This window comes from Perca fluviatilis, chromosome 19, assembly GCF_010015445.1.
Source record: "Perca fluviatilis chromosome 19, GENO_Pfluv_1.0, whole genome shotgun sequence".
Lineage (NCBI taxonomy): Eukaryota > Metazoa > Chordata > Actinopteri > Perciformes > Percidae > Perca > Perca fluviatilis.
The window spans coordinates 10,078,176-10,136,859 of record NC_053130.1 but is presented as its reverse complement, the minus strand read 5'-3'; the positions used below and the strand labels follow the sequence as shown (position 1 = coordinate 10,136,859).

The window sequence follows — 58,684 nt, the reverse complement described above, 5'->3', positions numbered from 1 at the left end:
TAGTGTTCGTCCAATCTTATTTTAACAACAGTTATTCCTCTGGCTGCCTTCTTTCTCCATCAATCTTTCTCCCTCCCTTCCTTCTTACTGTATCTCTTTAGGATGCGGGTTATCATTTTGTAGCGGTGGTTTTCTACCTCAGTGCGTCGGTGAGTCTGGCTAATATCACCCTTCTGAGAGGAGGGATTCAGTTTCCTAAATGCAACAGCGGTTGGTCTAAAAATATACCGACTGGACATTGCTGCAGTGGTATGTCAAACACGACACACGCACACGGCACATGCAGCAACACACACACACATACACACACACACACACACACACACAGGTTTGTGGCACTATCTTTGTGGGGACCCATCATTGAAATAACGCATTCCCCAGCCCCTTACCCTAACCTTAACAACTAAATGCCTAACCTTAACCCTTAATCCTAACCCTAACCATAATCTAATTGTATCCCTAATCCTAAAACCAAGTTTTAACCCTAAAAGCCCTTTAAAGTTATAGGGTCCAGCATTTTGGCCCCACAAAACTGTTGGGACCCCACAAGTATACTAGACTCCGGTTTTTGGGACCCCACAAATATTGTTAAACAAAAACACACACACACACACACACACACACACACACACACACACACACACACACACACACACACACACAGATCCTAGCTATTTCTATTTACATATACTACAATATTCAGATGTACGGTAACTAAATTAACATTCTGGGGAAACTAACATGTAAACAGCATTTCTATGATTTTTCCAGTTTAGAGTCTGTTAACATTCTATGATATTTTCTGTACAGAGTAATTTCATACCTCCCCTTAAGTGGCTTTAAAGTTGGATTGTCAGTATCATATACACTATTTTTGTATCAGCTCGTTTTTAATTGCTACACAATTCAATCAAATAGGAAGTACAGTAATCTGCATGCATCATTTTATCTATTTGTGTCAATGTGCATTTCAACCTGACAAATTTGGCATCTTTGTAAATTTTAAGATCTCCACTAGAATTTGAAATTAAAGGGATATTTCACCATAGGAAATATGAATATTAATGAATATAAATTGGGTCACTTATTACTTTTTTATAAATTGGTGGCTTCTAGGCCGCGAAAAACCAGAAAATGTGTTCTTGGCTCATGTGGATGAAAGACACCAAATCCCAGAATGCACTCGCTTCGCTGCTTTAGCATCTACTCCCAAGCCACGCCTACCGTTTACAGACAGACAGACAGTGAGACAGTGAGACAGTCAGCTCAACTCAAGTGTGTTTTATTGTCATTTCAACCATATACATGAAACAACGTTTCACCGTGGCTCAAGTGGTTACACAATTAAAATATATAAAAACGACATCATATAAAAACGACATATGAAACAGGCTACATTTAGTGCACATCATATGCTCCGTAAAGAGCCACTAGCCACTAGCATTAGCGCTTGGTGGGCTGTAAACACCGACTATAAACACAGCCGTAAATATGCGTGGAATGTAGAATGGTCGGCAAAATATTGTTAAACCTTGTGTCATGTGGTGCCCCCCCCCCCACTGGTTGTGAATGGTTGGTGCCCCTGGGCACTGGCCCAAGTGCCCTTATGGATAATCCGGGCCTGGAGGAAGTGAAGCACGGCCATTCAAAAATATTACAGTGTTTCTGCTGATACAAAGCTTAATGCTAAATCGGTGAAGTACCCTTTTAAGTTCTGTGGATTTGAAAAATGTTTGGCTGCACAGTGTGTAATTGTAATGACTTGGGGGTTAAAGATATAAGCTGATCTTGCAGCTAAAATGCAATTGTATGCATCTGTATTTGTCTTGTTTAAATCAATGTGTTGACACCTGTCTGTGGTCATATGACCAGGCTTGGCATCAACTCCATCTTTCTATCTGAAGGTGACAATCCTCCGTGTGTTTCTCTGTGTGTGTGTGTGTGTGTGTGTGTGTGTGTGTGCGCGTGTGTTTTCAGGTGATGTCCTATTTGGCCACTCTTCTCTACTTCATCCATGCCATTTTCTCTGCCATCCGATGGAAGAGGTCCTAATAGGACAAAACACAAACCAAGAACAAGACGACCAAAATACGAAGAAACCAAATAAACAGCTGACTTGTCACTTGACTAAACACAGAATGACATTTTGTGTTTTCATTCTTTTTATTTTTTTTATATTTCTAACTTGCTTATTAACTATGGAATGCTGTTTTATTGAATATTACAGTTTTTCCAGTTGCTAACACGTGCATAGCACAATTATTTAAACTGACACACAGAGAGCAAAACCTCTTCTCAAGTCTCCAAAACTCTAAACACATTTTCTGCTTTACACACATTTTGCAATTCGAAATGGTCCTTTTTAAATGCACTGAACACGGTTCTCTGCATAAGACACAACAATCTGACATAAAGTCACATGTTTGCCATTTCAAAACACTGCCATTCAAAATGACACTACATGAGCTTATTGGCCAACATATGCGCCACCAGGCCAAACACCTCAATGCTTAATTGTTACCACTTCAATCAGGAAGTAAGCACTATAAAAAGACCACATGTGTGCCCCATTTTTTTTCTATATATTTTGTCTGCAATTTTCTTTTTCAGTTTACTGTTTGTTGTGAGCATATTTCTGTTCAGTCCTATGTAAATATATCTGCTGTGCATATCTTGCACTGACTTGTTTGTTGAAAAATAAAAACATAAATGTTTCAACAGCATGTGTGTATATCTGCAAATATTTAGATAGATAGATAGATACTTTATTCATCCAGAAGGAAATTGTAGGATCCAGTAGCTTACACAACCTTACAGTAACACAACAAACACATATACACACATATATCACACATACATAAGAATAAAAATAAAAATCACGTACAGAAATGCAATGACCATGATAAGGTCTGTGCATGTGAACAATCTGACGAATGTTCTACAATTTGAACTATTTTAGTATTATGGCACAGCATACTAAAGATGAGAGTGCTTTTCATTATGTCCAATGGTGTGTGGTTAGACAAAAATCTGGTAATATGAATGAAGAGTGTGCCATGTGGTGCAAAAATTTGATTTTGATAATGCTATATGTAGTTTAGGTTGCAGTGCTTCATTTTGCAGGATATATGAGGTATTTTGCAGTTTGGGTGTGTGGTTTTGTGAATTGTGTTAAGTATTTTGATAAAACCACACTAGTTTGCAAAATTGTGTTCAAGCAATTGGAAAACACTGTAAATAAATGAATAAATACATGAATAAATAAATAAATATGCCTTTGAAATACATCTTGAAATAAATAAATGTGGAGTTATGAAATAAAAGTACCATGAAATAAATAAAAGTAAAACCTTTTAATATTATTTAACTAATTGATTCATTTGTATACAAATATTTAATTTATTTAATTATTTATGTATTTATTGCCTCATTTATTTATTTCATGATGTATTTTAAAGGCCTATTTATTTATTTATTTATGTATTTATGTATTTATTCATTTATTTATGCATTTATTCATTCAGTTATTTAATATCGAATAAAACGGCATTCCATAATTAACAATTAACAATTAATTAACAATAGTGCCAACGTGAGTGAATGAGTGAAAATACAAGGAAGGTATTGTTAAATGTTACTTGTTTATTGTTGTTGGTGACTTTATTGTACAGGTAAAATCAAAAAAAGTAAATACAAATTAAATAAAATTTGTAAACATGTATTACAGATCAATAATGAATGCCAGAAGTTTGCCTCCAGCGTGCAGTGAACATTTTTACAAATCAAAGTGACATTAAAGCATTTCACTAGAAAGTGTACAAGACATGTAATAGCAGAGCTTAGCGTCAGTATAGCACAGTACATTTAAATTGCTAATATTTAAAAGATTTGTTTATTTATTTATTTTCAGGTTTATTTAACAGGGACAATGCACACTAATAATACATAAAGAAAATGTACAGTGTGCCAGAATTAGCCAAAAGGCTATTTTACATCTGCTGTCCCTGGACATATCGTACAATGTCACACCTAAAAAGATAAAAGGATTATAAAAGTACATAGAAGTTTAGTCCAATACAAATAAAATTGACTATAAATGTAAAAAGAAATGATCAAACATATAAACAAAAACAGTTGGTCAATATCAACATCACCACCAACACACATACACACACAAGTCACACTGTCAGTCCAACAACCTCATAAGCATAACACAAGTGACACAAACAAACAAACAAACAGGCAGGACAGGAAAGTGTCCTTGCATGTTTTCTCTATGTTTACAATGAACACAATGTAACTGTATAATGGATAAATGACTCTCTCCCTAACAAATCCTTTTATTCAATTTTAATAAGTTTACAATTTTTTGAAAGGCCCAGTTTGACAGTATTGAAACAACTGTATGTGCAAAACATCAGTACAGTAGAGCAGACTGAATGATAAGGAAACTTTAAGACACTTGTACCCCTGCTCTTTGCAAAGACAATGCACCTGCAGAATAGTGTATTGTCTGTTCTTCCTCTCTGTCTCTGTCCCAGACTCACCTGCAGTGTACAGTCAGGTAAGTTCTGTTAGTTTTACATAATGTAGCCTCAGGCCACAAGTTCTCTGGGATAGTGCGCCAGCATATTTCAGAGCATATTTTCAGCTGCAATTATCTCAGATTCTGGCTTATCATTTACCCAATAAAATCAGTGCTTCCTATCTCTGCATGTTAAATATTAAAATCTACTATATATGTATTTCATGTTTGGGGTTTGCCTCCTGAAAAAACAGTACAATACAGCAAATCTTTATGTGCTACGTCTTGCTTTTTTTCTTCACTTTCTTCATAGTTTTAAAAATTTAGCATACACACATGATGTCAGTGCATCACATTTGCCCAGTCATTAGCCTCATTTGTCATGTTTGGAAAATCTGGGATTTTGACTGGAATTTAAAGCAAAGTAGAAAAATTTATTAATTTATTTCTTTTCAATAAAGGATGGGAAAGAAAACTAAAACAGTGAAGTTGCGGGCCCTTTAAAAACAGAAAATAATGTGCTTAAAGTTGCTCAAACACTCCAAGAGCTGAGGGAGGCTGCAGAGTCGGGATCATTATTCCTCTGTGGGTTTGTGACCACGAGTGCCATCTTTCATCTTGCACATTTCATTTGAAATATCAATTAGTGCAGCTTTAAAGTAAAAATGTTGTTTGTGAGGTTAAAGTGGTTGAAATAAAATGTCTTCAACCATTCAGCTGATAAGTAGTTAGAAGGTTGGACATATAGCCTGGTGCTATATCTCACATAAGATTTAAAAAAAAAAGACAATCGTATATATTTTTGAAAAGAAACTCCTGTTCTAGCCCTTGTGTTCAACACAGATATAGGCTCCATGCACTCAGCTAACACTATGTTAAGGGTCACAAAGTTAGAAAGAAGACATAAAACTCAGTGAGCTGTTTCTTTACTCAGCAGCAACAATGAAGATATTTCAGGTTTCACTGTGGCCCCAGGACATAAAATTGCTCGGACCCTAACCTTAACCCCAGTTTCAAAACCCCCTTCACAGGTCACCAACTCACATTAAACACCAGGTAGCCTTGAGTGCAGTAAGATGAAGGGTGTGTCTACTTTGTGCCAGTGTAAGGAGATGTTGTGGGACGGGAGCAGAACGGCTTTGCCTGCTAACTAAGTTTTCCTACAAGGCTCAGTGACACCTGCTGCTGCTCTGTTAGTTCAGCGGAGAGGACAGGGCGCTCGCTGTTGACTCGGCATAGAGAGAAGGAAGAGGCAGAGATGGCTGCAACTACTGCTGAGCCTATGGGCAGCCTGCCCAACGGACTGGGGATATGCACCACAGCCCCAGATATATTTTACCTGCCTGAACTGGTGAGTGGACAATGACAGGCGGCTGACTTTGGTGTCAGTTTCTTAAGGAATTATTTGCATTTTGATCAATTTTTGTTTTTCCTTATTTTGATTAAACTGATTTGATGTCAGTGTGTTTAAATACAATGACTAATGCAACAAAACTGACTGCCATGAGTTTATTTCATGGCAATAATTAACTTATTTTGTTCACATCTCAAAAGTAAAACAAGTCATCCCTTCTTATAGAATGAATTAAAGGCTTGTAAGGGACAATTAAGGGCTTGTAGACACAGTGTCAACACTGTTACTGTTTGGAGCCTCAGCTATACACTTTGTATCCAAAAGATGAACCAAATGTATGACATTTTTCAAATGTGTGCACATAATAGCATGAATAAAATAGAAGAATAGCTCATGCCAGGATGATGTGATAACTTCATGACCTAAGTTAGATGATAGCCTCAAAGAAAATATCAGAATTTCGTGTTGGTAAATAATAGTTGAAGATTAAAATTTAACTGTTTGAATAAAAGTGCAAAAATGTGCATTTTCAATGGGAGATGATGAATCACATTCCTGATATGGGAGGAGCACCTTTGCCTTTTCACATCTCACGTTTCACTCGTATTGTATTTATGCTACTAAACTATGAAAGAATGCGGTCAACTCTTCTTTTCCCTGAATGATGACAAGAGATAGAAACTGCTCATATGACCACTGGGAAACTAAATGCACCGAGGGACGTGTTTCAATTTATTTGTCTGATAATTGGACCTTAGTGTATTTAAGGTTGTTTATTTTAGCTTTTATTTATCAAGGGAAGTGTTGTGATGAGGATGTAGGTTCCATGTCACTAACGCCCTGCTTCATCCATGCAGCACCTCAGAGCTGCAGGAGAAACATGCAACACATTTGCACACATCGTAATGGCCAAAGGCTTTTCCTGCATCAGTCAAGTCTTTTGGATATTAACGTCTTCTGTTGGCCACTGATTGAGTGCCTTGCTTAACCCTTGTGTTGTCTTACTGCCGACCATGCAACCTGTTCTTGTCCTCCCGGGTCAAAATTGAAACTGACCACTATTTTAACGTTTTTAATGCTTTTTTCAACGTTTTTGGAGCTTTCTTTTACTACCACGAGTATATACACCACTAACACCAACTTATTGCCACTAGTGTTACACAGATTTTTGAATTTGTGGTCAATAAACCTCATTTATATGAAATGATGCCCCTTTTTTGTTAAAAAAAATGAAATTATGAATTATTTTAAATAGTCCAACATCCAATATTCAGATCATTAATTTTACTTGCAAAGAACATTGTATGGAACCATCCATGCTATCTTTGGGCAAGGGCAATTTGGTTGAAAGAAACCCATATTTCTGATGGTTAAGAGCACAGTTTACTTTCACCAATGATCTCCTTTAATTTTTTTTTTATTTTGTGGTGTGCAGCAGTTAAACCTCTGTTCTGTGGCCTTTGAAGTGATTCTGACTGAGAAGAGTTTTACGGTGTTTTTCTCAGAACTTTAACCATGCCGTGAGATCTTATGGGCACGACTTGGCATAGAAATAAGTACCTTTTTTGTTTACAACAGTTGATTCTGTACCAAAGTTGGGTCAATAGTCATGGAATCAGGCATGACTCGAGGTTATATTGACGCAAAGCCTTTTTAAGATGAAGCTGTGGTCAAATTATGATGTGCGTTCACTTTAACATGCTCATAGCATCAGCCAGGTTGGGGATGAGACAGTATAACACTTTGAATTCCAGAGAGTTTCGACTATACTGATGTGGTCAAAGCTCTGTCTAAAGTAACCTGGCAAATTAAATAACAGCCACTCAGAGACCTTTAGAGATAAAGACATACAACTCAGTGAGCTGTTTCTTTACTCAGCAGCAACAATGAAGATATTTCAGGTTTCACTGTGGCCCCAGGACATAAAATTGCTCGGACCCTAACCTTAACCCCTGTTTCAAAACCCCCTTCACGGGTCACCAACTCACATTAAACACCAGGTAGCCTTGGGTGATGTAAGATGAAGGGTGTGTCTACTTTGTGCCAGTCAAGTCTTTTGGATATTAACGTCTTATGTTGGCCACTGATTGAGTGCCTTGATTAAGAGCACTTTGACAGTTTACTTTGACCAATAATCTCCTTTAATTTATTTATTTTTTGTTATTTTGTGGTGTGCAGCAGTTAAACCTCTGTTCTGTGACCTTTGAAGTGATTCTGACTGAGAAGAGTTTTACGGTGTTTTTCTCAGAACTTTAACCATGCCGTGAGATCTGATGGGCACGACTTGGCATAGAAATAAGAACCTATTTTTGTTTACAACAGTTGATTCTGTACCAAAGTTGGGTCAGTGGTCATGAAATCAGGCATGTATCGTGGTTATATTAAGCTGTGGTCAAATTATGATGTGCGTTCACTTTAACATGCTCATAGCATCAGCCAGGTTGGGCAAGACACAGTATAACACTTTGAATTCCAGAGAGTTTCGACTATACTGGCGTGGTCAAAGCTTTATCTAAAGTAACCTGACAAATTAAACAACAGCCATCTTGTGCTCAGAGACCTTTAGAAAGTAAAGAGAAGTGTTTGTTTAGTCAACATTTAAAGAGATGTGGCTTCAGATCCTGCTGATTTTGTTATTTGCAGACCGTATAACTGTAACTGTGTAGCTCACACTGTAGCTTCAAAAAAGGTCTTGACTACAAAAATGTAAAGTTAAGAGGAATTTAGTGGGTTTTTTTGTCAATAGCATTTTGGGGGGCATTTTAGGCCTTTATTTTGACAAGACAGCTGAAGACATGAAAGGGAAGAGAGAGGGGGAATGACATGCAGCGAAGGGCTGCAGGTCGGAGTTGAACCCTGGCCCGCTGCGTCGAGGAGTAAACGTCTATATATGGGCGCCTGCTCTACCAAATGAGCTATCCGGGTGCCCAGTCAATAGTATCTGATCCATACAGAATGCAGCTGTGTAGATGGTCCTGCATCCAGGGGATGTTTAATCCATAACACAGCACTGTCCAAGTCAAAATAATGGTAATAATGGTAAAGGATGCCTAAACAGCAAAAGTAGCCCCCACTCAGATCAGTTATCATGACAGAAAAACAGTCAAAGATTTCATCAGAATCAGATCCACAGTTAGTAAAACGTATTCTCATTCCACACTTTGCCCATTTCCAACTGCACAGGCTTCCTTATTCTGCTTTTTTCCTTTCATTAAACTGTCATCACCAAGATGCATTTAATAGACAAATCAAAAAGGGATTGCAGTTTAGCCTAATTCGACCAAAAGAAAATATGCATGTAGGTCACAGGTCGTTTTGGGGAAAATAGCCTGCATAGGGAGCAGGAAACAACAGTATCAACACACCTTTCTGCTGGCAGGATTTCATGCCTTCAGGGAATTACTCCACTGCAGAAAAATTTTCATCTCAAGTCATTTCAAAGTGATTGCAACATTCAGGGACTTGATGCAGTTACAGTGACAGTGGGCCAATGGAATTTAGAGATTAAACATTGACAAAAAGGAGAGCAAATAGAGGAGTTGAACATTATAAAGAAAAGAGAATTAACCGGTAAATAGTTTCTAAAGTCACATCTGTGTAAAACTATAAATCCACATTGTGTTTGCTTTTAATATATTGTGTGTGCCAGACGGGTGGGATTTGGTCTGAGAGTCAAGGCAATCACAGAAAAAAACTTTAAGTCTGGAATTTATCATTTTACACCTTGGTGTGATTTACAACTTTCAGTTTAAGGTCAAATCTCAAAAACCACAAAACCATCTGTCCACTCGCTCCCTCCGTCTTTTCAGGTGTTTGGTGGTTTGGTGTGGATTCTGGTGGCGTCGACCCACGTGGACCCTGCGAACCCTCTGGGCTGGGTGATGTTTGTCTCCGTCTTCTGCTTTGTCATGACATTCCTCTGGTTGATCATCTTCGCTGCTGGAGCTCATCAGAACAGCTCTGGCTGGGCTGCTGCTGTAAGACCTGAGAGAGAGAGAGAGAGAGAGAGAGAGAGAGAGAGAGAGAGAGAGATCAGAATGAGAGAAAGATGGAATGAAACGGGAAATAAAACTGAGAGAAAGAATGATGTAGTAATATTATGTAATCTGCGTGTGTCCAGGATTTAGCTTACCACGGCCTGGCAGTTTTGTTCTACCTCAGTGCAGGGGTGGATTTGGCTTACATCACCATAAGGAACAAATCAGGCGAATTAAGAATCTACCAGATTGACATCGCTGCTGTGGTGAGAACTGATAGACAAACACACACGCACGCACGCACGCACGCACGCACGCACGCACGCACGCACGCACGCACGCACGCACGCACGCATCCACACACGCACGCACAACAACTGTTCCTTTATACAGTATTTTTTGAAAAACACATAAGTAACAGCTGTAGTATCTTTACATTTCTGGAGCCATTTTAGTTGGTTTGGTTTTAGTGTTTTTTTTTTTTATTTCCTTGAAAAAGTGTTCAAATCAAATCGTTGACGTGCCAAAATAACACAAGGTTATTCTCAGCAGCCACAGTAAAAATGAACAGTTCAACATTGTAGAACAGTATATACACCAATCTTGCCGAAAATTAGATGACAAGATTGATACCAATCTTCTCATCAATCTCTCAGCAAGACAGCGAATAAGCACTTATATTTCCCCAAATGTAAAACTATTACATTTAAAGTAGGTAAATAATCACAACACAAACTGATCCTCGAAAAAAAATGGAGATTTAAGCCTGTTTACTTGTGTGTTTGTGTGTGTCTCAGGTGTTCGCCTTCTTGGCCACACTCCTCTACTTCATCCACACAATCCTCTCCTCTATCCGATGGAAGAACTTCTGAAAAGCGATGCTGAATCACAGACCTGGGTTTCCAAGAAGTACTGTGCATCCTGTGTGTGTGTGTGTGTGTGTATGTGTGCGTGTGTGTGTATATGCGTGTTTATGCCACCATAAAACATTAAAGCATCATGTATCGGGGGAAAAATGAAAGTAAATGAGGAGTTGTACCCAAATATCATGTTTTTGTAAAAACTAAATTGCATGAATTTAAGTCTAAATTAAATTAGTGAAAGTGCTTCAACCACATATCATTTTGAACCACTGGTCATGTATTCATTTATTACATAAGACAGGGGATCATATTTATTATCCTTTAAGAGAACCATGGAACACGGTGTAAATGTTATGGTCTGTGGATTGTTGTTACCTTTGGACACAAAAACCTTTTTGTATTACATTTAAATGGTATGGATAAAAAAAAAATTAACTGGTATGTTTTTAAATCCAAACAGTTGCCTCTTGCTACCATCGGAGCCATCTCTTTTTTCTTTGTGATCAATCAGACTAACAGACGTTTCTCTGTTGTAACTATGAAGAGTTGACGAAATCTGTAAAACTACTCACTGATTTTAAGATTTGTTTTCTGTTTAGTAGAAGTACTGCCAGTTATGTTGTCTTTGTCATATACATTTAGTGCCAACCAATCATCAGTACTTTAAGGACGGTGAAGTGTACTTTTTAGTTGCAAGGCCAAAATGTGTCTAGTTTTGCCATTTTTATATTCTGAAGATTAAAACAAGATATAGATGTAAACCCATGCCCTTGTTTTATTTGCTTATTTATCAGCGCCACCATGAGGTTGATGTCTCCAATCATCAAGTAAAATACTTCAACATCTACTAAATGGAATGACATCAAATATAAATGTAGGCAGTGTTGGAAGATCTTTTATTAAATGCTTAATTTACATAATATGTAAGACTTCTCTCTGATGAACATTGAAGCACAATCCTACATGTGTCATATTGAACCTGAGAAGCAGGACACTGCAATTTTGTTTTTTGCAGGGTGGTAGGGGAAGACTCATGAATATTTATTAGGGAACTCACCCCTGATTGCCCCCCTTACATTCTTACTGTAACCATAACCAATCCCACTCCTCTTGCCTAAACCTAACCAACCCAACCAGAGCAGGCAACGAGTACTAGCCATTCAGGGATGAGTTCCCTAATGAATATTCATGAGTCTTCCCCTACCACCCTGCAAAAAAAATTTTAAAATAGGCAAGCAGGACAGGTGATGTAAAGACATTGGCTTAAACTTACAACCTCGGCATTATTCTGCGGCTTACCATCTTATAAGAACCGTGCACTGACTGATTACACCACTGGAGCTGTATATCCTTGCACATGATAGTGTAGCCAAACCTGTGATCACCACTTGTGTGCGTTGATGTTGTTGTTGCGGCTTCTGGTTTGATACCGTAGAAGACTTATCACACATTGCAGTCTGTCTCTGATTTGAATCCAAAATGGGAACGCTTCCAACACGTTTCAATTTTTGCTCAGTGCCTGCAGTGTGTAGAGGTACTGAATAAACATTGCAGTGTCTCTGTTAATGTTTGAGCTCCAGTGGCGCAATCGGTCAGCGCGCGGTACTTATAAGACAGTACGCTGCAAAGTGATGCCGAGGTTGTGAGTTCGAGCCTCACCTGGAGCATATTGGTACACTGACCTAACATCATCTGTTCAATATGATACATGTAGGGTTGGGCTTTAATGTTCATTAGAGAGCAGTCTTTAAAGGTCCCATGACATGGTGCTCTTTGGATGCTTTTATATAGACCTTAGTGGTCCCCTAATACTGTATCTGAAGTATCTTTCCCAAAATTCAGCCTTGGTGCAGAATTACAGCCACTAGAGCCAGTCCCACAATGAGCTTTCCTTAGGATGTGCCATTTCTGTGTCTGTAGCTATTGAGGAGGAGAGATGGGGGGAGGGTGGGGATGTGGCCTTGACCAACTGCCACTTTGCTCGTTTTAAAGCCATGATGTCTCTCTCTCATGGGTGGGCCAAATTCTCTGGACGGGCAAAGCAGAGAAAGGGGAGATAACCTTGAAGATTCCAGATCAGCCCATCTGAGCTTTCATTTTCTCAAAGGCAGAGCAGGATACCCAGGGCTCGGTTTACACCTATCGCCATTTCTAGCCACTGGGGGACCATAGGCAGGCTGGGGGAATGCATATTAATGTTAAAAAACCTCATAAAGTGAAATTGTCATGCCATTGGACCTTTAAAAGAAACAAATGTAGGTTACTGCAGTTATTATTCATTACCTCTACACACTAATGCACTAAAACTTCATCAAAATGAAAACAACTTACAGTTCAGTGTTGACCAGTGTATCATTTGACTCAAAGATGTACAGGATGGTAACATATAACATAACATATAACCAGTTATTCAGTAGCATCTCAGCCATGAACAAGAGATGGTGAATTAACAAGTGTTCTCAGGTTTAGCTACACTATTACATGTCAGGAAGTACAGAAGTAAGCTTGGTCAGCGGTGTAAAATTAGCTATTTTTTATATTCATAATCATTTCTACAACTAAAGTTGGAATGCTCTGTGTGTGTGTTGGAGCATTCCAACACAGACACAGACACACACACACACACACACACAGACACACACGTGTTTACAGTTCCGTACTTTATTACGTTAGTACATTTTACAACACTTCCACGTGGATGAGGAAGTAGAAGATTTCCTTTTACAGTTATAAAGAAAATGACATCTTGGCCATTAATATTTGTCACTATTGGCCTTTACTGGGTGACTCTGGAGAATTAGGTTTTCAAATGAGATGTCTTCAGTTGGAGAAACATGTAACTTTAGTCCTCGGTTGACAAAACAATCACAATCCACTAGATTTGGAGATTATAAAAAAAAACTGATATTCTGCTTGAACAAATTCTTCTTCTTCTTAATCTTAATTTTCAGTTTTTCTTGGCAAAACCAAAAATCAGACCGCCATCTGACAATCCCAGGCCCCATCAGTCCTATATATCTGTCTTGTGAGTCATCTGCGTACTCCCACTCTACCAGATAGTGCGTTTGACACCCGCCCAGATCGAGCGTTTGATTCCTTGCGCGGCCCGTACGTCGTCCCAGTGCAGCCGGGTGTTGGGGATCTCGTCTTCAGGCTCCGGGTCGGGTCGTGCCCCGTCTTTCGGACTCGCCACCACCATGGGCAGCGGGCCTCGCTGCGACTGAAACTCGACGACGTGGAGCTGCTTCTTGTCGGCCAATTTCTGGTGAATTTCCTGCAGGGTGGAAGAAGAAAAGGAAGTAAAGGTTAGTGAAGAGAGGAATAAGGAGAAGTGTGACTTAAGGGCCTTTCAGACCAAAAGCGGCAACGGCACAGCTGCGGTCTGAAATCCATTGTTTCCAAACAAGCAAGGCGCGGGCGCAGCAGTAGCGTGCTGCAGATGTGCACTGAACACAGCGGCAAGCGCAGCGCAAATTGGCCTGGTCTGAAAATTAGACAACTTCAACAACGTTTGGTGGGTCTGATGGTGGAGGGGGAAACAGAGATTATATATTTACAGCTCCAGAGTATAAATATCTCCAGAGTATGATATAAATTAGAATGTACACATATGCATTTCAGGGCTTAAATACTTAAATAATGTTCCTCTACAACACAAGTCTTAAAGTCAAATTAAATATCAGACGATGGTGCTTTTTTCAGATTTTCAAAAATGTTTAGGAGCTCCCTTTATTGCATGGTAGAGTATTTTGTGTTGTTTCTGACTTTTCACTAAAAGAGAGAGTGGAGCTTTTCCTTTATTAATTCAAACTAATTTCGGAAAACTCCCACAGAAGATCCCTCCCACTATGCCGACATGACTTCACCTGATTGGCTAATCCAGTAAAGAGGGCCCTGGTGATGTTGAGGAGATTGACAGATCCTTCTACTTTGCAGTACAAGTCCTTTATGCCAATCAGCTTGCACAGGGTGATGACCGCCCGGTGGCAGTGCAGACCATGACCTGCAGAGACAGAGAATATACACACATTGTATCCCCATGATTGAGCACTAGGGCGGGACAATATGAAGTCCTCTATCGTGGTATGCAGTTTTACAATATTGACAAATAGTGGGATACAGTAAATTATCTGGACAGTTTACACATACAACTAGAGATATCAAATAAATAGTATGCAACTGTATAGCAAAATGACGGATGACACATTTCGGTAACACTTTATTCTAGGAGTCCTTAATTTTGAAATACTACTTTTTTAAATAAGGTTCCTGAAAAGAACCGTCTAATTCAATACCACTAATGCAGAAGAAAAGACACAGCGTTCAATTAACACCCTTCCAATTAGGGGTGACCGATTCAGAAAATGTCACGATTCAATATCGATTTTAAGGCTCAAGATTCGATTCAAAAATCAATTTTTGATTCAAAAACGATTCTCGATTCAAAAAACGATTCACAGTATGTAAATGTTGTTACTTTTCCCATGTGATTGCAGTAGACATACAATAAATTTGCGATACGAATGGGAATCGATTTTGTTGCACACCCCTACTTCCAATTAATTAACTCCAATTTCTTTCATAACTTAGAGATTTTATTAGTTGGATAACTTGCAAAAAATTTGAAATTTGTCTACATAGGAAAGCATACAATTCCACATAGTTTCCAATAATTAATGAATACATATTTACATGGGTTTGAAAGGAGTTTTTAAAACAAGCAAGTTCCTATATTCCTTATAATTTGTTCCAAAATAAAAATTATTCAGCATCTGACCTATAAATTAAAAGCACAAATCTAAATTTCTATCATCTCACAGTATTTATCGTATCATACAGGCCCAACCATACTGAGTAAAACCAGATTCCCTCAACACTAAGCTACCTAACTACCAACTAAATACTTAATTAACCTTACCTTCGTTCTGTTTCTTCATGCGGAGCGTCGTCCTTTTGAACTTAGACTGAATGTCATGATAAACTGTGGGGGGGAGAAACAATAACTGAATTACACTCATTGGAGGTAGACCAGCGAAAGAAACAGCATAACTGACACATAATAAACGGACACAAGTATTCCATACAGTCTTATTATCTTCACGTGTTTTATGCCATTTCCAAGTGAAGGCACTTGTGTTGTTGTTATGCAGCTTTTCTCCCGTGCTCCCTCAGGTCTTGTGTTTCTCTACCTGCCCACCAGATGTCCTTCCATATGCCGGCATGTCCTGCTGACTGCAGCAGCTGTGGCTGCTTAGTTATTCAGACCCATAGTCCCTGAGCGGGAGCCATGTGCTGCTCAATGCAGCCTTCCAGTACAGTACAGCTCCATAGCTTGATTTAAAATCGTTAAGATCTGGTTCTTGTGTCACATCGCTCTTGAAACACCGCACCGGCTGCTGTCCCTGCATCCTCTAGACATCCAGGGGGAATTAAATACACTTAATTATTCAGGGTGTGTACTGGGATGCTGTGACAACACAGAGGAAGGAGTTATGGATGGAAGGAATAAAAAGTTGACAGTAAGTTGACAATTTGGTGCTCAGAGGACACGTCGAGCTGGGTGAAGAAATCTAAAATGCGAAACTAAATGTCAAATACACACATACGTACACAATGCACAGGGGGCTGAACATTGGCCGTTGCTGCAGGAGGTCCAGGTTCATTTGGAACAGTGTGTCTTCTGTGTGATGTGTGACTCACAGATCCAAACAGCGACAAAGTCAAAAAAGATAGAAAGAAAGGCAAATTCCTCCTTGATACACACTTTTATATTCCACTAAGTGTTTTTCGATCTCTAACTCCAACACTACACTAAAAGTCAACCGTGACTTAAAGCTGAACCAAAAATACATGCGAAAGTTTGCCTGGTTGTTTGTCAGTCCAAACTCTTTTAATTTCTTCCAACAAAGGTGGAAAATGCCAAAAAGAGAAACAATCAAACACTCTGTCACATTCAAATGTATTCAAATTGCCTTTGGCTTCGCATTGTTCCAACAACAACAACAACTGGAAGGTCAGCGGAGCGTTTTTTTTTTTTTTTGACCAAAACAACATTTTTAGTGGCCAAGTTGGGGGACATCCAGATGTTTGACTTCCCAATGAACAAACTGACCCAGCTTAACGATCAGGAAGAAAAACTGTTAATCATCTGCCGGACGAAATCCAAGATCTGGACCGCCACCAAAACTTGAGTGGCCTGCAGGAAATCAACCCACATTTTTTTTTTTTTTTATGTCAAACAACGGGTTGAAAATCAAACTTTGTCGGTAAAAAACAAAACAAAAAAGTGAGCAAAATAGGTGAAAAAAATTACCTTGAAGCTATCAGATCGGTCACAAAACCCATGAGATAATCCTTAAAAGAAGTGAAGATAGGACCAAGTAAACAAACAACCAGACACACACACACACACACACACACACACACACACACACACACACACACACACACACACACACACACACACACACACACACACACACACACACACACACACACACACACACACACACACACACACACACACACACACACACACACACACTTCTCCTCTGGTCCCAGGCCAAAGCAGGAAGCTAACTTTCTCCTCCGGTGGCCGCGGTGGCGGCTGATGACTCACACACATTAATCTTTCTGGCTTTGCTCTCCAGCAGCAGCCCAATTAGCCAAATAGCGTTTTACAATAAAAAGAAAAAGTACAAGCGGTGCACTTAAAACTATTACACCTTTTTTTTTACAAATCTAAGCAGGTGATACAAGGGGGAGGAAGAGCCGGAGTGGAAGAGATGGTGGAGAGGAGGAGGAGGAGGAAGGGGGAAATAAAAAAAAAAAAGAGCAGAAGTTGGAGGGAGAGAGAGCGGTAGAAAGGGAAAACCTGAGGAGTGGAAGAAATCGAGTTGTGAAGTGGGAGAAGCTATTGCAGGCACCTCTGGTTCTGGAAGTAAAGCACCATATATTTTTCTCATCTGTTTTTTTTAATAAAAATAATAAATGGAAGGTAAAAGACTCCCAAGGTACATCTCGGTAAGAAACAATGGGCTTAAAACTGCGTGTACGCTGCTAACGGCAAGTAAAAGCTAAAGATTACAGTGTTAATAAAATGGATAATGGTCTGCAGCTTTAATCAAGTCACTTTTGGATTAATATTTTGATGAATTTGTGTACAATGGAGCCATAATTTGTTTACAATTGCGACCAGGAGGAGTTCTGAATTTGCTGCTGCTCTGATTCACCCCCCTGACTGGCTTCTTCTGCGTAGCAGCCGAGGCTCAGGGCTATTGTACTGTTTAGAGCTGAAAAATGCCAAAGCAAAATGATGGACAAAACAGAAACTTAACATGTTTCTATGTTAAGTAACGTTGAGGATAAAGTTGAAAGTAAAAACTGAAATGAAGAGAATGACTTACTGGTCTGGTTGTTGTATCGTTCTATATAGTACAAGTAGTGGATCGCTCTGTTCTTGGCCTGGAGATCACACAAAACACACAAACACACATTGATGTCATTGTCATTTGTTGACTGAAAGTGTTATTATTATAATTAGCATCCCAGTTGGGAAATTTCTGCAGCCGTAAACAAAATGAATTAGCATTAATTATTAGGTACAATATTATGTGTCACAAGGGACTCTACATTTGATTTGTGGGACTGCTCTGTAATAAAGCCTTTGTAGTCAAATATACTGAATTACATAAAAGAGGGTCTGGGGATTTTCTATCTCCAAGTGCCCTCTGTAAAGTTTATTGTGCGATTCCAAAGTACCAGGATGTCCAAATAGGCCATTTTTTTTATTTTATTTTTTTATTATAGGGAACAAATATCAGTTAATTAATCTGCATAGTGATTCAATTATTTGGATTGTATGCATGCATACAATGATAAATGTGGTCGTTAAGATATTTGTATTCTGGGTCTCAGTGGAGATTGTCTAAATTCTATACGAGCACCAACAGCTACTAAATGAACCATAGAGATTATTTTTATTCTAAATGCTGTTTCCACTCTGACAATAAAGTTCTGCTGAAAACAATTACTCAGTAAGTACATTTAAAATACACAAATTCTACACTTGAAGACATTAGGAAAATGGGGATATTAACACAAAAAAAACTGACTTAATGATTATTTTTGTTGAAATAAAAACTTTGTGGTACTCACCTTCCTCAGAGCGGTGTTTCTGTCTGCTGCTTTCCCTAACGCAAAGCCTGGTGGACGGAGAAACGTTCATGGTATTATTTGTTAGCCATGCTGCCAAATAAACCCCGGCTTTATTGTTTCAAATGGTGTTAAATTAGTGTCACTGATTAGGAGCCTACATGAACACTGTGACATGATGACATTTCTAAACTAAATCAAGCCGCCCTAACAGAATCTGCAGTGAAAGGCTGAAGGCAGGTGAATCTCAGGAGTGTCGAAACTCTTTCCTGCACTTCCCCCATATCTACATATGACATAGTTATTTTTCAACTTTTGTAAACACCCCGAAACTGTCAAAAATACTTCATTTCTTTCAAGTTGCTCCCAGAGTCGTGATCTAGGTTGAATTTTTAGACTGTGTCGAACCTGCGGCTCCGTTGCCGTTTCCCACGGCGACCAGGCAGCTGATGGACCTCTTCCTGCCCTCCTTGGCCGTCATGTTGAACACACTCTTCACCTACAAAACAGCAACGCATAAACAATAAACGACAGCATCACCACCTTCTATCGTGTTCTGCTTGGCCGTCATGTTAAACACACTTATGGGATGAACATTAATACAACTGTGTGTTTCAAGTGTTGCCTAAGAACGCTATTTAAAATACCAAATACACACAAAACCGTCTTAGGCTGCCTTCTCTACATGTTCTGAATATAACCACTGTCACATGTAATTACTGACATTGCTCATTATGTGCTTTTGTGATCTTGTGACCGATCCAATCAGTGTCATCCATCTGTGATAAGATGCAATTTCACTTAGTCAAAAAAATAATAAAAAAAACTGAATCTCCAACAAGAACAAAGAAAAAACTAAACTAAAAACTAAGGAAAGCAGATGAAGGGCCTAGCTTTGGCTCATAACGTAGATTACATGTAATAATTATGTATTCAGCTCGTCTCTGTGCTTTCAAATTGTCTTTGATCGTGCACATTCTGTTTTTCTGCTCCAGTCAGGCCAATAAACCCATTGAATGGACAAATGTGTTTGTGAAAACATCTGCAGTTGTAACACTACAACAGATTGTTAGGGCATTTTACCGTGTGTTTGTGTGAGTGTGTGGTCAATCCGGACCAGAATGCCTGTCCACATTTAAGTGACTTTCATCGACCTGTCAGTAAACACAGCGAACAGTCATCTATCACACACACACACACACACACACACAGCGCCTCGTCCTCCCTCGTGCAACCACGCAGGCTGATCCACTGACTGCAACATGACTTTGAAAACACCAGGGGGCAGCATTGATACACCACAGTGAGGAGGACGAGAGCGGAGGGAGGGGAAGGATTAGAAACAGGGAGGAAAGATGTGGTTAGAGTTGACCAGAGAGGAGAGAGAGAGAGAGAGAGAGAGAGAGAGAGAGAGAGAGAGAGAGAGAGAGAGAGAGAGAGAAGGCAAATGAGATACAAAATGTCAAATAGAATGGGGCAGGTCAAAGAGAAAAAAATTTAATAGCATGAGAGGATATGAGGGAAAAGTGTTGGAGGATAATAGAGAGTAGAAAAAGATAAAAAAAAAGATGAGAACAGAGATTTAGAGAGAGAAGGAGGCAGGCATGAGGAGGAGAGGAAAGGAGAAAAGAGGTGGCAAATGGGGGGAGAGGGGAAGGGAGACGAAAGAAAAGAAGATTTGTTTCCACTTTAGACGTGAGACAACATAGGTAAAAAAAAGTGGAGAACAAGAAAAGTAAAGGAAACGAAAGAGAGGAAAAAGAAAATTATAGAAGAAAAAAAGATCACCAATCACAAACTATGTGCGTTTGATTGAGCATGCCGATGTATGTGTGCAGTATATGTGTGTGTGTGTGTGTGTGTGAGAGTGAGAGAGAGAGAGAGAGAGACTAAACGCATTATAAAAAAGACAATATAACACAGACAGACACCCCCCCCCCCCACACACACACACACACACACACACACAAAATGATATTACATATATCAATTCACCACAAGCCCAAAACGAAGAGAGTGAGCTGCTGAACGTCACTATGGTACATAAAACTAGTCAGTTATATTTATGAGTTAATTACGCCAAGTTAATTAAGAGAATTAGAGGACTGATTAGAAGATATTTTAATGCCATAATCATTACGTAATGTGTTATGAATAAAAACTAATTTTATAGTAGTTTTATGCATTACTACGAATGAGCAAAACACAACCTAAAGTTTAGTTTCATGTGCAAACGCAAAACTTTCATGTGCTCATGTGAAACTTTCATGTGCAGAATTTTTTTTAAAGTTTAGTTTCATGTGCTCACACGAAACATTCATGTGCTCACACGAAACATTCATGTGCTCACACGAAACTTTCATGTGCGCACATCAAACTTTTGCGTGCGCACATGAAAGTTTCGTGTGAGCACATGAAACTTTTTCGTGTGAGCACGCAAAACTGTTGTGTGAGCACATGAAAGCCGTATATTGATGTAGCCTGGGTCATACTGGAGACAGTGACAGCTAGAGAAATGACTACAGTACAGGAGTTAGTTGCACTATATTTAAAATCTAGGTCTTCATCATAAGGCCGGGACACATATAGCCGACGGGCGACCGTTGACAGAAAACCCCGTCGATATGATCAGTCGCGTCCCCGAGGTCATACATCTCCATAACAACAGGCGGCACTAATCTGTAATGTTGCCCAAGAAATGAAAACCGGCAGCTGATTGAACGAACGCGTCACATGGGTTTGTTTTCTCCGGATATTGAGAGCCAGACTGTCATGGCGGCCGTTCAGAATACGATCTCATATTGTACTAAAATAGTTCACTGAAACGTGTTTCTGAAAACATTTTAAGCGAGAAATAGGCCATGCAGTTGCTGAATCTGTCTTCATTTCAGCTCAACAAAGGTCAGTTTAAAAGATTTTCATCAGATTTTGAGAGACTGTAGTCACCTCATTCCGCTCGTCATTTCCGGGCGAGTCCCGATTTCCCTGCCGCCGACCGAACATGTCAGGTCGGCCAAAATGAACGCCGACAGCCCCCCAGACGGACGACGGCACGGGACACACCGAACAGATTTGAGTGACTGACCTCGCCAGACTGTCCCACGGCCGATAATCGGGTTAATGTGTCCCGGGCCATAAGGACATTGCTGCTTTGCTTGCAAGTCGTCACCATTATATTGTTTCGATTTTAAAGTCTTGTAATCTGTTCCGGCGCAAGGGATAGAGCGATTTGGATCGGGCAATTACTTTCATTTATGAACTGTTACAAACATCTGGCCAACTCCACGGATATAGGTGGATGTACACAAAATGCACGGAGAATGGATTAAACATAAGGAAAGAGGATGTTCTTTGTGGCAGTGCTGCTGACTGTGGCACTGGCACTGCTCATAACAGCGCGAAATGGGTTTCAAAGCGCAGGGTTTGTCGGCGCACATGAAAACAAATCTAAAGTTTAGTTGCATGTGCTCACGCAAAACTTTCATGTGCTCACGTGAAACTTTCATATGCGCACATGAAAAGGTTCTGCGTGTGCACATGAAAGTTTCACATGAGCACATGAAAGTTTCGTGTGAGCACATGAAACTAAACTTTAGATTTTCTTTTTTTTTCTCATGTCCCTCCGTACATTACTGTAACTAGTTTATCATTTTATATTTTAAAGGCCCTGAACACCCACACAGGTGTTTATAGTTAATGTGGCTTATTGGACCTTTTCCAGGACTGTGTGGGTGGGGTTAGACTGCTTTGTTGCACCTGTTAGGGCAGGACAAATGACACCTTTGTCATCCTTATTGGTAGAAAGAATTTGTGACCTTATAAGTTCCCATTAAAGCTCCGGCCCACTACACCTTCAACCTGAAAAGAGTCTAATCACCCAGAATAACTGGAGTGGGTGTTCAGAGGCTTCAACGCTTTAGTGTGTAACGTTTTGATATTAATAAACGTCCGTTACATTCGAGCCATTGCCACATGAGTTGCTACAAAGCTAATCAAGACTATCAGCTCCACAAAACTCTCTCTGTATTTCTCAGTATGGCTATGTTCAGAAGATTGTGTCGTCCGGTGACTTTCCCGCAGAGAAGCTCGAGTGAAGATAATCACCTCTTCTGAAGAGTCAATCATGTTATTTTTTAAATCCTGTGTCCTTCTTGGCTATTTGCAACTGCCTGGAGGAGGGATGGGGGCGAATGCTAGATCACGGAAGGCTGTATCATGTGAACGCGCCGACAGTTTTGTTGTCATTACTTAGAATTCCTCAAGGCGGCGGCAGAAACTACGCACTGTAGCTTTAAGCTGCTTGTTTCTTTGCACCACTTGGGGCCAGAACTCCACAACAAGCTAAAAGGTTACAAACGGTTGACAAAATATGCCGGAAGTGACAGCAAACTGCTGCCTGTTTACAAATCCAGGAGATGTGGAGCAACATTAGCATTTTGGAGTCACGTTGGTTGAGACCTGGCGGATGTAAGTCTGATATTTACTCTCCTTTTAGCTCGGTTTTGGTCTCTACCAATTTCTCTTAGAACTCCTGACTCTGAACCTCCTAAAATACTTTACAAGTGACACCTTTCCCATTACACATTTGATCCATTGTTCATATCAAAAATATTGACTGGTGCAGCCAAAGTATAAAATAGCTAAATTATCTGCAGTGACAGACAAGACCTATGTAGACCAATCTTATGTGATCCCACGAAAAAGCTCTGCATTAAATGTTATCTTTGTGAAGTTTGTGATTTTTGTTTTTGTTTTGAGTCAGAGACTACACTTCAACACTGTGGTTTAAACCTTTGTTGCGCCTGTTGGTATTCCTTTGCTGTGGCTGTGTGGTGGTGGGTGTTTATTTTTATTTTTTTCTTCTGGTATCGATTTTGTCGATCCGGACAAAGAAACTTAAAATACTGTGGTTATTTCTGAGGCTGCAGTTTGTGGTGGTGTACTGAATTCAATTCCTTTGTGAGATATGTTGTGGTAACAGTATTCATAGGACAGTGCATCTATAAATACAAATACAGGAATATCTTTCTATTTACATCCAACAATGAGGTGGGAAGACAAGAGATAATACATTCAATAATATCCATTATCCAATATGTATTTATTCTGCAGAAAAGCTATGTAAGCAAACATGACTTTTATTCATTTGGAGATTTTAAAACTTCTGCGGCTCATATTGTGAGTGTGTGTGTGTGTGTGTGTGTGTCACAAACGGAGAGCGAGGAGGGAAATAAGTAGGAGAAATTAGTAAATGAGGGACGAATGAGTGTGTGAGAAGCTGAATGAGTAAAAAGAGACAAGAGGATTTAAATCAAAAATCCCTTCATACAAGTACAACAATTAAGCAGACATTGTACATGTTGCTGATAAAACCGCAAGAAAAGCCCAAAACAAAAGGTCAGAAATGCCATCATCATCATCATCATCATCATCTCCCCACTCTGCACAAAACATCTCCCAGAGCCAATTAACAGATAAACATTTCCTTAATGTCCACTGTTATTTTGTTTGTTTTTAAGTTTTCTATTTCCATTGTTATTTTATTCTTTTTTTCTTGTTCGTTTTACCGTTACTGGGTCTTATTTTTTAAAGCAACACTAAAGCACTTTTCCCGCTTCGGTCCCCCTACAGGTTGGAAGCGGAATTGTCCATTACCGCTGTCGTAATGTCTCATTATGTCTCATTCGAACTACAGATCCGCTACCCGATCTGGCAAACTGGCATAATGTAATGTAATGGACAATTCCGCTTCCAACCTGAAGGGGGACCGAAGCGGGAAAAGTGCTTTAGTGTTGCTTTAAAACAACGTTAATCTTGTAAAGCACTTTGTGACTAAATGTATAAATATAAATTGACCTACTGCCTCTTGCTTTTCTATGGGAAGCTTGTGCAGGGACCAACAGCAGCCTTTCTCAGGGACTTTATCTAAAACACAGTTTGTCTCGACGCTTTCGTCCCCGCCAGAGAGCGCCAAGTGATAGAACAGTGTTGGATTTCAGCTGAGGGAACTTCAAAGTCAAGATCTGCCTTCAGCTTCACTAGTTATGTAACAAACATTTCAGCAAAGGGTTTATAATTTGACTGCAGGGGCCACAGCAGAAGGATTGGCTTCAGGGCAGCAGCAAACACCAAAATACTGAAAACACAACCTTGCATACACACAATGCTCTTATATGGTGTGTGTGTGTGTGTGTGTGTGTGTGTGTGTGTGTGTGTGTATGTATGTATATATATATTACTTATATACAATAATTGAAGGGGTTTTCATAGCTTTAATGCTAAATAAATACACAACATTGTGCTTGCATACTGTGGCTGCAGGCCTGTAAAGGAGGGCAGAAACATATCCTTTCTTGCGGTCAAGGAAACGCCGCGCCTCTGCAAAGATCCTGCCCAGATGGGATCAAAATCCAACAAGTTATTAATTCTCATGTTGCATTGCAACTTGTAGTTGAAGTGTGTGTGAACGCCTCCAGTGATGTTGAGCTTTTGGCTTTACATTCCTCATTTGAGGTGAAGATGCAGCAGTTTTGGAGGAGCATTAGCAGCAGAGCAGATGGGCTTAGTTTTTCCTCCACCAGACCAGCGACAGCATGTCGGTGGGAGGATGCTTCTAGCTCGCTCGCACTTCTGTTTCATCTCTTATTTTCTCAATCTGTTGCTGCATGTCTCCCTATCTGTATCTGTCTATAAGCTTCAGTGCAGGGGAGGAGTTCTCACCACATGAGACCAGAAGGCGCTGTGAGAGCACAAACCTCCACCATTGCTAGACACTTCTCTGACTTACTGTTGCACAACTACACTTCATTTCCTACACTTGGGTTTTAAGTTGACATCTTGACACTGCAAACACACTGAATAGTGTAAAGAGTTTATTTACTCCTGCACAACTGGAAAAATGTCTTGCATATGGTGCTCTACAGGACAAATTCTTGTAGAATTAGTACATATCAATATCGGACTACATACGTTATATACATTTCACCTGTTCATAATGTCATGTCTTATAGCCTACCTCTAAATAATAATACACTACATTGTGCATTACAGTTTTCATAATATGTATCATATAGTATTAAAGTATATGATAACATTTATATACAGTACAGCATGTTTTAGTGGGTTTCATTTCTGTGTTCCCTTAGCTTGTTTAGTAAGATTTATACAGCCAGACGCCCAGACCCTGGTCCATCTGGTGATCAACAAAATTCAAACTACTGACTTTGGTCATGTAATCAACAGTGTGTATGGCACTTGTGATGTGTTGACAGCTAGATGAGCAAACATGAAGAGAGGTGGATATGAAGAAAGAAAAAAGAAATAACTTCTAGAAATCTGATGAGCAGTGAGATCTGAACTTCTGCAAATCAGCTTTTAGGATTGGGACTCAAGTCTCTGTGTCATTTTAAAGCTACGCCTGGATATTGATAATTATCGAATAGGTTGAAATCTCAGATTATGTCAAAATAAGTCTGCTTAGAAGTTTTTGAGAAATCCTGCTGACTGACAGATTGCAAAATTAAAAACTACACTCCAATGAATAGTTAAATTAATAATCTGTTTGATTTCACTTTAAAATAGTCACAATATGGTGTTTGAAAATTCTGAATTGCTTAGAAATTACCTTACACGCACAAGATCTCTGACCCACTGTCATGGTGTATGATTAAGAGGAAGAGCGAAAATGTGTTGGTCATAATGACAAACTGCTGTCTATTAAACAATCATAATGTTGGCTCAGGAAACCATGTATCAATCCTGAAAATGACTCAGAAGTGAGAAGTGTATGTGTATGTTATTGTGTGACTAAACAAGAGAAAATTAGACAAAAATAAATTGAACTGGTGTTAATTTGTCTTTTGACTTCAGTCTATGAACAATGTGGGAAAAGATTAAAAGTATAAATCAGAATCTTACTACAGAACTTGCACACAAAAACAAATTAGATGTCTCACATTTAATCGAAATGGCTGCGTTTGTCTGCAATTTAAAGTTGATTTAAGTGAATATACAGGGTTCGTGATGAATGAGCTCTCTAGTCATTTCAACAACTCAACGTTGCTTTCATTAAAAACATCTACATTTCATCACGGCCAATGCATCTACATCTACAAACCGCCGCAGTAAGCCAAACAACGGGAAAGTTAATTCTTTTCATTTCTGTTCTTCTTGAATCAGCCTACATGTTACATGAACATCATGTTCCTCACTTAAGTGCACTTCAAGACAAACTTATGATCTGGATGAGCTTTAATGACCAGTGTCATCATGGGTCAACTTCCCAAGTAGATTTGAACCATCCTGGTTTAACCTGCTAATACATTCAAGATCACGGTGATGAAAGGCAGCAGACTTTTATCTTCAAATGAATGAATGGAAGATATATGAACTGATCTGATCTTAAGAACCATTTAAAGTGGCAATATGTGATGTTGCTTAGATATCCAAAATATTAAACATAGTTGGAAAAGCACCTTTCACTTTAAAGTGGTCCAAATGGGATTCCTGCTACAGTCATTTATTGAAATTTTCTTGAATTACAAAAAGTCTTCATGAGCTGCAGCATTATATTTCTTTAAGTGACATATATAGAGAGAGAACGTAAACGTTCAACAGTCTGTATCACATGTACACATATACCTAATATAGGTAATGCTTTTAAAAAATTAATCAGGCTGTAGTAATGCCCCTTATGGGAATTTCACTTAGGATATTAACTTTTGTCTGTCTAGGTGAGCTCCGCTTGGCGGTTAGAACACAACGTTTAATCCAATTGAAAGTTTTCACAAAGTTGCCGTCATCCATCCGCTGCCTGTTTACTTTCAGAAAAACTTTCAAGGTTGTCGACTTTAGAGAGAGAAAAAAAGGAAAGAGACAAAAACCCTGTTCCGACACTGACAATGTTCCATCTCAGTTAATGAAATCACCGAGTCCTGTCCAAGTGGATGCTGTCCCTGGAGAGAGGCCATGAACATCACTTTTCTCTCCGTGGCACTAACACTCCTCCCATTCTTTTCTTTACTGTTACCTCTTCTCTCTGTCGTCCCTCGCTCTCTTTTTCATCTCTCGAAGGTCCAACTGATTGTAATTCTTACAGAGACTGTGCCAGGGACACGCAGATTCTACTTGATGGCCATTTCTGGATGTTATTGGATTAAATCATACATTAGGATGCTCGTTTTTCATTTAATGTTTCTCTGTATTCTACTCTTGAATTAACCGGCATCTTTGGACCGTGAAGCTGGATTTATAGGCAACGCAAGAGCCACATTGTGCTTTATACATAAAAAGATTAAATCATTAACTTATTTAATATAGTCAGGGTTGATAATACATAAGACCTTGTATTGATAATATAATTCTCTCAACAATTATCACACGTCTCATAGAATATGTAATAATCTTTTGGGTACCCCAAATTCTTAGAAGGAAACACTGGAGTCAATACAGTGGATATGATTAATTTTATATATTATTTTAAATATATATTTTAAGGCTGGTTATTAAATCTCAATATGTGGAATATATGGAAACTGTGTGTATGACTGAGTATAGAAAACTGAAGTAACAAAAGCTGGCATCAAATGTCTGTTCAGATTTTAAAAAAGACAAATTTTCATTTATTTTCTAGATTATATATATATTAGAGTTGGTATAATAGCTGATCTCTGCAGTTAATGACAGTTAATGAGACAAGCATTTTATTCCAGTAAGCCTTTTTCATTAGGCCTGAATTTATAGTGGTGTACACACACCCAGATACACATGCACACACCCAGTTAGACACACACACACCCCAAGTTACACACAACTCGCACCATATATTTATAGAGGGAGATGGCATCATAAAAGCATCAGTTTCAAGGGGGAAGCATAATGTCTGTGGCACCACTGTTATTTATGCAGGCAGGAGGGCTGGGGAAGACTATCAATGTGACAGACAGACAGACAGACAGACAGACACGCAAATAAAAAGGAGTAGAAAACGTACATAACCACACAATACACACACGAAAACAAGCACACTCAGAAATGGTCATTGATAAAGAAATTACAAAAACGAGACAAAGACAGAGAAAAACAAAAAAACCACACATACAGTGTGTATGATCAAAGGAAATGTTAAATGTAATCAAAATAATATATTGATTTCCTACAAGTGTGTGTGTGAGACAGAAAGTCTACGTACAGAATGTGTATTTGACTTGCGAGTGTGTCCCTGTGCAAGTTAATGTGTGTGGGGCACATGGAACTGCTGTGTGTCTATGTGTATGCCCGAGTGTGTGTGTGTGACCTTGTGGCATTACCCAATTAGTTTAGTGAGGATGGTCCATTAGGGCTAATTGATTGAAGGTAAAATACAGCACGACAGAGAGAGAATCTAAATGAACTGGGTCTGTCCATACAGCTGATCTTCTCACACAGCATTATTTCATCTTTTTCAGTTAGGGAAAGCAGCAAAACGGTTTGAGTGGGTTAGGGATGTGGGCTCAAGACTGGACAGATGTTAGCTCAAGTACTCGGCCACAGTGTTTGGAAAGTGTAGAAATATTTTATTAACAAAATGTGTGTATGTGCTCGTTGCAAAAGAGCTTGAGGAAGTGGTGAGAAGTACTCCGGGTGACCTCTGATGCACGGAAAGTTAAAGCTTAAGTCACCACACAAGGCCCCGACCTTGGCATGTGTGTCTGTGAAGATACCAGTTTCTGTCTAGAAACAAGAAGACCCCCCCCACCACCCCCCATGAGGAATGGATAAAAGCTTGAGGGAGAGAACAGATCAGAGTTCATTTTTCAGACGAGACCTTGGTGGACCAGCTCTTAAAGTGACTGTTGCCAGGGAAACTTAGATGCTGTTTGTGAACCCACAGCTGTGTTGTACTTTTATGCTGGACTCAGTAAACTTTGCTTAATTCAACTCTTCGTCTCAGATTGATCCTTGTGTTCTGGTAAACTTAAGTCCGATGAAAGAAGGCGCGGGAATTAATAAACTGGAGTCAGATTTGACAGGCCTTAGGGCCTTATTTTAGACATAATTCCATCTACAAAAGAAACATGCACAACTTTTTCAGCACAGCTCTTCTATCTTTTAGTAAAAAGCTGATGAGGTGAGTTGTCTGCCTTCAAAACAAGATTTTTTTTTTCTCGAAATTAAGCATCCCGAACTACCAGGTGTCAAAGCTAGACATTTAATTAACCATCTCCCCACACTGCAGCTGCAAAAATGACATGGAATTTAGTGCTCAACTGCAGCTAGGCTTTCTCAGCAAATGTGCCTCCAACACCATCCATGTTTACACGCCACACTGGATTTTCCACCATCTTGAGTTTCCTAAAAACAGTTTCCCCCTCTGAGGCTTTCTCCATCATTATTCTGAAAAAGTCTAATTTAGTTAGAGCAGTGACTCAACGGCCGGGCTGCCAGATGCTACCGGGCTGCAAAAGAGTTCTCCGACAAGAGCTGATCATCCGAACATCACCCCCCCCAGGGTTCAGCTCATTGTTTAGCTGTTTATGATGATATGTCACTGCCGTGTTGTTGTTGTTGTTTCCGCTGCTAAAAAAAGCTCAATTCAAGTGGCCAGAAAGGGTTCCTTATTGCAGGTTTAAAAAAATAGTTAAGTTTTCTGTCAAAATACAGTGAAAGGTTTTTTATTTAGTTAAATTGTTTATTTAGTTAAACCACATGGCATCATGACTTTGCGTAAACATACACGCCACTTTCCTAAAGCCAAATAGCGCGTTATCTGTACACATTTTGAGCTATCCACGTCTATCTCTACGCTGTATACAGCGGATGTAAACATACACACCACGTTGCGGGTTATCGCGAGAACGTGAAGTACTATCGCGAGAACAACGTCACATGCGTGTAAAAAAAAAAGGTTGGGTTTAGGAAAAGAACACCGGGAAAGGCTTTAGTAACACAAAAAAGCGACAAAAACACGCTTAGGAAAACGCTTAAGAAGGCTTAAAAAAAAAAAAAAAGGCTGGAAATTTCTAACCAATCCACCACCCCAGCCACCCTCCCTCCGCGGACTTACGTCCCTTTATACTACTCGCTACGACGAAAATTAACTCGTAATGTAGGTCAATGGCGGGCGAATTGCGTTGATAAACGCGCTAAAATGGCATACGAATTGGCCGGTCATACATACGCCACCTCATGAGATCAGTCTGCAATTAAAAGTTAATTAATTTCACGATAGTTTAATATGTTTGTGAGCAGCATGATACTGTTTTTATTCACGATTCAGTGCTGCTATCTTAATATTTGGAACAGTTTTCAATGTAGCCATCTAGTTTAGTGTGTGGACTTATAACACTGACTGGTAAGACACTCACCTCAATAACACGAGAATCAAAGTCCTCATAGGTTTCTGTGGAGAGAGGGGAAAAGAAATTAAGAAGTTTAGATAACAAAAGCTTACACACACACACACACACACACACACACACACACACACACACACACACACACACACACACACACACACACACACACACACACACACACACACACACACACACACACACACACACACACACACACACACACACACACACACACACACACACACACACACACACACACACACAACACACACACACACACACACAGGCTCCTGCAAGCATGTCAAATACCCAGAAGCCCTTGCAGCAGCTGACACTGTGTTGACACTTTTCATTGTCGGTGACCTCTGAAGGATGTTTCTTACCAACAGCAGCCTGTTCACTTCTAACCAATTAACAAGAAACAAAGGAGAGTTGACTTAAAGGCTCCAAGGAGAAAACACACACACACACCTCAGCAGGGGCATTAGCTCACCATCTGTGAGAAACTGAACCTAATCAGAGACCAGCAACCTAGTTACAGCTCTCTGTACATCACAGTAACTGGGCCCAGTGTGTATTTGTGCTTGAAAGAAAATGTTTGTGCATGTAAGAGAGAGAGAGAGAGAGAGAGAGAGAGAGAGAGAGAGAGAGAGAGAGAGAGAGAGAGAGAGAGAGAGAGAGAGAGAGAGAGAGAGAGGATTTAATGGCGTGAGAGCTTGTTAGCATGGTGACAACAGAGAGGAAATATCAAGAGGAAATGAGGAGAAAAAAAGAAAGCACAGGAGGATGCGAAAGAAACAAACAACGAGCAAATAAGAGACTCAATTCAAGAAGAGGAAATCACGAGCAAGAAAAGGTGCTTTGCGACTACAGAGACTAGTCCCTCAACTGTCAGCAGTTTGAGGTAAATGGGATAAACTTAATCCTGACAGCAATGACCAAGATTTAAACAGGTAATACGGCTGGGAACAGGAGGCTAGCAGCTCCGTCAGTGAATCAGGTGGAATTAACACAGTGTTCCTCAGGGTTTGTAATGAGAAGTTGATTAGACTGGAGATGCACCTTCTGAGACTTTACAATACAACATTACATTCAACCTTCAACCCAAAGTCCTTATTTAAACCCTCCTGTTAGAGCAGACAGGACTGAAAGCATGGTGAGGGGAACACAGTGTTTATACACTTCTTTTCAGTGCTATATTTTTTCTACCACATGACACCCGGGGGGCTATATAGATTTTCTTGCTATCATGAGTCAAAATGTCCACAGTGAGAAAAGTCTACTGTATTTCTTACTGAATCACAGTCAGACAAACTCACAGGTGCTGTGTTTTAGTCTCTGCCTGCAGTTTAAAGTTAATCTGAAATGTGGTTAGATTTGCGTAGTTTAACTAAATTACAGATGAAGCAACCTAGAATTTCTCGTGCCTCCCTACTAGGGCACATCACTATCACATGTTCTTATAAGGCCATGAAAATATTATGCTGAGGCCTTTTGTAAAATCCTGACAGGCTACACGTTGTTGTTTTTATGCTTAGAAAGTAGTGAGATAGCTGAAGGAGACACACCTCTACATATAGCCTACGTTCTTTTCTGTGTCTAACGTTGCCATGTATGGCATCTGAAATATGGCAGAGGAACAGTATGGTCATTTAGGGTTCTTGTCCAAGAACAGAGAAGAAAAAAAAGACAACAAAAACAGGTGTGTGGGAAGAGACAGGGAAAAGGCAGGGAAGGGACTAAAAGAAGAGGAGATAGGAGAGAGAAAATAGGCTGACAGACAGAAGATGAGGTAGATTGAGTGTAACACTGAAAGGAAAACGGAAATAATTATAAAATAGATGGAAAGGGAGGGACAAAGAGAAGGAAGAGGGCAGAGTTGAGGGGAATGAAAGAAACAAAATGAGATAGTAGAAAGAGAGAGAGAGAGAGAGAGAGAGAGATAATAAAAAGCCTGAGATAGAGAAAGAGACAGAAAGTGTGACAGAAAAGAATTTAGGAGAAACAGAGAAATAGATGTCTTTCTAAATTAGGAAACTGTCCTACTTGACACTGTAGTCACATTCCCATCTTCATCAGTCCTAATGAGCCACCATACTGAACCGTCACTCTCTTTCTCACTCTCAGGGCAGCCTATACCCCTTATTATTCCTCTATTGCTTCATCCAGCTCTTCTTTTTCTGTCACTACAGCCATTTACAGCTTGACCGAGATATATAAATCTGGCTTAAATGTTGCAAACACAGACACAGACAGACAGACAGACAGACAGACGTTTAGTTTACATGTTTGTACACCAAGGGAGCATTTGCATCTTAGTTTACCTCCGTTGGGGCCAGGGTCAGGGGGGCCCAGGCTGATGCCCCCCCAAGAGTTTCCTGTCCATCCTCTTTCCCTCTTCACCTTCATCTTCCTCTTCCTGTCCCACTCATCCCTCTGACGCACTGCAGAAAGACACAACCGACACATTTAGCACTGAAGCCCGAGAGCACACAGAGGCCACCACTGACTTCAAGGAGCACCACATTATGAACACCAAAGGTGCCATTTGTCACTGTCTAATCAACTGTGTAATTACTTTTAACAAATGACATCACAGTGGAGACAAATTGGCATCTCACACCAGGTGTGCTGTTGGTGTTTCTGTTTCTCAAAAGTAAAGGTTCCCTGTGGAGTTGTAGACCTCTAGTAGCACTGTGGAGCTGTTTTCCTATGAGTTGGTCCCAGTTTTGTTTATCTCATGCATTAATTGGCACATGCATGTGCACAGAAGTAGTCTGGCTTTGCCAGACCTTCCTCCACAGCGCTGCGGAGGAAGGTCTGGCTAGTCCACACAGTATTCCGGGATGGGAGAAAAACGTGCTCTGGTTTATTGGCATTTCTTTAAACCAATCACAATCGTCTTGGGTGGTGCTAAGTGCCGGACAGAGCCACGGTGCCACTGCAAAATAGCCTCGGGAAGGAACTTGTTTTGGTGGAACGTGTACGTTCAAAAGTTATTTTAGTTGTGAGACAGAAAACTCAGATTGGACAGATAGTCTAGCTGTCTGTCTGGATTTACCCTGCAGAGATCTGAGGAGCAGTTAACCATAGTCCTCAGAAATCCACCGGAGTTTAAAATTCCAACTAAAAGAAAGCGGAAGGTAACGGACATCCGGCCGAAAAGAGTGAAACCCGGCAGCATTTCCAGCGGCACGGGAGCAATCCCGGAAGTGGAACGTCGTGGATATAGACCAGCACATAAGTGACGTGTTTTACCTTCCTGCCAATAGTTTCACACGATGTCGCTGATCAACAAGTGGAGGTAACCGCCACGAGATGTTACAATGTGCCAGCAAAGGCAGGGAAGAAGAAGACTACAAGCTGGGGCCGGGAAATATATCGATATTATATCAATATTATGATATGAGCCTAGATATCAGCTCAGATTTTGGACATCGTAATATGGCATAAGTGTTGTCTTTTCCTGGTTTTGAGGGTGCATTACAGTAAAGTGATGTAATTTTCTGAATTTACTGGACTGTTCTAGGTGTTCTATTATTTGCCTGTACTTTCACTTGGTCATTATCTCTACATTACTGGTGATTATTTATCAAAAAACTGTATGTCTGCCTGTGTTTGAATGTATTCAGTGCATTTAGTCTCTGTACCTAGTTCAGCTTGCACCTCCTGCTGCTCACTCTCGCCTCTTCGACTCATGCTCTGCAGATTCCCATCCTTCAGGACTGGAGCGTTCAGACCAGGCCACAGAAAACCACCACGACCTGGTGGTTAAAGACATAGAAGGAGAGAGGAAAAGAGGACACAAAAAAAAAAACATTAGGGAAATTAGGAACACAAGAGAAGAAATATATATTGTACAAATCATTTTGCAAGTCTATATTTGTTATTCTTGTATATTGAGAACTGAGGAAGTAGCGAAAAACTAAAAATGAACATAAGTACCACAGATGTATTTGAGTTTGGGGTGTCTGCAGCTTTCAGAAAGTTTGTTTCAAGAGAGATTAAAGATTAAAACCTGCTTCACTTAATCAAAGTCCAGCTTAGTCTCACAAGCTTAGTTTTTGCTAACAGCTACTGTTGACACGATGACAGCAACAAGCAGCATTCTTTTAAACTGAGCTGCATATGCAAATACATTAAAGACATCTTTAAACTTTTTGAACCCTCCTGTTGTCCTCTGGTCAAACTTGACCCATTTTCAAAAAGTATCAGAAATTTGGGTTTCTTTCAACCAAATAAAAAAAATAAAAAATGAACATGGACAAATGATCAGTTGACTACTTTCATTGAATTTGGGTGTTTTATTCTATTTTCTAGAATTTGAGGAAAACAATCATAAAAGAACGTTGAAAATTGACAAAAATGGTGTAAAAAACAAATAATTCTGAAACGTCGGGAAAACCCCCACAAAAACAGAAAAAAAAAAAAAAAACAGCGACAAAGACATCGGAAAAAGTGACAAACACGTTGAAAAAAGTGACAAAAACATCGGGGGAGAAGCGACAAAAGTGTCGAAAAAGACGACCAAAACATTGAAAAAAAGTTTTCATTTTAAATTTTGCCCCAGAAAAACAAAAAACAGCATGGGTTAAAGACTTTTCCACCACGACAGACCGATGAGTAGGGATCGTCAAAGAGCGATAAACTAGATTTAGTTCAAGTGAAAACCAAGGAGAGAAGACTGACAAGACTGTAATACAGAGACTGAATGAAGACTGATAGTTCCTCTTCAAAGAAAAACAGAAAGAAAAAGGAAGGGAATGAAGGGTCATTTCTCTCCCTAGTATAGCGGTTTTATAAATCAATCAACTTCGACTAATGACATTTTGTAGTGTGTCCAGCAGCATATATTTAAATATATTTGGAAGGTGTAGCACAGACCTCCAGGAAGAATTACATTTGTGTGTTCTGAGATTTGAAGAAATTAGATTTTGTGAGTTTCTAATTTCTGAACTGCACCCAAGAAAGCGGGAAAGAAAAAAAAAATCTGCAGAGAAAGAAAGACAGACAGTCGGCGGACGGACACAGAGACAGACTATGCCTCACCTTCTCCGATGTTCTGGCCTCGGTTCAGGTCTCTCTTAACTTTGCGTTTAGTTCTCTTCCCTCTGCCCTTCCTGGCTCCGGCACCTGACTCTGCCAACACACCTCTCCACAACTCCTCAGCCGTCACTGTAAACACACACAGGCACACACACAAAAATAAACATAACAGCTTCTATCTTTTCTTCATTTTATCTGTATGAAAAAAACAAAAAAAAACAAAGATGAAATGATATTTGGCCAACCACCCAAACTTAGCAACAGGCACTTGAGGCAATAAACAATAAACGACCAATTATCATTGGAACGCAACTCACAGGTGCTTTTGTAAATCAAGTTTGTGTGGGCAGTGGTGGCCTAAAGGTTAAAGAAGTGAGCTTGGAGGTGGCGGGTTCAATCCCCAGACCGGCAGGATAAAATCTGGGTGGGGAAAGTGAAAGAGCAGCGCTTGTCCCTCCCTCATTACCACCACTGAGGTGCCCTTGAGCAAGGCCCTTAACCCCAAAAGCAGATCAGACTGTGGTTATACTGGGCAGCTTCCATATATGAATGTGTAACTGAGATGGTTGACAGGTTGTCGTTGCAAATGAGAAATTGGTATCAATCGACTTACCTGGATAAATAAAAGGTTAAAAAAAAAAATAATAATAATAATAATAATAATAATAATAATAATAATGGTTAAAAGATAGTGGGTCACTTTGGGATGTAAATTATGATGTTATTGCTCCAACATTGGGACTTGGGGAAAGAATCTTTCCATGTACTTACACTTGTTGAAGAAGCTGCCATGTCTGGTTTGCTGCCATGCTGTTGCAGGGAACAGTGGAAGTGCAGGGGTTCTTTGGAGAGAGGCAGCTGAAGCTCGACTTGCCAAGTGGGACACCTGAACTACTCCCCCTAAAGTACGGAGTGGTGCTGCACCTGAAAGAGAGAGACATCGGGAGAGAGACATCACAGCTATGAATACACTCTTCACAACTGCAAGCATCAGGCTTCGCCAATTTAATGGTACTTCAACTTGAAAAATGACAAATTAAAGTCTGTTATATCACTCATCATGCTAACTAGGGCTGGGTGTTAGGGCTGCACGGTATAGGAACATTTGCAATATGCAATAACGTTGAATATCGCGCTAACAATATCACATGCGATAAATAAAGAGATTAAAGTGTACTCAGTTCTGCATTTCTGCTGCTTTCAGTATTCTGCTAAAATACAACGTATTGCTTGTTAAATGGAAAAAAAATTCCAATATTCTTTTATTGAACACATTGTACATTGAATTGAAAATAAAAGGCAACACTAAAAAAAATCCTATCAGTGTAGTTTTCTACTGATATTTTCTTTAAATTAACATCAAATCTCAACCCAAAAAGAAATGATATCGTAATGGCCGGCAGGATGCTGTTGTGAGGACTGTTCTGCACTGCAGAGCAAAGGATCATGGGACAATGTTATTAACGGTTCCCGTCCTAGTTTAAGTGTGTAAGTGATGTTCTGTTAGTGTTTTCGTTATGCATTTATGTTACCTGGGTTTTAGTCTTGATTTAGTGTTCATGTTTATTTACATTTGCTGGGTTACCATGACTGAGGCACTGGGGTAGGTTGATGACATCTGTGTATCGAGTGTGTGAAGAAAGTGAATAAACTACTTTGGATTTCAGTAGCTCTGACTTCCTGACTTCTTCCACGTAGCTCGCTACAAATATATTGTGCTACTGGGCATTGTTTAGAAAATTACCAACACCAGTACCCTTAAAGTGATAATTATACCGATAGAGTACTTCCTTTGATATCTTTTTTTCTCCTTTATTCGATACCCATCATGTGAATAGAGGCATTAAAGATGCAGTAGGTAAGACATATAAAACTAACTTTGTCATATTTGCTGAAAGTGACCCAATGTTCCAGTAGAACTACATGAAGCAGGGCTCTTCTGGCACCACCTACAGCCTGTAGTGTGATTTGCAAAAATCCACCGCTCCCTGTTCAGATGCACCAATCAGGGCCCATTAAATTGACTAATCAAGTGGCGATTGGTTACAAGCAAAACCATACAAATATTAAAACATTTTGTAGATCTACGTATAAAAAAAGGATCAAATGCAGGTATCATTTGATTGGAGAAGTTTCAATACTACTCGGGTTATATCGGTCGATACTTATAAAAGCTATTTTGCACCGATGCCCAGCCCTACTGCTGATATGGACTTTTTAATAAAAATAAAAAAAACCACAGGCTAAAAAGACATAAGCTAAGCAGAATCAGTCTCTCACTTGGTTCCCACAACCCATTAACACAGCTCAGAGGAGGGAGAGAGTGAGGAAAGTAAAGCCTGATAAAAGTTGAGATTTCAATTATGACATTAACATTTAATGACGTTGAACTTATTAAATAACGATTAGAGAGAACTAACGTTAACACACGCGAGCAACAATCAACCTGTAAAACAATGACAGCGAGTTTAATCCATTTTTTTTTCATGTAAAAGTATCAAATGTAAACACCTTAATGTTATTCTTAACCGCATGCAATACATATTTTCTCACTGCGTTGAAATTAAAGTTATTTTCTGGACGTGCCGTTTTAAGGGAGCCCTGCAGCAACGACAGGCTTGTCCCGGGCCAGTAACGTAAAAAGAACTGACCATAAGCACGTAGTCACGCATCTAAACATAAATCAAGTGAATATACTCCGATATATACACGGAGATGTTTAAACGAATCTGTAGGGGATAAAAAATAGAAATAATTCACCTCCGATTGTGATGCGGAGGGCACAGCACACACGTATGGACGCCGCCATGTTGGAATTATGAAGGGTCCTTCAACGGACAACAAGGCGCCTGAACTATGCCTGTTGAAAAATAGAAAAATGCACTTTCCGGGATCTGGCTTTCATGTAGAAGATCTATAAAGTAGCACAAAGTAGCCGACCAAGTAGCCCTTCAGTTTATACAATCACACTGAAGGTGTATTATTAATACACTTCACTTAGATCATTATAGAACATTTTTCTCAAGAAAAGCTAGATAGTGCTACACAAAAGTAAAAAATAAAATGCAATGTATGGAATTGTAATCAAACAAAATCTGTGAATCTTTTGGATCTTGTGGATATAATATAATAAACAAGAAAAGAATAAAATTTGTATAAAAAAAACCAACGGAGCAAATATCCTCATTCTCACCCTTCTTCCTCGCTCATTTTCTCAAATGGTCCATCTTCATTAATTTTCTCCTTCATGTTTTAATTTCCTGTTAAACAACACAGAACATCACCTTCTGTTCCCTTCTAAAACACTGCTGCATTTACACACACACACACACACACACACACACACACACACACACACACACACACACACACACACACACACACACACACACACATGAAAATGTGTGTGCCTGTCTGATGAGATCTCAGTCCCGGGAGCAAAATAATCAGAGGAAAAAAAATTAGGGAGATCTTTCCAAGAGTTGAGTGACAGTAAATATAAAACCCCACAGAGAGCCCCCCCCTTTCGTCTGATATAAATTATCACATCAAGAGGGAGGAAACAAGATGAATATAATAAGGAGATGCTGATGAGAGGATAGGTGAAGTTGATGAGGGAAGAAGAACAGTGAGGGGAGAGGGTGGGAGAATTAAATCCTGTTTACAGATAGTTATGAAATAAGAGAAGTGCATGTTAATTATTCAGACAGCACAAATTACGTTATGAACGTAATTTTTGATTGCTAAACCGACAGTGGGCACAACTGAAGCCACACGTGCAAAACTCAAACTACAGTCTGCACTACCAACGGTCACCTGAACTAAACAGTTCACATCACCTGCAGAACTCATTCAAAGCAACACAACTCTTAACACACGTCTCAAACAGGCTCAGAGCAGCCAAACACTCAGAACAATGTTCACTGAGATAACACACACTGTCACTCAGAACACACTGAGGGTAAAAACACCAGCGTCAAACACCAATACAGCGATTACAAACTTTCTCATCTTTACAGTTTGAACAATTTGAATGACTTCACACCATTCAATAGTTTCTTTAAAGAAATGATATAGATTTTATGTAAAATAAGAAGGAATGATAATCAGCAGTTTGCTTAGTATTTTGTCTCTAGAAGTTTATGGAATTACTGGAAAAAAATAAATAAAGGTGCATAACAGTAACAAAGAATAGTGTGACTAATCCTGCCTCTCTACAGCATCATGCGGCAAGTTTTCTTCATCACAATGGATGCCTGCAATGAATGTGGTGTTTCCATTGCTTTCACCTCCATTACTTTCTGAAAAACAGTAAGAACGCAGTTTTACTATTGTAAAGATATAGTGTTTTTCACTTTTTTTTATAGCTGTATATATAACCTCAGACATCTTACCTGGACATATTGGTATCTTTGCTCTTTTACCTGGTTCTCTCAAACGGTACAGTGTATCATTGTGTCATTCTTGTTTGGTGTTTGTATACAAAAAAAGGCTTTCTGAGCTTTCTCTGTATAAATACCGTACATGTTCACTAACTAGTCTAAAACAAGACACCTGCTTAGGCTTTCAGCTAAAATTCCAATCAGACTGAGGCACCAGACTGAAATCTATTCATGTTTTGACAGTTTTGACAGCAGTGTGTTAGCATTTGAACAAAGTGCTGTAAATCTTCAGTGTTGTGAAGGTTGTGGTTAAAGTCATGGGATAAGTGTGTAGAGTTTTGAAAACTGTGTTCAAGCAAAGAAAAATGAGCTAGAGTTTGGTCCACATGAACTGCTGCTGTGCAGACTGTAGTTAGAGTTTTGCACACGTTACTCCAGTTGTGCCCACTGTCGTTTAGCAAACGAAAAAAACTGTAAGATAAAACTATATTCAAGCGTGGGTAAAAACGTTGTCACTGTACTGACAAAGAAGTCAGCACTGTGTGTGTGTGTGTGTGTGTGTGTGTGTGTGTATGTGTGTCTTTATGTGCAGTGGTTGATTGGTGCATCAGGCAAAGGTGCAAAGTACTGTGCCATATCTGCTATTATTGTCAGCCGCTACATAATGGCGGAGACGTTGCTACTTATACCCTTAAGAACTGAGTATTGTGCTTATTAAGTGAAGACCTGCTACATGCCACTGGTCCATGAGTTTGCTTATGTATTGTACTGCATCTGTAATATTTGTGTTCCTGTACCATTTTCTTTATGTGGACATAAAGAAATGGTTAAAATGTGTGCGTGTGTATGTCTTTATGTGCAGTGGTTGATTGGTGCATCGGGCCACCAATCAGCACCTCTGGCCTTTGAACATGATTGCCACCAGAGTCATTATCCACTGTACGAGTCTCAATTTCACCCAATTTAAGATAATTGCCTCAATATTACAGCCCCTTTTTCCCAATACGGTGGAGAGCTGCAATCAAAGAGCTGCTGAAGAAAGGACAGCCGCCCAACTGTGAGACAGCAGGAGGCGGGACTTGCTTCTGAAAGAATCAATGCATTTCCTACAGTCACTTTTCTTCAAAATAATTGCCCCATAATGACAGCTTCATCCAGGGTTTTATGGAAAAGAGTGAGTCACTTTTCTCTGCTGAGTGAAGAGTGGGAAATCATATTTTTTGAGGGTAAACAGTGCTGCCGGAGTTCAGTGCTACTCACGTCAAAGTAAGAGTAGTTTGTCTTGGAAATACAGAAGTGCAGCTCACTAAGAAAATGTTGGTGATGCAGTTTGGTTTCTGCACCGTGTAAGTGGGCTGTTCCAAGCCAGAAGGGTGAGCTGTTTGTCTGTTGCATTGAAAAGTGTCTGCTACTGGGCGCCTGGGTAACTCACCTGGTAGAGTGGGCGCCCATATATAGAGGTTTACTCCTCAAAGCAGTGGCCAAGGGTTCGACTCTGACCTGCGGCCCTTTGCTGCATGTCATTCCCCCCTCTCTCCCCTTTCAAGTCTTAGCTGTCTTATACAAATAAAGGCCTAAAATGTATTATATAGACTTTTATATACATATACTTATTAAATAAATACACGTTCACATTCTGAGTTAATTGTGGATGTATTTGCCAACTATGTGGCAGTGTTCCGTTCCCATTTACAACGACAAAGCATTTTCAATGTGCTACAACTCTGATTTGAGCCTCTGACAGGCTTCTTCTCCATAGCAACGACAGCTAAGGCTCAATGGTAATGTTGTATTTACAATCATTCGCTGTACCAAACGAACAGAAAAACCATGATTTCACAGAAACAAAGATGAATCATTAAAATGGATGGCCGTAGCATAAACATATAGCTATATGTAAAATGACTCAGGAAACTAAGGTGTTTCTCTGTCGAGGAACATTAATAAGATCATCAAAGAGCCTGAACGGCTGTTTTCAATCATTCCGGCTGATTAGAGCTCTGCGCTCAGGCTCAGGTTTGTTGGAGCTATGGGATTTACTTGAGGTTACCAAAAGTTCATTTCCCACTAAGAATGATAAGGAATAAGTCGCCCTGCGCTAACAGGTGCAAGAAAACTTGCAGGAGAGAGAAGGAACAATTTGTGCACCCACTGAGAAGAATCTAGCTTGATTAAGTGAAAACACCTGGGTGAGCCATGGGTGTGTAGGGCTTCGAAAGAAGTGTTAAAAAAATACTTTCACAAATAAACAGCCTCTGATACTCTGCAACTATGGTACATACTGTATGTCCATGTTTTGTTGTCCCCAAATTAAAGAGGCAAGATGGTCTTGTTACCATGAAAAGCATTGTCCCAAAATCAGTAAAGAAATGCAAGTTTAATCAAAAACAGAAAATTCCTCTTGTAGTAAGGTAGGCATTCATATTTAGTAAGGCCCAGAATGGCTGATGTTATATCTTATTACTGACACTCTTTTACTTCAACTCCACATTTTCCATCAAAGACTGAAATCCCCTGGCTTGAAGTAAGACCTCATGTCACCTCTACCTGCTGAATCGTAATCGTTCTCCTCCATATACTCCACTGCACTCTTATCTGGAACTTAAAGGATACGTCACCTCCACCTCTTTCCTCAGCTCTTACTGCTGTTCTCGAGCACACCATTTTCTCACAAGATCATATACTTGCTTCTCCTGATTAGATATGATCTATTTTCTTTGAACTGCAGCTCTGACCCCACACTGCCTCCATTGTTTCTACTGTTATAAAGTACTGTACTCCTTGGAGGCTGCTCTGTACAACAGCATGTCTGTGAATAGTTGTGCTCTTCAGGTAATGCGGAGAAAATCATAATAAATACTATTTATGGTTTAGAAAACGTATATTTACATTAGATATGTACAATTTAAATTTGTTTTTAAAGTTAAATTAAAAGTATTGTCTTGCATGTTCATGTAATATTTATGTTTAGGGGAGCTTGATTAGAAAAAGATAGGATTTATGAGTAACTACTTATTTGTGAACACTATAAAAATCGGTATGGTCTTCTCCTTAAACACCAATCAGCAATCTTTTCTCATACCACTGTTGTTCATGCAGTTTGCAATTAGCAGAAATATGCTTTTGGGCTGATTTAATGCTGCCGTGCTTAACTTTTCTTAAACATATCAGTCACAACATTCTTTATAAAAATGCAAAATGTTTCAAAAATCTTCCCTCAACTTGTTTGTGTTTTGGAAAGGTAACTGTGGTCAATGTTCTACGAGACCAAGACGATCCTCCCGAGAACATGAATGTCTGTGCAACATTTCATGGCAATCCTTCATTCAATAGATCTTTCAATCAAAAGTTCAAAAAGTTAAAAGTCTGTAATGGTACCACACAATATTATATTTGGGAAACAGCAGTCGCTCGTATGCTGTTGTCCTTGCTAATCTAACCTCAGTCAAACCCTGACACACACAAACATAACCTTTTTCACACACTGTTAAAATATAAACAACTTGAGGAAGGAAAATGAGCAAAAGAGAGAGAGAGAAAGAGAGGAAATCATCTATCCTCATCTATCTCACCCCCTGCCAAGGACTCTCTCCCACCCTCTCTCTATAGGCAGGGAGTCAGGAGTTGGACAGTGTGCCTGTAAAGAGATGTTTGTCTGTTTTGTGTGTATGTGTGTGTGTGTGTGTGTGTGTGTGTGTGTGTTTGTGTGTGTGTGTGTGTGTTTGTGCGTGTGTGAGAAAGTATAAGTAAGTGTCTAAGTGTGTAAAAAAGCTTTAGTTATAATCCACTGTTTAAACCAAAAAGATGGGAAGCTACAGCAAAGCAACTGACCAGAGTGAAAACCACAAAATCCTAATTAACAGCAAAATAAAACAATACAGAACTAATGGGAGTAATACAGCAACATATTATAAACACAACACTATTCAAACTGGGTTTTAAAGCTTTTTATTTTTTAAATGAAGTGCTGACCTTAGGAGGAGGTTGTCTGTATGATGCTGGAGCTGAAACCATAAAATCACAGCTTTATGTTGAGCCTTGACCACAGAACATTTAACAGCTGCTGGTCAGCAGATCTGTGAAGTATATTGAGTTAAAAGATCATAAATATATGGGAGTGAGTGGAAGAAACATGGGAAAGAGAGACAGAGGATGGTCTCTAAAATGAAAAGATATGTCTGTATATATATATATATATATATATATATATATATATATATATATATATATATATATATATCCTGGGTCATACTGATACATCTTCCTCGGATTTTCTGTTGTTTGACTCTTTTCTTCATCTTATCAACCAATCTTTGTAAGTCTTTATTCTTTACAGTTCACATGTTCTATTTTTCAAAAATTCCAGTTTGTCCACAAAAATGTCATCGCCAAACTTCTAGACTGATTTCACAAACAAAACAACAAAATAAAACAAATAAAAGCGTGTGTAAATGGAAAGAAAAAAGCGAAAGACTTCTTGAACAACTAAATATACTTTTAAACTGTGTCATAATTATCACATAGAGCAGTAAAGATAGACAGTTGTTTAAATGGCAGCAATATCTTATTACAGACTGATCTCATGAAGTGGCGTTATGCCATTTTGGCGTGTTATCAAGAAGCATAATTGCTTTTTGGCGTGTTTATCAACGCGTGTATTACCTGCGACGTGCTGTCAATTTACGGCATAGCGAGTAGTATGAAAGGAAGAAAATCTGCAAAGGGAGGTTGGTCAGGGTGGCGGATGGGTCAAACACAGGACTTTCACCCAGGAGACCAGGGATCGTGTCCCGCGTGTCACGTTTCCTTCGTGTCCCGCATGTCATGTTTCCTAAATAATTCTAATTCTTCTTTTCCTAAACCCATTAGTCCCATTATTGTCTTCCTAAATCCAACCGTCCCGTTCTTCTTTTCCTAATCCCAACCCGAGCTCCAACTGCATCGTCCCGTTCTGGCGTAAACATACAGGCGGATAGCTCCAAATGCAACGTCCCGTTCTTCTGGGTACATACACGCGGATAGCTCATAATGCGTACAGATAACACGCGCCACTTGGCTTTAGAAAGTGGTATGTATGTTTACGCAAAGTCATGATATAACGTTGATAATTATTAATATCAGTTTGTGGGGCGCCCAGATAACTCAGATGGTAGAACAGGCGCCCATATATAGAGGTTTACTCCTTGACACAGCGGGTTTGACTCTGACCTCGGCCCTTTGCCGCATGTCATTCCCCCTCTCTCTCCCCTTTCATGTCTTCAGCTGTCCTGTCAAAATAAAGGCCTAAACTGCCCAAAAAATTATATACAGTATATATATATATATATATATATATATATACATATATATAATATAATCAGTTTTTTGAATGGTTAATAAATCTGTTTATAGTTGCTGTTTATAGTATAGGATGCATTAAGTTCTTTTGAAAATTCCAAAGTACTTTGACTTGAACTGAAAAGACACACCAGCAGCACACAGAAAGACAGAGGCAGATAGTTAGAAAGTGAGTTGAAGGCTTTTCCCAGCGGAGTTGTCTTTAGGCCATCCTTCTGACATGGATCGATACTATAACTCCCAGCTGTCCGCTCTCTGACACCTTCTCTTCCTCTCCTGCACCTCCTCTTCACTCCTCACACAGACAGGATGGGACAGGAGGCGAGGGGAGGTGACACCACACCTGTACGAACCAATAATTGTCACCAAATCCTTCCTAGCTTTGTTTTAATCTCATTGTTTCAGCAGATATTTGATGGAATTAATCCAGTAAGGTAAAAAGAAATCAAAACCATGCCTAAACGTTTCCCAGTGGCTGTGTTAATGCATACTGTCATCATGCGACTATTGCTTCAGTGTCTCCTATGAATGCTAATGTAGTCTGGAAAAATGTGTATTTGGTTTTTGCTGTTTTGAAAAATGGTGTGTACTCCACAAACCAGTAGGCTATTGTCTTCCAGCTTCCACAGCTTCTTCTATGGCATTTAAAGCTGCACTCGATATAGGCTATGTCAAATTACTTATTACTTATTACCCATTGATGTGAAAGGGGTCGCCCGAAGCATCAAACCCGTTATCACCTGACTTTGAAGTTAGAGTATTTTAGCTAATTCTTATTGGTTTAACGGCCTGCAACTTTACGGCTTACTCAACTGTTTTTAGTAAAAACCCACTGCCCAGCATCAGACTGCTGCAAAACAAAGCTTGAGACTAGCCAGTGAACATAGTGGCATATTTAGCAGCTTGATTGCTTTAAAGTGCTCATATTATGTTCATTTTCAGGTTCATACTACCAGAATAGGTTTATATGGTTTCATTTTCAGAAAGCACCATATTTTTGTTGTACTGCACATTGCTGCAGCTCCTCTTTTCACCCTGTATGTTGAGCTATCAGTTATAGCTACAGAGTGAGACATCTCACTTCTGTTCCATCTTTGTTCAGAGTCGCACATTGTCAGTTGCAGAGTATGAGGGCGTGCCACGCTAGCAGCTAGGCGAGCATTATAACGTGTGTTACAAAGTGACGCACGTTCGTCACGGAAGTAAAGGCTGGACTACAATAGAGCTGTTTGGAGCAGTTTGTGAACAGGGTTTTCTGTTAGAGATGGTAAGTCCCTTTGGGGTGGACTTTGGGCTTTTTCACTTTGTAAACCTATAATGTGCACAAAAATGATATATGACACAATAAAGGAAAGGGGAAAAGCCAAAAGCATAATATGAGCACTTTAACTGAACCAGTGAGGTTTCGTCCATCTCAGTTGAGCGTCTAAACAATTATCATTTTTGTTACCCAGTTTTGGTGGATCTGTCCGCAGGTGCAATCAGCACTGAAGCAAGCAGCAGTCCAAACAATTGTATTCTCTCTCTCTCTCTCAGTGACAGTGTGACCTATGTACTGTACGTCAATACAGCTACTGCTATTAAAGTGCCCATATTATCAAAAAAATCACTTTTTCTGGGATTAGAGTTGTTATTTTGTGTCTCTTGTGCTTCCACACGCATACAGACTTGGAAAAAAAAACATCCATGCTGTTTTGAGTGAGATACGGGTTTCTGAATGAATGAATGAACCTGAAAATGAGCATAATATGGGCGCTTTAATATTTAGCTAGTGTTTTTCGGGTTGTGCATCAAGTAGTAGGCACACTGTCAAACTTTATTGCGGAATTTTCTAGTTGTCCCTTGCTATACAAAGCTATAAAAAGCACTGAGGATCCATTAAAATGAATCCATCTCCTCTAGAGCAACACCTCAGTTTTTCAGTTTTCTTTATAGTTTAACAGAAAAAATGGTTAAAAACTTCTTACACATGTTGGAAATTATGCAGCCAATTCAGTGGCGGATTAAAAATTTACTAAGTGAAATATTATGTAACATTAAAAAACAAAAGGAGTACAAGGGAGGAGAAGGAAGAATAGAGAGGTGGAAGATATGTTGTATGAATGCATGTTTGCAAAACTAGACTTTATAAACACATTTTCATGCAAGAAAACTAGAACACTGTGTCCTATCTTTTTCACCCCCCTCAATCTTTCACCTGACTGTGTGTAACATGTTCTGACAGAAAACTTCTCTCTGAGGACTGCCTGCTCTTCCCTCCATTTCTTGACAGTGTCTACAACACCTTGTGAACAGCTAAAGCAAATGCAAAAAACGCAACGAGTAAAGATAAGGAAACTGGTTTCAATACTTGTATCACATAAGGCCTATAATAAATATGAATAAATGAATATTGTGTGCAAGTCAGAAGTGGTGCCCTGTTTCAGAGTTATTATGGACTTTTCCACTGTTTCAAATGTTCTGTATCTTTTTTTTGCTGTGGCCAACTTTAGACAAGGTAACATCACAGGCAGGTATTTTCAGTAGCTACAATAAAACTTGATGTTTTTTTCATAAATTTATAACATGGTGTCTGTCCTTGAGAATAGAAGAAGAAAGGCTTATTTTTACCCCATCATTAAGCAATCACAAGAATCACAAAAGAAGTCCATTGTGGAAGAATTTCAGAAAATGCACCACAATACAGTTCAGTCACAAAACTGTTACTGCTACCAGTATAACCCAGAGCTAAATTGTTCCCATAGATGGCAGAAGGATTTTTGGGAAAAGTAGACAATCATTAACTTATTTAGAGGAAGATGAGGCAGGTTGGGGAAAATAATATCAAAATGTAACATTTCACATTTTCATCAAAAATCCACTCTAGGAATTCAATAAACATCACAAAGTGATATCTAAAGTGCGAGACGACTGAAGAAAAGTAAGTGGTGGGAACATTGTAATTTGGTGAGAACAGCCTTGACGGGCGAATAAAGTTGCGATTTATGAGGAAATTGTCAAGGGGTAATGGGTAGAAAAAAACATGTTGACAGGAGTCATACTGTTGACAGGAGTAGCAGGAGAAAGAAATATGAATGAAAGAGGCTTAGAAGATGAAAATTCAATGGTACTTAGACATTAGGCTTGATGGAGGGAGTGGAGGGGGAATATGGAGAGTAGGGGAGACTCAAAGAGGAAGAGAGTTGGAGAGAGACAAATAAACATGCAACAAAACCGAAGGAGCGGAAATGAAAAAGTAGGGTTACTGAGAGCGTTGAGAAAGGACTCTGAAAGCCAGAAAGAGATGTGTGTATTTGTGTGTGTGTGTGTGTGTGTGTGTTTGTGTACGTAAGTTAGTGAGAGAGAGGAGAGTGTGCCACTGGCCATGTGTGTCTTTATTTGACATGAACAAAGGAGATGGGAAGAATGCAGGGGGTAAAATGAGTTTAAAATGGAATTGTGTGAGGTGAGGTGAGCAACGGAAGGTGGGGGGCAGGAGACAGAAGTAGGGGAGAAGTGGGACGGAAATGAATGGAAGCAAAAAAGGGTTGAAGTGGAGGGGATAGAAGAGAAAGCAGACAAGAAAATAAGGGAAATGGGAGGCTAGAAATTTGAAGGAAGGGAAGGAATGGTAAGTAAAGAGACTGGAGGAGATTGTGGGATAAAAGAGCCAAATAGAAAAGTATAGAGGAGAGGAAGACTTAAAGTGATGGTTCGGAGTAATTCACCCTAGGGTCCTTTGCACCATGACCTCAAGCCAAACACCCCCGAAGCTTGTTTCACCTGGGTCAAACATTGGGAGAGTTAGCTAGTGTAGCGTTATCAGCTGAATAGCTTAGCGCAGGGGCTAATGGACCACGTTTGTATCCGTAAATGACCCCACTAATAATGCCCGAAATGATACCAAACCTCTACACTAGTACAAATAGGTTATGCACTCATAAAACGATGGATTGGAAAGTTTGTAAGTACACCAGAAGTTTATGTAAATAACACTTGCCTGCTGGCTTCTGCTCTCTGCTGTTGTTGTTGCTGCTGTAAGACAAGTGCTTAGGGACGTCTACAAATTACAACACCGAAAAGAGATGCAACAAAAATATTTTTTAATTTAACTTAAATTTTTTTTAATTTAACTTAAATTTTTTTTAATTTAACTAACCACTGAACTTTTTAAGTGCTGTAGTATAACTAGCAGGAGACAATTAATAATTGAGGTAAGTTTGGAGACATTACCTTATTTAATCATTAAATTAATAAATATTTTTGTTGTATCTCTTTTCGGTGTAGTAATTTGTAGACGGCCCTAAGCACTGTCTAACTGCAGGTAGCAGCAGCAGCAGCAGCAGCAACAACAGAGAGCTGAAGAGAGCAGTGTTCATAAACTTCTGGTGTACTTACAAACTTTCCAATCCATCGTTTTATGAGTGCATAACCTATTTGTACTAGTGTAGAAGTTTGGTATCATTTCTGGGCATTATTAGTGGGGTCATTACGAGATACGCCGATGAGTCCCCGCCCCTCGCTAAGCTATTCAGCAGATAACGCTACACTACGCTAATGTTCGACAAGCTTCGTGAAGGTATGGTGTTTGGCTCGAGGTCATGGTGCAAAGGACCCTTAGGGAATTACTACAAACCATCACTTTAAGGAAGGAAAGGAGGGTGCAAAAGGGAAGGACACAGGCAGTCATCATAAGAGGAGTAACAAGAGCAAAATGGGAAAGGTAGGCAGGGTGGAGGGGTGGAGGGAGAGAAGGATTAATGGAAGTAAAAGAAGAGAATAAAGGATTTGCAAAAGGATGAATAGCTACAAGAAAAGATGGGGATTAAGCAATTCAAGGGGAAAGGGGATGATGGAAGGAAGGTAAGGCAGATGAAAAGGGAAACAGAGCACAAGGAAAACAAAGGAAATTGTAAGCACATCAGAATATAATCAGGCAGGGGTGACCTGACCACCTAAAGAGAAACAGAGAGAGATTGAATGTCAATGAAATGCAACAGAAGAAAAAAACTCAGAAAGGCAGAGAACCTAAAAGAGGAAGTGTGTGTGTGTGTGTGTGTGTGTGTGTGTGTTGTGTTTTGGTGTGTAGGTGACAGGCAGCAGAGAAGAGAGCTAATGAGACATAACGAAAGAAAGAGAGTTGGATGAAAAAAACCACCCGCAGAACAAAGTAAGGTTGGGAGAAAAAGAAAGAGAATCACTAAGTTGTAACATTATCGAGATTAAAGTGTGGAAAAAAAGAGCAAGTAATCTATAGAGAGGGGGAACTGAAGAGGTAGAAAGTATTTAAATGAGTTATTTCATGGTAGATTGTGTCCTGCAGAAACCATAACATTTAATTTCACCTTTACAGTTAAATAAACAAAACAAATACATAATACTTTTTAATTGAGTTTAATGAAAGGTTTTGGTTGTAGTTTTTTCAGTTTTATGTTGAGGCCTCATACTTTTTCTTACAAGAGTCATACAACATCTATCCCTTTCTGAACAAATGAGCAATAACTGCCTGTGAGATCTGACTTAATAGTTGCTGGTGGGTTACCTTCATTCCTTTTGAGGGCAATCATCTTTTTTTCACTTTCAAAATAGATTAGTGCTCTGGCATCATTCAATTCTTGATCCACTCAGGCTCTGAGGATTTTAGTCCCAACTTGGGCTCGAGTTAAACTCACAACAAGCTTGACATTCAAGTAAATTCAACATTTTACCTCACCTGAACGTCACCCAGCTACCTTCCCCTCTGGACATCGGTTCATTATCTATTTTTCTTTTTCTGCCAACCTCTCTGAATGTCGGACACACTGTGTTATTAATCACTTTGGCAAACAGATAAAAGCCAAGCAGCCAAAACTAAGGACTGCATCACATTTTCACCTGCAGTGATGATGAGCTGGCCATGACTGGGGTTATAGTGCATTCCATTTGTACTCGGAACTCGGATTCAGCTAAATATCCAACATGGCTGCTCCGTGCATCAACAGTTGTGAAAGCTGTAGTAACATACAGTTTATTAGCACTTCTGTCTCATTTGTGTCTCACTAAATCAGTCGTACACGCAGTGCTGTCCATATTCTATCTGTGGACATGTTACGCTGTTTATACACACAAAAAACTGCGTAATGGGTTGTTATAAACTGGCATTGCTAACAATGGCTAAACTAGCTAGAGCTAATAAAAACAATGACAATCAGACTTGTGAAATGGAACGCATTCAACTCGGGTGTGACGTCATTCCCAGCTTCGGCTTCCGAGTTCCGGGGTAAATGGAATGTACTATTAGCCATCATTACTCACTCTGTCTGATACTGCAATGACACAGTGACACACTGTTTGGGCTCATATGAAAGGTCTTATTTAGTGCAGTTACATTCCGCTATGGTTAGGTTTAGTTTACTTGCATACAACATGAAGGGTATTAATGAAACATATCCGATGAACAGAAATTCAGGATAGCAATAAGCCTCTGGATAAGCAATTTCCAGACCCCCTGCTTTGTTGTCAGGAACATAAGAATTTAGAAGATAAGTGAGCTAAAACTGATAAGAGGCTACCGCCGCACCGTACATGTTGCTCCTGCATTGCCATCACTTAATGAACAGCCCCTCTGAAGACGACTTAAGGCTTAAGTCTGGTGCTGTCGGCCTTGAAAGCAAGAACAAAGGTGGCTTTTCTCATGCTTCATGGTTTTCAGAGCCACATTCTTCACAAATTATACATGTTTTTAAATACAGATACTTGTTTAGCAAATGCAGTGTTCTTGTTCTGAAAGTGTCTTTCAATATTACTTTTTTGGGAGTTGTTGTGTTGGTGGCTGGTGCAACAAGCAATATAAATTTAATCTGATGTGAAGGATATTTACAAAGTACAGACAATTGTTAGCTTCAATCCAAACAGACTTATTATTAATATTAATCACCAGAAAACACCCAGTCAAACTGCAGTTGTTAGTATCTACAACAAATGTTATGGTATGTGACAGGCATCTGTGTAGCATCACATAGAAAGATAGAACATAAGCTAACACAGCACGGCTCAGCACGACACGGCTCTGGAAGGCAGCCTGAATACCCTGCAGTCATGCGAAAGCTGTTGCCAGTTAGATCTAGTGAGAAATGTGTTTTTTTTTAAATGATTGTCATTCCCGTATTCATTTAACCAGCACACTGCACTTATTACACTTGTTGAATAATGTACGCTGATAAATAATTTACTGTGAGGTAAAAATGGCTTAAGTTTTAACTGTGGGCTCACAATTAGCTAAGAGTAAGAGCGAGTAACAGACACCACACACGCACACACACACACACACACACACACACACATACACACACACACACACACACAATTTTATTGAATTATTCAAACACTCATAATAACACACAACGCTGCACCAGGCGATATTTTTAATCTGGTCATGGCCAAACCAGATCAATGCTGAACACAAAGAGGACACAACATATTTGTCTTACTGACTCACACAGCATAAACGTCTTTTGAAACATCCTGTTTGCGATGCATGGCTTAAATCCAACAGTTAATGGCCGCTGAGCTACCGGAGAAAATGTTTTACAGCCATCATCATTTCTGTTTAGCAGAAACACTTTCCATGTCCAATAGAAGCACTTTGTCCTCAGAAGACATACTGCGTCATTAGTCCGATCTCCTCAGATGAAATACTATCCTTTCCTCAACTCAGTACAGCACTTTTGAGCCAGCTGAAAGTTGTAATGTACAAAAATGAGGGTTCAATGTTGGTGACATCCGTACATGACATCCCTGTAACATCCGTAACATTCTAGTTTGACATTCAGTATAACATTCAGTATTTCAAACAATTCTAACTGTGGATTGAAATGGTGGATTCATTAAGCAACTTCTATTGATGTAGCTAGCAATCAGTTATGGAATGGCCTCTTTGTACCAAAACAATATCCTTGAGAAAAATGGAAAACAGTGTTCCCTTTTGAGACACACGTGTTGGAGAGACATTTAATCCATGTATTTCCCACCAACCTTTTCCATTTCAGGAAGGATAATGAAATTAACTGAACTCATCTGCTGCAAATCCATAAGTATAAGGTTAAGATTTTACTATTTCTCTTTTCCTGATGTATTGAAAATGTGTTTAAAATCTTCCTCTATGGATTCCATTACTGCTTCTGTTTCTCTTCACAGGAGGACGATTGGATCTTTTAGAGGTAAAAATGTACTGGATAATTTGTCAATCCATTTTGTACATTCATGGCCCCCTGATGATGAACCCTACACTTCGCTTCTATTTATGCACCATGAGGTTGACATTTCTGGTTTTTAGTGAAATGTCTGGAGAACCATTGTATTAAGGCTGTCACTAAACTTTGCGCCCCCAACAGTGATTTGTAATGGTTTTGGAATGCACAGAAAAATAATGTGCCGCTGATTGGGGTGTCAGATCAGAAAAGGCGGTGTCATTTTTAAGTGTCTTTTTTCCTATTGGCTGTTTTGGCCTACCGCCAGGCTGAGGTGGGTGTGGCTTACCTGTGTCAGAGTTTACAAAAGCGGAAGTTAAGGACAGATTGGCAGACAGTCAATGAATCCTCTTTTCCCCCCATCAAGTTGTGCATGTCCGCGTCTTAAATGTCTACAAATGAACTATCAACGGTGTGTCAACGTTGCACCAAGGACCAAGCTGGGAAGGCAGACAAGCGCGGCCCGCGAGGAGGACAAGGTAGGCCATCCTTACTTTCAGCCTGGAGGGCTAGCCTTTAGTTTCTGTAGTTTCATATTCACAAGTAAACCAAACTCTGGAAGCCCTAGACAAATAAAAATATCACGTTATCCCAGAGTGTGGTTATGCCGTGACATAAATTGGAGGACTTGTTGATTACTTGTTGATTATATGAATTGCCATAATAACATTTGGAACTGAAATTCATAGTGCCCAGACAATGAAGCCTATAACTTTTGTGATTGCTTAAATTTGATCTAGCACCACTATCAGGTCATATTTTCACTTTGTCCAATAGTTCTGTTTATGACCAAATACCTGCAAAAATAATGACTTTGTGTTTAGTGCTAATTGTGTGAATGCTGATTCAGCAGCATTTGCACTATGCAGCAGCCGCACTGAACTGCAGTCTGCAGATGTTTACTACTGTGGTGCTGTGATGTGTGCCGGATGGATGTCGCTCGCTTGTCACTGTTGTGCCACTGTTGTAACACCTACAACTGTCATACACTATGGCTATTATTAAACTTTTAAAGATATCAGATTAATTAGAACAATTATCACTTTTCCACATTTCCTACAACTTCACCTTCTTCTTACACATTTTAACCAGCAATCCAGTTTAGCTTTGGTATTAGCTTTTCAAAAAAAGTATTCCACATTGTTTTTACATTAGTGGTGTTATTCAACTTGTCAATGAAATTCATACTATTTAAACCATTCCCGCTTTTCCAACTATTCTCACTACTTCTTCTTACGGATTTAACTATTAATCCAGTTTAGTTTTAGCTATTTAGCTATTCAGCATTCACACACATTTTCTGCAGGAAATACATTTTCTAGTTGTAAATGTGAGCATGCTAACATACTGAACTAAGATGGTTAACATGGCAAACATAACTGCTAAACATCACCAAGTTGATATTAAACATGCTGATGTTAGCATTTCGCTCAAAGCACGACAATCCACTCAAAGTACACCCTCACAGAGTTGCCAGCATGGCTGTAGACTCTAAGTCTTGTTTTACAGGACAGGACAAATGATCTCCATGATTACTACAACTTGTTTCATGTCTTCAGGTAATGTGACTGCAGTGGGAACTTAGACAACACTCATTAAATCTGGCTCTCTCTGTATCGACTTTATCCTAACTGTCAGCATCTTGAATGATAGGATGAAAATGAACCAACTGACAAATTAATCTTTATTCTCTGCAGCAGAAGGGTGATCCTCGATAGCCTGTAATTTAGGCAAAGATATCACGCACGCCTCTTACATAGCCATTGGGGCTAACTTTACGGGAAAGCTCTACTTGCAATGTCACGTTACATAAACTCCCTCACCCTCCATTTTCTCTCAGCTTGACTGCTTCTAACCCTTAAGCAATCCCACAACACTAAACTCTGCTATTTTCCCCGGGCTGCTGCAAAAACCTTCCAAGGGGTTGTTGGAAGTCTTCACTAAAAAATAGATGAAAATATGTGCAGGCATAGTTTTCCTTTGATAACACTACCGTTACTTTGTCCAAATCAAGAAAAGTATATAATTGCAGCCTTTTTTTCTTTTTTTTCTTTTTTTATAAATGCAACTTCTTAAAACATGTATGTTGTGGAATCCACAGAGGAGGGTTTTGAAAGCCATTTCTTGGCAGCAACGTTAAGGTTTGCTTGAAGAAGTGTAAGGCCTTGACCTTACTGCACACTGGTGTGTCAGGCTCATTGGTGAGTTCTGTGAATTGAATTATCCATTGTGAAAGCCAATGAAGTGCAGAGGAAGAAGTAAAGGGGAGGAAGAGATGAACAATAAAATAATGAACAGGAAAGATAACAAAAAGGAGAGATAGATACAGAAAAGACTAAAGAGAGATGTTTTCGTTGTGCAAAAAATGCCTCCAGTATCAGCCTCATGAGAACCATGGCAATCTTCACCAAAAGACAGCTAGGCAGGGTTGATTGTAGCACGTATGTTGCTGCACTGCTGATTGTATTACTAACTATTTATTTTATTAATTTACCTAATTTTAACTAAGCTATTATCATATTCATGCATATTTGTGTAAATGGTATTCGTATCCTTCTTATGATTGAACAACATATACAGTATGTATTCAACGACATTGCTTAAGTTATTCTCCTGTTTCTATCTACACCCCTGTTTAATATGAATATGTATATATGCATGTATTCTTTCACTGAGAATCTCCAAGAAAACAGGTGGGAGTTCAGAGCCTTGCTTAGAGGCACCTGTATATTCAAAAATATTTTTATATACTTTTATTTGGAACATATTTGTCCCTCTCATAGTAAACAGTGTAATGAGTAAGCTCTGGCCTGCAGTGGTAACCAGGCTGAGAAGAGTTAGCAGGCTGATACAAGTGATACAGTGCAAAGCTGAGGGCATCACAGCCGAACATTAAAGTTCCTTTGAACTCCTGTAACTTTAATTCTCTTTGACATGGAGAGATGTAGCTGTGAGGCACACTATGTACAATACGATTAAGATCAGTGAACCACAACTACCATAAAATAATAATGTTATCCTCTCTCTGCCCGTCTGTCTGTCTGTCAGCTTGGCTGGAAGCACTGGTTTTACCCTACTCAAGGTCAGGGACATTGAAAGCTCATTAGACAACCAGCAACATTTTCAGTCAATGGAGACCAGTAATGTGCTTTCTCACACAAGGAGGACTGGACCGTGCGAATTACACATTTGTTTATGAGGCACAAAAGCGTAATGAAGATAAACTGTTTTGCCACATTTGCAAAAGTGCTGAGCTTACATCACTTTTTTTTCTTACAGGCAGTTGTAACTTACGGGTTTGAAAGTGTCTCCATCTCAGTGAGAATGTTTTCTAAAACATTGGTTTACAAAGGAAAAGGTTGACTGTTTCCTCAGCTTTCCATCAGGGAGCTGCTCAGAAAACCCACTTTCTTCCACTTTGTAGATTTCATCTGATTTATCAAGTGGAAAACATGTATGACAACAACAATGAATGTACATTCGGCCGTGGATACCACATGACAATGTTGCTTCACATGTAGATGTTTGCCCTTGGTGGAGGTCCTTGTAAACTGGATTTATGATGACAACACAGACAAAACTGCAAAAATGCCTCAGTACCACATATACCATCACATGCCACTTTGGTGATAATTTTGGTTTAATGAAACTTGTGTCTTTGTTTTGTAGCTTTGGCCATCATTTATTTTGGATATGATGAAATTGTATTCAACAAAGTAATATGGAAGCACTGCGATGTGGCTGTAATATGCAAAAAACATGAGCAAAGGAATAATCAGACAGGTTGTAATCAAACCAAACTGTTTAGCCAGTAAAACCAAAAGTAAGCATACCTGTTACATCGGTAATAATCCCTCAATGCAAAAGTAACTGTGGGTAAGTATGTAAGTTGAACCAGCAAATTGGTCTGTGAACTGTGATGGAAGTTTACCACTGTTTGAATTGTTTTTCAGGTTTCATCTACAGTCTATCTATTTTCTTATAGGAGATATTGTTAAATGGATCTGCAGTATAGCATATATAACTGTTGCCATGCATTTATGTAACCTGCATAAGCTTTTACTGTATGAACAAACTGAATAGCTCTTCCCTCTCGGCTGTCTGTATCTCTGCCTTCTTTTCTTGTCTACATCAATGACAAGTGTTGTAATTACAGTCATGTTCCGACTCCATCTACAGTTTCACAGAGGAGCTCTGACAGCTGAGCAGGACTTTGACACTCCGTCGGCGCTAACGCTTTACAGCCTATCACTAAAAGAGACTCCGGGGCGGGGACAAAGCCAGGCTGAGGGTATGTAGTCAGGGTGTGTAGTTATTTGTGCAGAGAATGTACTTCAGAGGAGCATGGATTGTTGTTTTTTTAGCATGTTACAGGCACACTGGCAGTTGGAGGCTTTAGTGCCTTGCTCAAAGTGGATGCCTCCCATCATAGGGGTTTTAAACAACAACAGATTCATCAACAGTCTCAACCTTCTAAGTCAGCATTAACCAATGGGACCCCTGC

General features: G+C 39.5%; 2 protein-coding genes, 1 long non-coding RNA gene and 1 other non-coding gene across 4 annotated transcripts in view; 3 read left to right on the top strand and 1 right to left on the bottom strand.

Moving 5' to 3' along the window:
* Positions 1 to 2,142, top strand: part of LOC120548386 — a 2,298-nt gene extending 156 nt beyond the window's left edge. The window contains exons 2-3 of the long non-coding RNA XR_005637179.1: positions 102 to 249; positions 1,978 to 2,142. This is a non-coding gene — a long non-coding RNA (uncharacterized LOC120548386). The remainder of the gene's footprint in view (positions 1 to 101; positions 250 to 1,977) is intronic.
* A 3,492-nt stretch (positions 2,143 to 5,634) lies between these two features.
* malb (mal, T cell differentiation protein b) lies at positions 5,635 to 11,468 on the top strand. Its single transcript, XM_039784212.1, has 4 exons — positions 5,635 to 5,876; positions 9,689 to 9,856; positions 10,000 to 10,122; positions 10,654 to 11,468. The coding sequence occupies exons 1-4, from the start codon at positions 5,784 to 5,786 to the stop codon at positions 10,726 to 10,728; spliced, it is 459 nt and encodes a 152-aa protein (XP_039640146.1). The 5' UTR covers positions 5,635 to 5,783; the 3' UTR covers positions 10,729 to 11,468.
* An 824-nt stretch (positions 11,469 to 12,292) lies between these two features.
* trnai-uau lies at positions 12,293 to 12,386 on the top strand. Its single transcript has 2 exons — positions 12,293 to 12,330; positions 12,351 to 12,386. It is a non-coding gene; the product is annotated as a tRNA-Ile (tRNA).
* Positions 12,387 to 13,362: 976 nt separating this feature from the next.
* On the bottom strand, positions 13,363 to 39,128 carry mrps5 (mitochondrial ribosomal protein S5). The gene is made up of 12 exons (XM_039784228.1): positions 39,015 to 39,128; positions 37,026 to 37,178; positions 36,258 to 36,383; positions 34,859 to 34,972; positions 33,533 to 33,652; positions 31,218 to 31,252; positions 19,282 to 19,372; positions 18,877 to 18,923; positions 18,126 to 18,183; positions 15,638 to 15,700; positions 14,586 to 14,722; positions 13,363 to 13,993 (listed from the first exon to the last, which is right to left on the bottom strand). Exons 1-12 carry the CDS (start codon positions 39,061 to 39,063, stop codon positions 13,769 to 13,771), a joined length of 1,218 nt encoding a protein of 405 aa, XP_039640162.1. The 5' UTR covers positions 39,064 to 39,128; the 3' UTR covers positions 13,363 to 13,768.
* Positions 39,129 to 58,684: the final 19,556 nt, after the last annotated feature.

Excerpts from the sequence above, each read along its gene's own strand:
- malb (XM_039784212.1), top strand. The coding sequence starts at position 5,784 with ATGGCTGCAACTACTGCTGAGCCTATGGGCAGCCTGCCCAACGGACTG. Across the intron at positions 5,877-9,688 it reads TATTTTACCTGCCTGAACTG|GTGTTTGGTGGTTTGGTGTG; the intron begins GTGAGTGGACAA and ends CCGTCTTTTCAG. Across the intron at positions 10,123-10,653 it reads AGATTGACATCGCTGCTGTG|GTGTTCGCCTTCTTGGCCAC; the intron begins GTGAGAACTGAT and ends TGTGTGTCTCAG.
- mrps5 (XM_039784228.1), bottom strand. The coding sequence starts at position 39,063 with ATGGCGGCGTCCATACGTGTGTGCTGTGCCCTCCGCATCACAATCGGA. Across the intron at positions 34,973-36,257 it reads AGGCCAGAACATCGGAGAAG|GTCGTGGTGGTTTTCTGTGG; the intron begins GTGAGGCATAGT and ends TTTAACCACCAG. Across the intron at positions 31,253-33,532 it reads TGACCCTGGCCCCAACGGAG|AAACCTATGAGGACTTTGAT; the intron begins GTAAACTAAGAT and ends CTCTCTCCACAG.